General features: G+C 50.0%; 1 protein-coding gene across 1 annotated transcript; it reads left to right on the top strand.

Moving 5' to 3' along the window:
- Nucleotides 1–53,096: 53,096 nt before the first annotated feature.
- SLC2A1 (solute carrier family 2 member 1) lies at nucleotides 53,097–70,342 on the top strand (the record flags this gene model as incomplete). Its single annotated transcript, XM_080690529.1, has 9 exons — nucleotides 53,097–53,186; nucleotides 65,803–65,963; nucleotides 66,140–66,380; nucleotides 66,983–67,145; nucleotides 67,236–67,423; nucleotides 67,672–67,776; nucleotides 68,194–68,295; nucleotides 69,579–69,782; nucleotides 70,142–70,342. The coding sequence occupies exons 1-9, from the start codon at nucleotides 53,109–53,111 to the stop codon at nucleotides 70,340–70,342; spliced, it is 1,443 nt and encodes a 480-aa protein (XP_080546655.1). The 5' UTR covers nucleotides 53,097–53,108.
- Between the last annotated feature and the right edge of the window lie 860 nt (nucleotides 70,343–71,202).

The raw sequence follows: 71,202 nt of genomic DNA, 5'->3' as shown, positions 1-71,202 counted from the left end.
CAGTGTGGGCCGGGCGCCGGGGCGGGTCCCGCCTGCAACCTGCCGGGTGGGGGTCGAGGCGCCCGAGGCGGGTGGAGGCGCGAGCGGGATCTGCAGAGCCTGGGGAAGGCGCCAAGGTCCCTGGTTTATAGACGGGATGGCCGACGCCTGGCCACAGAAAGGGACTGGCCTGGGGGTGCGCGGCGGGGAGTTGTGAAGTGCACAGCCGTGTGTTGAGGGTTAGGGCTGGGACCCCCACCCCCGGCGTGAGGACCCGCACTGGGCCCCAGGCCTCCGCAGAATTCCATCTACGTGAGCAGTCAGGTGCACGGGACTGTGCTCGCTCGCTCGGGAATGTCTTATCTTCGAGGCCAGAGGAATCTGCCTGGACGGACTGGTTTCCAGGCGACAGTTCACACAAGACTTAAAATAGTCTGGTCTCTATCAAAGGAGGGGTAATGTGCCGCCTGTGAGCTTTGGGGCGACCGCAGCCTTCCCGGAGCCCTCCTGGGCGACATCACTGGGGTCCACTGCCCTGCGGTGCCTTCCCAGGTGCTCACAACCCCTCAAACGCGCCCCTGGAAGCCCGCGTGGCCGCGCCTGCCCTCACACAGGTGGGCCTCCACCAGCCCCCCTCCAAGAGACCTGTCAGGAAGACTGTAGAATGAACTCTAGAATGATCCTCTGCAATTGTCCATCCTTTTCCCCCCAGGTGGCCAGGGCCCTTTGTCTTCTGCTGGGGCAATCCGGGGGCAGAAGGAGGAGAACAAAGGCGCTTTGGGAGGAATGTCCTCCAACTGGGAGCGGCTGGGCTGCCTCCCCCAGGCCCCTTCAGCCCAGCCCAGTGCAGAGGTGCCTCCCATCCCCCTCCCAAACACAGGCCAGAGGACCACACAGGATAGGTTTCCAGGCCAAGGGAGAACTGGGAGCTATGCAGCTGCCTCCTGCCCCAGTTAGGGGACATGGGGTGATGGCTGCCTCTATCTCTCCATCAGTACTCTGCGGACGATCTGGGTGCTCTGCGGGCGATGGCTGTGATCTGGGATCCTCCATTTCTGCCCTTCTGTCCTGCTTTGGAGCTTAGCAGCAGAACTGGGAAGAAGGGCCCAAACGCCTCCACTCTCTCCCCTGCCCTTGCAGCCTAACCTAGAGCCCCCATTTTTGGAAGGGGAACCCTGAAAGCAGCAGAGATAAGTTCTCGGGTACCAGTAGCCTGGCACAGTCTCCTCGGGGTCAGTGAAAGGAAAGAGACCAGGCCCAGGTCCTGGGGTGTCCGGGCCTCTGAGCAAGTTGCACTCACAGATGCAGATGCAGGGCTGCAGCCCCAGGTGTTCAGGGCCCAAGACCAGTGTGCAGAGCGGGAGGGACGCTCCCACACAGACACAGGGCTAAGAATGAACACGAGTACATGAGTAATGGATGAGTGCATGAGCATGTAAGGCCATGAATTCATTTGGATAGAAACCCCTCTGTGTGCTCAGGCTAGGACCTGTTGCAGACTGTCACTGCTCTGACCCTGGTGTGGTCAGGCTACAGCTTCCCCGGGGGGCTGGGAAACCCTCATATCCAGCACCTCACCCAAAGCCTGACATCCACAGCACAGCCCACCCACCACCTGGAATAATGCACTGATGTGTCCCCTGCCCACCAGGCATCTGGCCCAGACTCCATCCCAGAGGCCCCTACAGTGTAGGAAAAACTGTGCCCAAACATAAAAACATAGATTGAAGGCAGGCCTGGCCACCTCTTGGCTGTGTGCCCTTGGACAGTCACCTTCTCTCTCTCTCTTCTCCTCTCCTCTCCTCTCCTCTCCTCTCCTCTCCTCTCCTCTCCTCTCCTCTCCTCTCCTCTCCTCTCCTCTTCTCTTCTCTCTCTCTCTCTCTCTCTCTCTCTCTCTCTCTCTCTCTCTCTCTGCCTTAGTTTGTAAGGCTCAGTAAAACAGAGGCCAAAAGACCTTCTTCTCTTTACAGAATTGGGGTAGCCTGCAGCACTGTGCCCCCATCAGCTCCCTTCGGCACCCAGGGTCCTTGTTCACCTTTATATCCAGGAGCCGCCCTCCTTCATCTCTGCACCCACTGCTGCTCGGCAGCATCTGATGTGTGGCCAAGCACTGGGCGGCGGAAGTCAACATTTGTCGAATGGTAAGTGATGAATGAAAATATTTCATTAGCCGGAGAGGGCTGTGCGTAGATAAGGCTTTGTTATTATGATAATATTTTACTTATTTTTTTATTTTTTTGAAAATATTTTAAATCACAGACGTTGAGGGCTTCAACATATCTTACTGATTCAGCGACTCCTCCTGTCTGACAGATGGAAAAAGGTAAGGCCCAGAATAGAATGCTAAGAGATGGCCAGGGATCGCTTATACAGGCTGTCCGCTTGAACCTCAACCAAAGTCCCCTCGCTTCCAGGGGGAAAGGACAAGAAAGCTCCCTTCCGAGATCATTCCTGTCGCACCATCCATCCAGATCTCTTCCCTTCCCCACGTGACTGCGGTCGGTGCTGACCAGGGTCCCTACAGTGATGAGGCTCCCCAAGAGACCCGAGAGTCAGGTCTCTTTTACCCTCAAGAAGTCCCAAGTGTAAAAGACAAGGTGCTACCACAGGAAGGCATTATCACAGCATAGAACTTGGGACAGTAGAATCTGTATGGACTTCAAAGCCAGACCAAGCCAAGGGTGGTAGCATAACTCTAGTGTCAGTACTTTGAGAGGCTGAGACAGGAGGGTCACAGGTTTGAGGACAGTCTCATCTATAGAGCAAGACCCTCAACAACTTAGCAAGACCCTGTTTCAAACTGAAAAATAAAATAGGACTGGAGATAGCTTGGTAGAATGTGTCTGGGTTCAATCCCTAGTAACAACCCCCTCCACACACCAGTTAAAAAGTGTCTGAACACAGCCGGGCATGGTGGTGCAGGCTTGTAAACCCCAGCATTTGGGAGGCTGAGACTGGAGGTTCGCGGTTTGCGGACAGCCTTAGCTACTTAGTGAAGCCCTCCATAACTTAGTGAGACCCTGTTTCAAAATAAAGAATTAAAAAATAGGGCAGGTTGTGTAGCTAGGAGGTTGCATGCCCTTGGGTTCCATCCCTAGACCCGCCAAAAAAAAAAAAAAAAAAAAGTGTCTGAATCCAAAGGAGGAAAACCATCATTTATGTGCCCCTCCCCTCTTTCTTCCTCTCCTTCCTACCTCCATTTTCCCCTTCTACTCCCAAGATGAAGCTAGGCCTCCTGCCCTTCCTCCATAGCCCAGAGGCCATTGTACAGAGGTAGCAGTACGGGGTGGTGAGGTTGGCTGTAAGCCAACAGTGGCATTTCAGATGGCACCTACATCAAATCTCAGAAACCTGTGAGTGTCACCTTATATTGCAAAGATGCAATTAAGTTAAGGATCCTGCAGGGAGGAATTTATCCTGAATTGTCCAATTAGGCTCTAAATGCTATCACAAAATGGCCTTAAAAAAAAAGGTCTTACAAGACAGAGGAGAGAAACAGTTAAGAAAGAGAAGACAAACATATGCAAAGGAGAAGGAGATGTAAAAACAGAGCCGGAGATTGGAGTGATATGGCCACCAGCCAAGGAACATCTGCAGCCACCTGAGGTCGGAAGAGGCCAAGAACAGATGTCTTGAGGGCCTGGGAATGAGTGGAACCGCCAACACTTGCATTCAGATGTCCGGCTTCTAGAACTCTGAGAGAATACACTTTTGTTGTTTTAAGCCACCTGGTTTGTGGTGACTTGTTACAGCAGCCACAGGATGCTGATACAGGTCTGTGGGTTCTGTCTTGGCACTTCTTGTCTCCTGGCCAAGCCTGAATCTGGGCCATGACACTCACCCACTAAGTCCTGGAGCCTGATCTTGGGGGAGTAGGATGCTTGTGTAGGGGAGGTGAAGGGAAATTTCCCCTTCACCCTCTGAAGGTTGGCTGGAATAAACTGACAAGCATTAAACAGGGGGAAAGGAGCTGGGCATGGTGGCACGTGCCTGTAATCCCGATACTTGGGAGGCTGAGACAGGAGGATCCCAGTTTCAAGGACAACCTCGGTGACTTTGTGAGTCTCTCAGTCACTTAGAGAGACCCTGTTTCCAAATTAAAATAAAATAAAATAGACCTGGGGGCATAGCCTGGAAGTAGAAGGCCTGTGAGTTCCACCCTCAGTACTACCATAAATAAGTAGGAATACAACTTTATCAACATGCAAAAGGGGGAAAAATCCTGACATAGGGGAAATTACAGAAGTCTGACCCCCCTACTGACTCCACATGATTCAAAAACATACATAAAAAGCCTCTCTTCCTGTGGCGGTGGGGAGAATGAGGAAGGTAGACAATTTTCTGGAAATAGTAAATAATTTTCAATGGAACTGAAAGGCTTAGAGGACATACAATGGATTGTAAATGGTTATCTTTGGGACAAAAATAGAGGACAATGGTGTGTGACAAAAGGCTGTCGTAGTAGAGTGTCGACAGCCTTTGGTCTCTCTCTTCCTGCAGATATGCGTTGTCTTCTCTGGCTCATAAAATTTCAGTAAGACTGAAGGCCATTGTGTTTCTCTTGGTAGATTTGTCACAGAGATAACAGACTTGCCGAAAGCCTCTCCCTGTGCTGAGAGGAAGGGGGAAGGTCAGTGGGACCTTGGTTCCAGGTAGCTCAAGGCCTGTCGGCCTGCTCAGCACTGAAGCGCTCATCTTCCGGGATTTTCCAAGAGCCCCGGTTTTGGTCCCCACAGGCTCATAGTCATATTGGGTCATAGTTATATTGACGGCTCCTGGGCCCTGGCTGTTTCCACTGAACCGCAGCCCCACTTCCCTGCCTGCTGAGCCCCAGTGGCTCAGCCTACTGGGGGAAGTACTAGTTGGAGGGGGGCAACACTAATAAAAAAATTAGGGGGACTTCATTCATTCATTCATTCCTAGGGAATGAACCCAGGGGCATTCTGCTCTGAGCTATATCCCCAGCCTTATTTTATTTATTTTATTTATTTATTTAGTAGTACTGGGATGGAACCCAGGGGCTTTTCTACTCCGGGCTATACACCTAGACCTATTTTATATTTTATTTGGAAACAAGATCTCACTAAGTTGCTGAGAGCCTCACTAAGTAGCTGAGGCTGGCTTTGAACCTGCATGATCCTCCCGTCTCAGCCTCCCAAGCGCAGGGATTACAAGCGTGCCCCACCACTTTCAGCTTCTTATTTTATTTTTGTTTTGAAACAAGGTCTCACTAAGTTTTTGCAACTGGTCTCAAACCTGAATCCTCCTGCCTCAACCGCCCAAGTACTGGAATTACAGGCGTGGGCCTCCATGCCCAGCAGGAGGTCGATATTTAAGTTTTGCCTTTTTACTACCTTGCTGTGTTAACTGGGCTAAGTCACTTCACCTCTGGGTCAGTCTTCTCACCTGCCAATGCTCAGCTTGCAGCGCATGGTTTTGAGGAGATAGAAAGGAAATAGGCAGATAGGGAAGAGGCCTCGGTAGAAAAAAACTTAATTTCCTGAGGGGCGAGGGGCCAAGGTTCAGAGATAAGAGGGACCAAAAGTTTCACAAAACTATCTGGTTACTAATCAACAAATCCAGGAGACATTACTGGAGCAAGTCTGACACTTCTGAAAGGAGACCCTTCAAAGGACATGCAAATTCTGAGAGCTGCTTCCCAGAATTCCCAGGATCCCAAACTTACCACAACCAACAGAGGACACGCAGACATCTATAAACCCCCTAGCGCAGCCACTAAAACGGGTTTTTTCCCTCTCGGGGAACCCCTCCCCTTTGGGGATCTTTTAGAGAAGGCAGAGTGCAATTGAGGGCACAGCTCGGGCTACACTCAGGTAGTGACCTAAAGGCCTCTGCTGGACATCAAGGCCGACCAGGGCCCCTAGGGGTGACCTGAACCTCTTTTCTGGCAGATCGCGTGGACTCTGGAAGAAAGCAGCTTGCAATTGAAGGCATTCGGCTTGGGCTACTCCCAAGTATTGTCCTGAAGGCAGCGGCTGGACCCCAGAGTTCCGACAGCCCCTTTTGGGTGTTCGGCCACTTTTCCCTATTCCCTGCTGCTTCCAATAAACCATTTACTCCCCTTCCTGTGGTCTGCGGGTGTCATTCTTCACTCACCATAGAAAAGAACCCAGTAAGGAAACGCTGAGTTTCTTCTCAAGAAAAACCATTTCATCTTTGATGAAACACTGGGTTTCTTCTCAAGAAACCCCCCATTTCAGTTTTCCTGGGCCCTTTTGCTTCTGACTGTGAATGGGCAGAAGACGACGTAGATTCAGACATCCATAGAACAAAAGTAGTCAGAAAAAAAATCACATCTCTACGGAACATACGTATTTTCCCTTGTCATTATTTCCTACATAATACAGTAGAACTATTGCACAGCATTTACATTGTATTCAGAATTAAACATAATCTAGAAGTGATTTAAAGTATATGGGAGGCTGAGCACATGACTTATACATACCTATAATCCCAGCCACTTGGGAGGCTGAGACAGAAGGATAGCAAGTGTGAGGCCAGCCTGGGCAACTTAGGGAGACCTTGTCTCAAAATAAAAAATAAAAAGGACTGGGCATATTCCTGCACACTTGCAATCCTAATACTTGGGAGGCTGAGACAGGAAAATTGCAGGCATGGGGCCAGCCTCAGCAACTTAGACCCTGTTTCAAAATAAAGAATAAAAAACAGGGCTGGGGGTGTAGCTTGGAGGTAGAATCCCCCTGGATTCAATCCCCAGTGCAGCAAATAATAATAATAAAGCCAGGTGTGGTGGGGCACACTTATAATCCCAGCATTTGGGAGGCTGAGACAGGAGCATCGCGGTTCGCGGACAGCCTCAGCTACTTAGTGAGGCCCTCTGTAACTTAGAGAGACCCTGTTTCAAAATAAAGAATAAAAAACAGGGCAGGGGGTATATATAGCTTGGACATCAAATGTCCCTGGGTTTCATCCCCAGACCTGAAAAATAATAATTAATAATAATAATAATTAATAATAATAATAATAATAAATCAGGTTAGGCTTGTAGCTTGGAGATAGAACACCCATGGATTCAATCTCCAGTAGCACAAATAGATTAGATAGATAGACGATAAATAGATCTGGAGATGTAGTTCAGTGGTAAATGGCTCTTAAGTTTAATCCTCAGTATCAAAAAATAAAGTATAGGCCGGGCGTGGTGGCGCACGCTTGTAATCCCCCCACTTGGGAGGCAGAGACAGGAGGATCGCGCTGGCTTAGGAGACCCGGTTTCCAAACATAAAAAAAAAAAGTATAAAATAGGTCTGGGAGTGTAGCCCGGAGGTAGAAGGGCTTCCAGGAACCCCAGTACCACCAAAATAAATAAATAAATAAATAAATAAATAAATAAATAAATAATAAAATAAAGTATATAGGAAGATGTGATTGGCTGCATATAAATACTGCACTGCACCATTTTAATTAAGGGACTTGAGCCGGGCGTGGTGGCACACACTTGCAATCCCAGCATTTGGGAGGCTGAGACAGGAGGATCGTGGTTCACAGACAGCCTCAGCTACTAATTGAGGTCCTTTGCAACTCAGTGAGACCTTGTTTTTTTTTTTTTTTTTGGTGGTACTGGGGTTCCTGGAAGCCCTTCTAGCTCCGGGCTACACTCCCAGACCTATTTTTACATTTTTTTATTTGGAAACAGGGTCTCTTAAGCCAGTGCGCGCATCTGGCTTCGAACCTGCGCGATCCTCCTGTCTCCGCCTCCCAAGCGCGGGGATTACAAGCGTGCGCCAACACGCCCGGCATTTTTTTTTTTTTTTTTTGGGGGGGAGACCTTGTTTTAAAATAAAAGAATAAAAGCCGGGTGTGGTGGCACACGCTTGTAATCCCCGCACTTGGGAGGTTTGGACAGGAGGATCGCACTGGTTCGAAGCCCCTCGCTGGCTTAAGAGACCCCGTTTCCAAATAAAAAAATAAAATAGGTCTGGGAGTGTAGCCTGGAGATAGAAGGGTTCCATCCCCAGTACCACCAAAAAATAAACAAATAAATAAAAATAAAATAAAAAATAGGGCTGGGGGTGTAGCTCGGAGTACAATGCCCCTGGGTTCATTCCATCCCCAGTACCAAAAATTAAAAATAAAAAATAAAATAATAAGGGACTTGAGCATCTGTGGACTTGGGTGTCCAAGGAGACTGAAGGAACACAGTAACACAAAATAGCCGCCCAGGAAAAAAAAAAAAAACAGAATTTTCTGTCCCAACATCGCAATCATGCTAAGGTGGAAAAACCCTGGGCCAAGCAAAGACTTGACTTAGTGTTAGGACACAGAAGGCAGAAACCATAAAAGAAAAATTGAGAAATGACATTTCATCAAAATGAAAAACTTCGTGTGTGTGTGTGTGTGTGTGTGTGTGTGTGTGTGTGTGTGTTACTGGGGATTGAACCCAGGGGCGTTCTACCTCTGAGGTATACCCCCAGCCCATTTTATTCTTTAGTTTGAAATAAGGTCTCACTAACTTGTTGAGGGCCTCACTAAATTGCTGAGGCTGGCTTCAAATCTGTGATCCTTCCATCTCAGCCTCCCAATTACTGGGATTACAGGCATGTACCATCAGACCTGGTTTATGACTTCTGCTCTATTTATTATATATAATAAATCCCAGTATAAGTACTGGGGATTGACCCAGGGGCATTCTACCTCCAAGCTCCACCCCCAGCCCTATTTTTTATTCTTTATTTTGAAACAAGGTCTCACTAAGTTGCAGAGGGTGTCACTAACTGGGTGAGGCTAGCCGCGAACCACGATCCTCCCAAGTACTGGAATTACAAGTGTCTGTCATTACGCTTAACTGACTTCTGCTCTTTCAGAGACACATTTTTTTTTTTTTAAAGACAATATATAAGTGGGTAAAAACACTTATAGAAAGCCAGGCATTGCTGGCATTTTTTATTTGGGAGGCTGAGATAGGATTGCAGGTTTGAAGTCAGTCTCAGCAACTAAGTGAGGCTCTCAGCAACTTAGTGAGACCCTGTTTCCAAATAAAAATAAAATAGTGTTGGGGATATAGCCTGGAGGTAGAAAGACCCTGGGTTCCACCCTAAGTACCACACACAGACACATACATAGACACACACAGACACCACACACACACACACACACACACACACACACACAACATTTATAAAAATATATAAGATAAAATATTTTTCTCCAGAATATATAAATAACTCTTACAACTCAATAATGAGAAAACAACCTTTTTTTTTTTTTTTTTTCCAGTACTGGGGATGGAACCCAGGGGCATTCTACCTCTGAGCTACACCCCCAGCCCTATTTTAAAACAGGGTCTCACTGAGTTGCAAAGGCCTCACTAAGTAGCTGAGGCTGTCTGTGAACCATGAACCTCCTGTCTCAGCCTCCTGAATGCTGGGATTATGAATGTGTGCCACCACTCCCGGCCCAGTTTTTTTTTAATAGGCAAAAAATGGAACAGGTACTTCACCAAAGAAGAAACATCAATGGCCAGTGAGTACGTAGAGAGTCTTACTATCAAACGCAAACTTAAACCCCAAGAAATGCCAATATATATTCACTGGAATAACCAAAACTAACAAGAAAAACCTTGACAAGGTCAGCCAGGAAATGGAAAGTATATTTAGCCATTTGACAAGTTTTTAGAATTTTAAAGACATTCTTGTAGTATATATCTGAAAGTATGTACTATATTTGTCCAGTAAAATACTTAGAACCTACATGTGGGTTATAGCATTTGTTCAATGAAGATTACCTATTAAGGATCGATGATGGTGGTCATACTTTGTTGAGGGAATAAATCATTTACAGATCTTTTTGTTAGTTGGGATTTTTGGTATTTCGAACCTGTGACATTAGGTCACAGACACATTGGACAGCTGCTGATTAGGGAAGTATTGAATTCCTCAACATTACCCCCTCCCTCCAGATCCAGTGAGGCCCATTGTTAGCAGGATCTTCATAATACCTCTAGGATTTCACTTTAAGCCCCATATGTAGGCCGGGCGTGGTGGCGCACGCTTGTAATCCCTGCGCTTGCGAGGCGGAGATAGGAGGATCGGGCTGGTTCGGAGCCAGCCGTGCTGGCTTAAGAGACCCTGTTTCCAAATAAGAAAAACATATAAAATAGGTCTAGGAGTGTAGCCCGGAGGCAGAAGGGCTTCCAGGAACCTCAGTGCCACCAAATAAATAAATAAATAAGCCCCATATGTATTCTTGTACTAATGTCCCTCTGACTGCGTTGGTGTGAGTAGTTTATCCTTTTTGTTTCTTGCCACCATAAACTCTTGACTAGAAAATAGTCAAGAGTTCTAGTTTATGACTAAGAGTTAGATTAAGATTACATTTAGAATTATGGTCATAGAAAGCCCAATGTGAATTACTCCTAGAGCTGTATCTTAACATACACATTGTAAGCAGTCAGTATATATTGGCCAAATAAATAAATGAATGGAAACTGGTTTAAACCAAAGGAATTTGTTCCTTGGTTTCAGGTGATTCAAACAATATCAAGAAAGGGGAAAGGAGCCAGGTGTGGTGGTGCACATTTGTAATCCCAGTACTTGGAAGACTGAGACAAGGATGGGGGTTGGCAGCCGAACTCAGCAACTTAGTGAGGCCCTCTGCAACTTAGTGAGACCCTGTTTCAAAATTAAATAAATAATAATAAAAATAGGGCTTAGGGTATAGCTAAAGGGCAGAATGCCCCTGGGTTCAATCCCCGGTAACACAAGCGTGCGCGCGCGCGCGCGCGCACACACACACACACACATAAGGGGAGAGGAGGAGGAGGAGGAGGAAGAGGAGGAGGAGGAGGAGGAGGAGGAGGAGGAGGAGGAGGGAAGGAGCCAGAAGCCTGCAGTTCCAGTACTTGGAAGGATGAAATGGGAAGATCACAGGTTTGAGGCTGGCCTCAGCAACAGGACCTCATCAAGACTCTGTTCAAATTTTAAAAAATAGAAAGGGCTGGGGTTTTGGTTCAGAGGAAGAGTGCCCCTGGGTTGAGTACTCAGTACCAAAGTTTAAAAAGGGGAGGTCTCTCCCTTAATCTGCTCTGCAGAGCAGGCTCAGGCTTCACCCAACATTGCCCTGCTAAAGGACTCGATGTCCTTCCCTGCACCATTCCACAAAAGGAGTCCCCCTGGTAGCATCCCCAGGGAGAAAAGAGGCCACTTCTGGTTCTTAGGAATGCCAGAAAATATCCCCTTGCTTTTCCTTGGCTCTGAATTGGTTCAGAGCTAACCTTGACACAGGCTGTAGACAGAGGGTGGACTATACAGATAGGCAGAAACCAGTCCAGCCTACTCTTCATGCTAGGGAGTGAGTGAGCTGTTTCCTAAAGGTGAGTCAGAAACACTGGCTCAGAATATTACTGGTTGGTACAGTGGTGCTATTTTTTTTTTTTTTTCAGGTCTGGGGATGGAACCCAGGGGCATTTGACCTCCGAGCTACACCCCCTGCCCTATTTTTTATTCTTTATTTTGAAACCGGGTCTCACTGAGTTGCAGAGGGCCTCACTAAGTAGCTGAGGCTGTCCGCGAACCGCAATCCTCCGGTCTCAGCCTCCCTAATGCTGGGATTACAAGCGTGTGCCACCACGCCCGGCCAGTGGTGCTGTTTTAAAGTGCCTCCAGTGATGCTGCCATATCAACAGAAAGAACTCCCGCCTAGACTCTCCAGTCTTCACAATAGCCCTGGGATGTAGGCCTGTTATTATCAGGCCCTCTTATAGGTGAGGACACTGAGGACCCGGGAAATCATTTGCCCAAACTCACTATTCTCATAAATAACAAAGTCATAATAAGAAGCCTCTGACCCCAGAGCCCCGCACGCCCACATTCCCGTTTAAACCTTCCGCTATGTAATCCTGGGGCCAAGCCCTTATCCTTTTTCCGTGGCCCTGGGATCTGGACTATTTCCAGCTATTAGCTGTTACACATAAAGTTGCTATAAATATTTATGCAGACATTTTTGCAATGCTTTCATTTCCTTTGTGTAAATAATTAGGAGTGGAATAACTGGGTCATATGTTGGATGTATGTTAAACTCTTTAAGAAATTGTGAAATCATTTTTTCTAAGTGGATGTATCATTTCATGACCACTGGCATCTATGAGAATTCCAATTGACCAACCTCCCAGTATTTGACAGGATCAACCTTTCTAGTTTCGGACACTAATAGATGTGCTGTGGCATCACTCACAGTATTAATTTACATTCTCCTAATGACAATCATCATGTTCCTATCGTGTTTTTATTAGTATTCATCTACTTTCTTTGGTGAAGTGTCTGTTCAAATCATTACCCATATTTTAACTGGGTTGTTTATTTTCTTAGTACTAAGTTAAAATAGTTCTTTTTTAAAATTATTTTTGCAGTCCTAGAGATGGAACCCAGGGGCATTCTATCTCTGAGCTACACCCCCAGCCCTATTTTCTACTCCTTATTTTAAAACAGCGTCTCACTGAGTTGCAAAGGGCCTCACTAAGTAGCTAAGGCTGGCCACGAACCCGGATCCTACTGTCTCTACCTTACAAATGCTGGGATTACAAGTGTGTGCCACCACACCCAGCTCTTTTTATTTCCTGAAAACAAATCCCTTTCCAGATATGTGATTCTTTTTTTCCTTTTAGATTGTGGCACGTCTTAATTTTGTCAAGATCAAATTTATTAATTTTTCTTTTATGAACAGTGCTAATTTATCTCAGTAATATTTTATCATTTCAATATAAGACCATTTCTAGGTCTTACACATATTTTATCAGATTTGTTCCTAAATATTTTGTACTTTTTATGCCATTGAAATTTATTTTGAAACAGGGTCTCACTAAGCTACAGAGGGCCTCACTAAGTAGCTTAGGCTGGCCAAGAACCTACAATCCTCCTTTTTCAGCCTCCCAAGTACTAGGATTACAAGTATGTGCCACCAACCCCCACTTTGAAATAGCCTTAAATGTTGATTTCAAATTATTTGTTGCTAATGTATAGAAACATAAGTGAGATTTTATCTGTTTATAATTTTATTTATTTATTTATTTATTTTTATGTGTGGTACTAGAGATTGAACCCAGGGGCATTCTATCCCTAAGCTATACCCCCAGCTCTATTTTATTTGGAAACAGGGTCTTACTAGGTTGATGAGAATTTCATTACTTGATGACACTGTCCTCAAAACTGCAATTTTTCTGTCTTAGCCTCCCAAGTACTGGGATCACAAGTGTGTGCCACCACATCCGGCTTGTGTTTTCATTTTTTGCAGTGCTAGGGATCAAATCTAGGAACTCACACATGCTAAGCCAGAACTCTACCACTGAGCCACACCCCCAACTCCTAACTGATTTTTGTATATTGATCTTATAGGCTATATCCTCACTGAACGCAATGATTCTGGTAACTTTTTTGTAGATTCCATAGGATTGTCCACGTAGCTAGTCACATGGTCTGTAAATAGTTATACTTTTTTCTTTCCACTCTTAATTTTTATTTTAATTTCCTTTTCTTGCTTTATTGCACTGGAAATTTGGCTATTTGTTTTTTGTGGGGTGTTTTTTTTTTTTTTTGGTGGTACTGGGGATGGAACCCAGAGGCTTTCTACCTCCGGGCTATACTCCCAGACCTTAATATTTTATTTCGAAACAGGGTCTCACTGAGTTGCTGAGAGCCTCACTAAGTAGCTGAGGCTGGCTTCGAACCTGTGCCATCCTCCTGTCTCAGCCTCCCAAGCGTGGGGATTACAAGCGTGCACCACCACACCCTTCCTGAAATTTGGCTATTTGAAGGTGTACTGTAGTTCACTAAAATATTGAGAGCTTTTAGTCTATTTTTTCTCTGTGTGTTTCCTTTTGTAGTTTCCATAACAATTCCTTCAAGGCAGGATCAGCAAGGTCAGTCCTACTGTGTGCTCAAGCTCTCACACCCTGGGTGCCAACCAGGTGTGTAGCCAGGGAGAGGAGATACCCAGCGTGCCCCATGGGAAGCCAGTGCTGGCACTTCTCACTGTAACTTCATCAGCAGAATGATTGCTCACCGAGGTTCCACCTCCCCAGCCTTCCTAGCTGGGGTCAGGATACCTTCCTCTGACAGCTCTGACCTCTTCTCCGGATACTGACCTCACCTGGCCAGGGCTGCGGGAGAGCTGGCACCTGCAGGCTCCCAGCTGGCAACATTAACTAACCACTATCTAGCAACATCAAAAAAAAACTATCTAGCAACAATAGAAACTCCTCTTTTTCTTCTTTCTTTGTTCTTTTTTTTAAAGCAGTTACCGTTTTCCAGACTCTGAGTTATCTATTAAGTAAGAATCTAGGAGTAAAATGTCTTTTCCCAGGTGATATAGAGATCTAGAGAGGGAAAAAAATCAGGGTTCAGTACTTACCTCCAGAGACCTGGTAGAGGGCCGGCCAAGAACGAATCCTGGGGAGCCTCTTGGCCATCCGGGTCTCTTCCCCCATTTTGGCCGTGGCGTCTCACTCAATTTCTGGCTTGTATCTACCCCGCCATCTGCTCAGTTCAGAGAGGCGAGATGGTACGCTGGACATATACAGGCTTCGTAAATAGACTCAAGTTCTGTTTTCTAACTGTGTGACCGTAAGGTTGCAGTACTGGGGATGGAACCAGGGGCATTCTACCTCCGAGCTACACCCCCAGCCCTATTTTTTTATTCTTTATTTTGAAACAGGGTCTCACTGAGTTGCAAAGGGCCTCACCAAGTAGTAGCTGAGGCTGTCCTCGGACCGCGATCCTCCTGTCTCAGCCTCCCGAATGCTGGGATTACAAGTGTGCACCACCACGCCCGGCTCAGAATCACTTCCACAGAAGGGGGCAATGGTTTTACTTCATGGAGCTGATGTGAGAGTTAAATGAAATTCTATTTTTAAAATGCTTACTTTTGTTGTGGGGTGGGGGGGATGTGCGTGGTGTGTGTGTGTGGAGAAGTAATCCCCCCCCACCACCACCACACAAACAGACAAACAGAAAAACCGTGGATTCTTGTCCTAAACTAAGAATAAGTATTCATCGCTTAGACCGTTGCTGAAGATTTAAAGGAGTTTATTAGAAAGACAGAAATACAGAAAATAGAAATACAGCCTCATGCCAAGATGGCATGAGGGGATGACTTGAATGAGTACACCCAAGGGCTTACACGTGGACCGGAAGTTTTATATCCATGACCTCCATCTTGTTTGCGTGACTCTGGTAGTGAACATCCCTGTAAGTTACCTCCCCTAGCGAGGTGTGGTGAGGTGTCTCCTTTCATGAACGGCAAGGTCAAACCCTGCCTCATCCACCCTAGATCATCATGTAGATCTGTCTTTAGAAAGAGGAAGCCCTAGCTCCCCTCTACTGACTTGTTAAGTACTTTGAGCTAGGTTGATTTACATTGGAATAGCTGCCTGTTTTAGGCAGAAACCAAGTCCTTTCTTTATTCATGTCTGCCTCCATTTTAACACAACTATTTTGAAATATACCAATTATTTTCTTTTGAGATATATTAATAATCAAAGCTTTCCCAAATCTTCCTAGGTCATTCCCAATACTGGTACAACTTTCATGTATACATTCAGTACATGGTAACAGGACTTCTAATTTCCAATCAGGCAAGAAGGAGCTTCCAAGTTGTCATTCTTTCCTGACAACAAAGAAAAAGTTGAACAAACCATAAAACAACAACAACAAAACTTCCTAAATCCATCATAGAAGTGATGTCATGGGACAAAGTATTGCCTTAAAAATTAGAGAAGACAGACCAGGTATGGAGGCACGTGCTCATAATTACAGTACTTGGGGAGGCTGAGACAGGAAGACTGAAGGTTTGAGAACAGCTTCAACAAGTAGTATGACTTTCATCAGCCTAGCAAGACCCTGTTTCAAAACAAATTAAAATAGGGCCGCGGTTGTAGCGCAAAGATAGAACGTCCCTGGATTCAATCCCCAGTACAAAAACAAAAACAAAACAAAAAAAAAAAAAAACCCACAAAATAAAATGAAATGAAAAAAAAAAATGGAGAAAACAGGCAGACAGATATAGAGAATAGGAATTTACTGGGGTGGAACCCACAAGCAGAAACCTCCCTTGGCACAAGTCCTGGGATAGAAAAACCTAGGCTGCAACTGAAGGATTGCTGGAGGCCCCGTGTGGCAAATCGAAGAGTTAATAAATCCCCAGAATATTCAGTCGTGAGGGAGCCCTCCGTATGTGGGCTTTATCTTTGGGCTCTCCACCAGGTCCCCACAGTGACCCTCAGGAGAGATCTCTGCCTGCTTCCAGCAGAGAATGGGAAGAACGATGGCTTTGAAATATGCCAGAGCACCCTGTGCCTGTGAACAGGGCCAGTTCTCAAGAGAAACTATCTTATCAGAGTGGAATCTGCTGGGGTTTTATCAGAGTCTTAGCTGACCTGGAGGAAGATATTTCCAACTCCAATCTCCTCTTGACTTTCATCTGGGAATAAGGAAATGCCCAAGTCCAGCCTCCTGCAGCCATCTTGTCCCACCAAAGGAGAGGGAAAAACCAAGAAGGCCAGTGAACAGGCTCAGCAGAGGACTGAGACCTGATCAGAGAACCACAGGACATCTTATCACTATATCGATCTCGTAAAAGCTGATTTTACTGGAATTCCTTTCACCATCTTGCGTAGTTTCCAACAACAACAACAAAAATAGCAAGGCTCAGTGAAGGGAAAAATCAGTTTGAAGAAACAGAACAAGAATGAGAACCAGATAAGACAGGATGCTGTAGAATTTAAATTATGACAGGAGCCTGGGAACTTTAAACAACCATGAGAAAGTTGGCATAGTAGCGCACATCTATAATCCCGATCGCAGGTCCAAAGCCAGCCTCAGGAATTTAGCAAGATTCTGTTTTGAAATAAATAAAAAGGGTTGGGAGAGTGTAGCCCGGAGGTAGAATGCCCCTGGATTCAGTCTTCAGAACCAAAGAAAAAGGAAATATTTTTTTCTTCTTACTCTTAATTAACATAATATGATAGGGTATTCAAAACAACAAAAGCAACATACTTTTATGATTATAGCTTATGTATAAGTAGAACAAATACAATAAAACAAGGGATGGTGGGATTAGGAATAGTTGTTGCAGTAGTTCTCCTTTTTAAACAGGGGGAATGTTCCAAGATTCCCAGTGAATGCCTGAAACTGCGGATGGCACTGGACCTTCCCTATACACAGGCATTGCAAAACTGTGACAGATGATCACTAATCAAAGGAAGCTGGGAGGAGCTATAGTCATTTCAGAGCACACTTCAGGGAAAAAATGATCAGAGATAAAGAGGAACATAACATAATAATTAAGAGCTCAATTCTCCAAGAAAACATATCCATCCTTAATATGTATATACCTTGTAGCCAGGCATGATGGCACACGCTTGTAATCCCAGCATTCGGGAGGCTGAGACCGGAGGATCACGGTTCGCAGACAGCCTCAGCTACTTAGTGATGCCCTCTGCAACTCAGACCCGGTTTCAAAATAAAGAATAAAAAAATAGGGCAGGGGATGTAGCTCAAAGGTAGAATGCCCCTGGGTTCCATCCCCAGACCCACAAAAAAAAAAAAAAAATGTATATACCTTGTATGTTTGTATTCCTTTGAATCCCACTATGATGTATAATGACATCAATAAAAGTATTTTAGAAATCTATATATGCCTAATAACAGATTATCAAACCATAAGAGGCAAAATCTGATAGAACTGTAAGAAAAAATTGATGAATCCATTATTATAGTCAGGAGACTTTAACATCCCTCTATCAGAAATGGACAGACCCAGCAAGGTAGGAAACTGGAAAGGACACTGTTGAACTCAACAGTACCATAAATCAACTGGATTTATTCGGTGTGTACGGAATACTCTACCCAACAACAGCAGAATTCACATTCTTCTCAAGCTCGCCTGGAACGTTCACCAAGATAAACCACATTCTGAGCCATAAAACACAGCTTAACACATTTAAAATAATAGACATCAAGCAATGTCTTCTCTCAGACCACAACGGAATTAAACTAAAGTAGAAATAACAGAATGATAGCTGGAAAATCCCCAAATACTTGGAGACGAAACAACACACTTCTAAATACCAATTGAGTCAAAGAAATTTCAAGAGAAAAAAAATTATTTATTTATTTATTTATTTATTTATTTATTTATGGTGGTACTGGGGATTGAACCAAAAACATTCTATTTCTGAGCTATACTCCCAGCCTTTTTTATTTTTATTTTGAAACAGAGTCTCACTAAGGCACTGAGGGTCTTGCTAAATTGCTGAGACTGGCCTCAAACCTGTGATCCTCTTGTCTGTGCCTCCCAAGTTCTAGGATCGCAGGCATATGCTACCCAATCTGGCTCTCAAGAGAAGGTTTTAAATATTTTGTTTTGTTTTGTGGTGCTAGAGATCAAACCCAAAGCCTTGCACATGCTAGGCAAGCATTATACCATTGAGCCATATCCCTAGCCCTTAAAAATATTCTGAATGAAATGAAAATACAATTTATGATACATAGCAGCCATTACCACATTCCTTGTTACTTCACCTCACCCCTAGATGGATTCCTTCCCCATCATGGCTGAGTTCACCATGTTTGTTACACCTTGGACCACCCACATTCCAGCTCTTGAGTTCCTACATCTTGGTTACTAGGTTATTTGGTCTTCCCAACTGTCATTGCTTTAAAATCCCAGCACATCTGCCGGGCGTGGTGGCGTATGCTTGTAATCCCTGCGCTTGGGAGGCAGAGACAGGAGGATCGCGCAGGTTCGAAGCCAGCTGCGCGCACTGGCTTAGGAGACCCTGTTTCCAAGTAAAAATGTAAAAATAGGTCTGGGAGTGTAGCCCGGAGGTAGAAGGGCTTCCAGGAACCCCAGTACCACCAAAAAAAAAAAAAAAAAAAAAAAAAAAAAAAAATCCCAGCACACCTTGAGCTGGAGTCCACCTGACCTATCACAGGCACAGAAGAAAGTTAAAAGCCTTCTTATCTCAAGCGTTTCCATGGGCAGCTGACTCGGTGGTCTCACTCGGTGATGGAGTAAGAGCCATGTTTAAACAAAGGCAGTCCAAACAGGTGCCAGCAGTGTTTAGAGAAGAGAAGATGCCTGTGTTGAACAAGGGCAAGGCTCGGTGACCTCTTATGGCTCCTTCCAATTGTTAAAATTTGTGGGGACTCTAAAGTTCTCCCTGGTTATTTTTTCCCCCCAATACTAGATAGAGATGGAACCCAGGGGCATTCTACCTCCAAGCTACACCCCCAGCCTTTTATTTATTTTTATTTTTTTTTATTTTGCAGTACTGGAGATGGAACCCAGGGGCGTTCTACCTCCAAGCTATAGCCCCAGCCCTATTTTTTATTCTTTATTTTAAAACAGGTCTCACTGAGTTGCAAAGGACCTCACTAAGTATCCGAGGCTGTCTGCGAACCCGGATCCTCCTGTCTTAGCCTCCTGAATGCTGGGATTACAAGCGTGCGCCACCACGCCCGGCTTCCCTGGTTCTTATAACTATGACCCTTAGATTATTCCCAAACTTCTGTTTCAAAGATCATTTGATATTTTTGTACTGAAGATTGAACCTGGGGTCATTCTACTTCTAAACTATACCCTCAACACCGTTTTATTTTATTTTTTATTTTTTAAATTTTTATTTATTTATTTATTTATTTATTTATTTATTTATTTATTTTGGTGGTACTGGGGTTCCTGGAAGCCCTTCTACCTCCGGGCTACACTCCCAGACCTATTTTATACTTTTTCATTTTTGGAAACAGGGTCTCTTAAGCCAGCAGGGCTGGCTTCAAACCAGCTCAATCCTCCTGTCTCTGCCTCCCAAGCGCAGGGATTACAAGCGTGCGCCACCACTCCCAGCATATTTTATTTTTTATTTTGAAACAGGGTCTCATTAAGCTGCTGAGGGCCTCAGTAAGTTGCTGAGGCTGGCTGTGAACACGTGAGCCTCCGGTCTCAGCCTCCCAAGTACTGGGATTTCAGGTGCGCACCAAGATGCCTGGCTAGATTACTTGATTGTACTGCTCAGTAAATCTCAGGTTTTATAAATGGGACTAAATGGAATGAGGTATATAAAAATTACTACCTGGACATAAGCCCAGAATTCTTAAGAGAAGGAACTTTGTTGGGGAAAATGCTTTTTTTTTCTTGTATTAGTGCATTATAGTCTTATAATATAAATCATAGTAACAATGACACACATGTACACAGTACTTGGAGTCCCCTCTCCCTCCTCATTTCACTCCCTCCCAACACCAAGTGCCCAGATTGACACTGGTATATCTGCATGTCTACACATAGCTGATGGTAGTATTTCCATTAAGGAACCTCAATCTTCCTCCTCCCCTACCTTTTCTCCCCGGCTCCCCTGAGGCTCTCCTCCATTATCTGGAGTTTCTCTGGTATCTCAAATACTCTCTAGATACCCCGTATTAGAGAAAACATATGACCCTTCATTTTCTGTGATTGGCTAATCTCACTTAACATAATGTGTTCCAGATCCTTCCATCTTTTTGCAAATAACGTAATTTTGTTCTTCTTTATTGCTGAGTAGAATTCCATTGTGTGTGTTACCCATAGTTTCGTAATCCATTATTCTGTTGATGGACACCTAGGTTGGTTCCATAGTTTGGCTATTATGAATTGTGCTGCTATGAACATGGGTATGCATATGTTACTGTCGTTCTCCGGCTTCAACCCCTTTGGAAAGATAGTAGTGATAGGGCTGGATCATAAGGTGGATCCATTCTCCATTTTCTAAGGAATCTCCACAGTGGCTGAACTAGTTTGCACTCCTGGGGGAAATGTTTTGACAGACTTTAAGTAGAGAGCCCACCAAGAGCCTGGGAGGGCTCAAGCCTGGGCTCTTGGGGAGCAGTTGAGAGGTAGGAGAGGTGAATTAAGCTGGGGGCGGGGAGCACACTTTCCCTCATGCCATCTGGATGGAGGTAAACTGTGCTTCACAAAACGTGGTCCTTCTCTAAAGCATTCCAAAACCCCTCTCAGGAAAGCTTGAGGGAACTGATTTTATTTCTTTGTATGAAGTCCCAGAACCTGTTTCATAACCTTCAGCGCAAAGCCAGCAGGCTTTTCTGGAGACAGAGATTATGGGGGTACATGTGTTCCCTGGGATTTAGTAGGCTTCTCTGAGAGAAGGTGGGGGTTTCTCCATGTGGCTGTTCATGTCCTGTGAAATCAAGGGCTTCCTTCACATCAGAGTCTATGTGAATGGTCTTATCCAGAGTATAATATTCCACCCAAGCAACTGAATGTGACAGCTCCGGACCCTGAGACATTGAAGGAAATCCCACCAAAGGGACACCAAAATCTTCCCTGTCTCACCCACCTCTAGCTAATTCTTAGGTTCCTTTTATTTATGTTGAAGGTTCTAAGATCCTATGGTTCTATGAGTCTACATTTCTCTGACTCCAGGAGTCAAAATATATATATATTTTTTTGATGGTACTAGGGGTAGAACCCAGAGGCTTTCTACCTCCGGGCTATACTCCCAGACCTTTTTTATATTTTATTTGGAAACAGAGTCTCGCTAAGTTGCTGAAAGCCTCACTAAGTAGCTGAGGCTGGCTTCGAACCCTTGCGATCCTCCTGTCTCAGCCTCCCAAGTGCGGGGATTACAAGCGTGCACCACCACGCCCGGTTCAAAATAATTTTATAACCCACAGGCAACACCACCACCACAGCTAATACATCTGCACAGGTCACATTCCAGGCACCATGCCAGGCACGTCCTAAGAGATGCACACTACTATTCTTAATACCTAACAGATGTGGGAACCGAGGCTCCGAGCACCCTCCACCCCAGGTGACAGTGGCAGCACTTCAGCCAAGTGGTCTCACTAGAGAGAATCCCTGCCTCTTCCCTATGCTGCTGAGGGTCCACTAGGCATCTCCCTCCCGCCGAGTCTTCACAGCCCCTTTGCTGAGCTGCCCCTTTTCCAGCTGAGTCCCTGGAAGATAAAAGAGAGTCGTGACACCCTATATCTTGTGTTGCAATGTGTTGTTTTGAGTCATACTGAGTTGTGCTGGGTTGTGTGATGTTGTAATAGATTGTGCGGTGCTGAATGTCTACATTGACTATGAACTCGTAACACAACGACTGAATCTTATTCAACCCTAAAAATTCATCTCTTGGTCCGGGCACTGGCGCACTGTGGATGCTTAAGGAAATGTTTATCTGTCTGAGTGAGTGATGGCCAAATGGGCTCTAGGGTGTGAGCGCTGGTGTCCAGGTACTCCTAGATCATGGTCCCCATGCATCCGGATTGGGGCTGATAAGGTGTACACGCTCTCAGAGGTATCTGAGCAGGTGGAGCCATGTCAGAGCTCACCCGCCCTCACCAGGGACTTGGAGCCAGAAGCACTGCAGACCTGCATCTCAGGTAGGAGTGGATGGGAGCCTTGTGTGATAGAGACCAGGCACAGCAAGAAAATAGCCCCAGGGGTGCCCAGGTGTCTGCGACTGATCTGTTTAAGTAGCCCTACGAGGAAGGTGGTCAAGAACATAAATGTGCCCACGTTGGGTGGCCTCAGGCCTCTGCCTTGTCTTCACTAGAGTCCCATGTGACACTGTCATGGCCTGCAGAAGCACTTCCCCAGGGCTGGACTTTACCTGGGTTTCAGGTGTGAGCTGGAGTCCAGCTGTGGAACTTCCAAACCCTTAGACACAGTGCCGGTTGCCTCTGACTTTGAGAATATTCAAGCCAAAGCCCAGGGGTTTCTGCCTGTCTGGCCCTGAGCCCCCAGACCCTCAGCTGCCCCTGTAGGGCCAGCTCCACTCCCACCCACACAGAGAGGGGCCATGCTCCCAGTCCTTTTCCCGGGGCACTCTGTCCAGCCTTCCCTTCTCCAGCCCATTCCTCAACCAACTTCCACACCTTGGTTCTAAAATGCCAATCTGGCCGGGCATGGTGGCGCACGCTTGTAATCCCCGCACTTGGGAGGCGGAGACAGGAGGATCACGCAGGTTCCAAGCCAGCCTCACTGGCTTAAGAGACCCTGTTTCCAAATAAAAATATAAAAAATAGGTGTCTGGGAGTGTAGCCCAGAGGTAGAAGGGTTTCCAGGAACCCCAATACCACCAAAAAAATAAAAAATAAAATGCCAATCTGACCATGTCCCCTTCACACAGTCCTCCAGTGGCTGCTCACTGCCCAAGGCAGAAAGTCAAAGTTCAAGCTGACCCAGCACGCGTGTCCCTGGTGGACAGCCCCCGCTGACCTCTCCAGCCTCTGCTCCCTCCGCTCCCTGGCGCCTTACCTGTGCTCTGGCTATTGCAAGCCACATCTCACACGTCTGTGCCTTTGCCCTCGGCAGCCTCTCTGCATGGCAGGTTCTCCTTAGGTTCCTACTTGTTCCTCAAGAGGCAGCCTTCCATTGGTAACACCCTGGTTTTATAACATCTTATGCACAACCTCAGGTGGCAATAATCGCACCGCATTGGTTGTTTGCTTTCCCACCCCAAAAGGGAACTCCATGACAGATTGTATTTTGCCTACAGTTTTCTCTTGTGCGTGGCTCACAGTCCCCATGGGTCAAAGAAGGAAGGAAGAAATGAATGAATGGCACCGAGTGAGTGAATGAGACAATGACAGCTCATGAGGTGGGTGGGGGGGCAGAGTGGGCCACGATCCAGATAAAAGAAAAGGACAGAACAAAGAGCCCGCTCCCAGAGGAAGGTGAGGAAGCTGCCCAGGCCTCTAACCCAGCGCTCTGCTCTGCGGGAGCCATCCTGTACCTGAGCTGTGTGCTCTGAAATCCCCAGAATCCTTGTCATTTCCTCATGTTTGTTGTTTCTGCTGCCCCTGGGAGGAAAGGATTCTTGACCTGGCCTTTGAGAAGAGCTGCTCTAGGGCCTTACACAAGACCGTGGCCTTCTTTGTAGGCTGGGTGTGGGAGAGGGGCTGCATAGCTCACCCAGGTCCTAGGCATCAGCGCGCTCCTGGCAGGGGCAGGACCTGGGAGCTGAACAGGCTGGGCTAATCAGACGCAGGATCGCGGTTCACGGACAGCCTCAGCTACTTAGTGAGGCCCTCCGCAACTCAGTGAGACCCTGTTTCAAAATATAGAATAAAAAATAGGGCAGGGGGTGTAGCTTGGAGGTCGAATGCCCCTGGGTTCCATCCCCAGACCCGCAAAAATAAATAAATAATAAAATAAACAAACAAATCCCCGGCAAGGCATTCCTGGTGCATTTGAGATCTGGTCCTGTTAGGGTTTGAATGTGGAATATCTCCCAGAGAAGCTCAATGTTGGCAAATGCAGAAACGTTCACAGGTGAAGACGGAGTCAGGGCTCCAACCTTTTCTGTGGATAAATTAATTGATGGGTTAATAATTTAAATGAATTTACTAGGTGGTGTGGTTGGAGGATGGGGCCATGGGGGTCATGGCCTTGGGGACTGTATCTGTCCCTGGTGCCTTCGCCCTCTCTGCTTCCGGCTGCCATGAGCTGATCAGCTCTCCTCCACCACAGTCTGCTGCCTTGATGTATCTGCCTTGGAGCTAGCTGCCATGGACTGAACCTCTGATACCATGAGCCAAATAAACCTCTCCTCTTCTAAGTTGGTCCTGACAGGTATCTGGGACACAGCGATGGAGAACCTGGCTAATGCAGGCCCAGAGCTCCTGTGCAGCCTTGGGCCCACCCCTTGCCCCAAGCGTGCAGCCTCATAACTGCTCCACGTTGCTCAGGCACACTCGGGCCTTCTCGCCGCCAAGTCTTTGCACAGATTCATCTTACTATCTCCCTCCTTCTTTATGCAGGGAACTTCTACAAGGCCCAGCTGAAATGCTACTTCCTCTGGAAAGTCTTACGCACCCTTCTTCCCTGTAGCCAGGCAGAACTCTTCTCTTTCCTGTCAGTCTCCCTGCACCCCCAGCACCTTAGCTCACAGCACCTGTCACCAGCTTCATAATTATTTAATGATGCCCGAGCCAAATGGTTTAAGCAAACCGCTTTGTGTAAGCCTCCCCAGAATCCTTTGAGCTAGACAATGATGACGACAATGTGTCCAGGATGAAAAGGAGAATGGCAGCCAAGACCTTTGAGGTGAAGAGCTTGCTCTAAGACCTCTCCATGCCCTGCCAGACCCCTTCATCCTCCTAACACTCTGTGAGGTCTGTTCTGTTATTGTCAGGCCCATTGTACAGATAAGAACACTGAGGCCCAGAGAGGTGCATTCCAGTGCTCTGGTCTCACTGGCAAGTGGCAGAGCCAGGACCTGACCTGGGCAGTGTTCCAGGCGCCCAAGGGCTTCAGCCCTTCTACAGATAGACACGGAGGCTCAGGGGAATCATTAGGCCTTGCTCACCATTTTCCTGAATAGCAAAGTCATAATTTGCATCTATGAACCTCTGATCCCTGGGTGTTACACTCCCAGGTGGCCCCTGTTTAAACCCTTTGCTAAGTACTCCCCGAGCCAAGCCCCCATTCCTTAGCCGTCTGGACTCCCTCCCTCTCACCCCACAAACCCCCAGAGATGTGCCTTCTCCCTTTCCTGGCCTGGCCTTCCCTCTGACCTCACTCCCTACCCATCCTGCCCCACCTTGACTTCCCTGGAAGGAACGCCTGCTGGGCCCTGGCTGAGGTCACAGCTTCCCCGGCAGGCAGGGATCCAGCAACCCCTGAAGCCTTTCCAACATCTCAGACTGAGCAGGCCGAAGCGGAGGAGAGAGCAAGCCTCCTCCTCTCCTTGGGCCTCAGTTTCTCTGTCAGTAAGGTGGAGAATAGCCTGCCCTGGTCACCTGCCAGGGCTAAGAGAATGCTCTAAGTAGATAACAGGACCCAAAGCTGCGTAAACCCTGATGGGCCACCTCTGAGCGCTTCACTTTTGGGCCACGGATAGAAGGATGGAGTCCCAAGTCAGCCAGAAACCCAGGCCTGCCACCCTAGGGGGTTCCCTGCCTTCCCTGTGTCCCAGATGCCCCATCTAAAGAATGGGAATCATGCCGGGCGTGGTGGCGCACGCTTGTAATCCCTGCACTTGGGAGGCAGAGACAGGAGGATCACGCAGGTTCAAAGCCAGCTTGCTTAGGAGACCCTGTTTCCAAATAAAAATATAAAATAGGTCTGGGAGTGTAGCCAGGAACCCCAGTACCACAAAAAAAAGAAAGAAAGAAAGAAAGAAAGAAAGAAAGAAAGAAAGAAAGAAAGAAAGAAAGAAAGAAAGAAAGAATGGGAATCACAACTCTATCTCCAGCATGGAATCACTTTGAGAACTGGGTACAGTAAGGAGCCACCTGCAGTTAAAGGGCACCGACACAAGACAACATCTTCATAAGAGAATGGTAAGCTGGGCGTGGTGGCGCACGCTTGTAATCCCCGCGCTTGGGAGGCTGAGACAGGAGGATCTCACAGGTTCAAAGCCAGCCTCAGCTACTTAGTGAGGCTCAGCAACTTAGTGAGACCCTGTTAGAAACAAAATATGAAAAAATACTTCTGGGAGTGTGGCTTGGGGGTAGAAAGCCCCTGGGTTCCATCCCCAGTACCAGAGAGAGGGGAGGGGAGAAGAAGAAGAAGGAGGGGGGGGGGAGAGGGAGGGAGGGAGAGAGATAGAGATAGAGATAGAGATAGAGAGAGAGAGAGAGAGAGAGAGAGAGAGAGAATACATTTAGCGATGAACCCTGCATCCCTCTGTAGAATCACAGTGTGGACCAGGTGCCTTTTCAGAGGCTCCAAGGTAAAACTTGCCTCTCCGAGGTGGGAGAGACAGCAGGTTTCCAAGATTGTACTGTAATCACACATATTCTTTATTCTTCGATGTGTGTGGTGGCGGTGGTATTAGAGATTGAACCCAGTGGCATTGCATCTCCAAGCTACACCTACAGCCCTTTTTTATTTTTTGTTTTGAAACAGGGTCTTGCTAGGTTGCTGAGGCTGGTCTTGAATCTGTGATCTTCCTGTCTCAACCTCCCAAGCACTAGGATTATGGGCATGCACCACCACGCCTGGGTTTTACAGGTATTCTTTAACCAAAGAAGTTTCAGGGCTCTTTACCATTTCTCTTTCCCCTCCAATCCTTCACAAACCCTGACAAAGAGTCTGCAACGAGCTTTGCTTCCAGGCTGACTTAACCTCATCTCTTGCTCTGCTGCTTAGGCGATCTTGGGCAAGTCAGCCCTCTTCCCTGGGCTCAATTTTCCTCATCTGTAAAGTGGGTAACATCGTCTCAACCTTTGAGGGTTCCAGTGAGGATCACAAGTATTAAGTACAGAGGAAGTACCTAATAGTCCTTAAAACTCTATTACCCTCATTTTCTAGATGAAGAGACAAAGGTTCTGGAAAGTTCCATCACTCACTCCACAGCCAAGGACAAGCAGGCTGGCTGTGAGTGTGGAGTTCTATTCCCACACAGGAAGCTAGCCCCCAATTCATGAGTTTCAAGGCCACAGAGACAAAGACCAATCTCAGGACTCTGCTTCTTGTTACAACTCTCACTAGTCATGGCTGGCCAGGCCCTTCAGCATCAGAGGCGACAGGGTCAGAGCACGGTGGGCATAGAGGGTGAGGCCACATGACCTGTGCCCTGAGGAGGCGTGGAGCCACAGTCAGGAGAGCAGCGGGCTCATCCCAATAGACTGTCCAGCCAGGACGGCGATCTGATGCCCGGAACCAGTAGTGTGGCTGTCAGCGCCGTGCTCTGGCTTTTCATCCTGAGTCTGAGCAGGCAGAGAGACTGCACCACACTGCCATAGCCTCGAAGGTGCATTTGGGCTGCCTCTGAGAAAAGACAAGAGCTCTTCCTAATCTTTGAAACAAGGTCACATTAAGTTGCGGAGGGCTTCACTAAGTAGCTGAGGCTGTCCACGAACCGCGATCCTCCAGTCTCAGCCTCCCGAATGCTGGGGTTACAAGCGTGCGCCACCACATCCAGCAATATGTTTAATTTTTTTTTTGAAGGATCATTTGGCAAAGTCTCAAAAACATATCTGTCCTTTGACCCTGAAATCCCTCTCTTACAAGGATTTATAATGAATTCTTGGTATATAGTTGTGATTCACAGAGTTGCTTATTATATAAGATGAAAACCACCTAAAGTATTCATCAGTAGAGGGGTTCAGTCAGTGACGGGCTATCAGTCAGGGAGCTTGCAGATTTGAGGCCAGCCTCAGCAACTTAGTAAGACCCTATTTCAAGACTGAAAAATAGAAAGAGCTAGAGGTGTAGCTCAGAGGTAGAATGCCCCTGGGTTCAATCCCCAGTACATCATCATCATCACCACCACCATTATCACCACCACCATCATCATCACCACCATCATAGTGTTGGAAGCCATGCAAGACAGGATCATAGGTTTAAGACCAGCTTCAACAACTTAGCAAGATCCTGTTTCAAAATTAAATACATAAAGGGCTCAGGGATAGCTTGGATGCAGAATGCCCCGGTATCAATTCCCAGTACCATCCCCCCAAAACAACTATGTTAGAAGAATATTTACTTGCAAAGAAAAGTTCATTTTATTTTATTTTATTTTATTTTTTGGTGGTACTGGGGATGGAACACAAAGGCTTTCTACCTCCGGGCTATACTCCCAGACCTATTTTTTATATTTTATTTGGAAACAGGGTCTCACTAAGTTGCTGAGAGCCTCACTAAGTAGCTGAGGCTGGCTTCGAACCCGTGCAATCCTCCTGTCTCAGCCTCCCAGGCACGGGGATTACAGGCGTGTGCCACCACGCCCGGCAGAAAAGTTCATTTTAAATGAACAAAATAATTTACATTCAGAATGACTTGCATTGCTAGACCCAGACTTAATAAGCTCTGAGGAATGCTCTGGAACCAGCCGCCACACAGCCTGGGCAGCCCAGGCTGCCCGCTGGAGACAGTGGAGGATGTAACACCATGTGGAGACAATGGCTCCGCCATGCTGAGTCTGCTGACTGCAGCTGTATCCTCGACCCCAGCTGACATCATGTGAAGCAGAACTGCCCAGGCAGTCCACAAAATCCCGAGAACAAATCGTGGCTATTTAAAATCACTCAGTGTAAGCCGGGCATGGTGGCGCACGCTTGTAATCCCAGCATTCGGGAGGCTGAGACAGGAGGATCACAGTTCAAGGACAGCCTCAGCTACTTAGTGAGGCCCTTTGCAACTCAGTGAGACCCTGTTTTAAAATAAAGAATAAAAAATAGGACTGGGGGTATAGCTGGGAGGTAGCATGCCCCTGGGTTCCATCCCCAGACCCGCAAAAAAAAAAAAAAAAAGAAAGAAAGAAAGAGGGAGGAAAGAATAATATAGAGTTAGGGGTATAGCTTGAAAGTAGAGTGCTCCTAGGTTCAATCCCCAGCACAATAAATAAATAAGCAAATAAATACATAAAGCCAGCCAGCCAGCTGGCCACTAAGCTTGGGTGGCGTTTATCCTATAGCAATGGCTAGCTAAAACACCCTGGTGTTTTCATGTCCCAGAGTTTCATAATCCACAGAACAGCCTGCGTATGAAAGTTCCCATCTCCCTGTGAGCTCCTGGAAGGCAGAGCCTTCAGTCACCTGCCCCAATTAGTGAGCCTCCACCACTGGCCGGCCACACACAGCTTTCACACATAGCACCACAAACTAGGTGCTTAATACATATTCACTGAATAAGGAAATAAATGTCTTAGTTAACACACACTGTAGCCACGTGAGGCAAGCACTCAACTGATGCAAATCATGACAGAAAAATCGGAAAAATGCAGGTATTTCAAAAAAGTTACCTCCCCTAATTCTACTACCCATAGACAATTTCAGTTAACATTGAGACTATCTCTACAGATCTCCAAAGGCAAGTGCGGCATGGTGGCACACACATAATCCCAGTACCTGGGAAACTGAGGCCAGAGGGTTGCAGGTTCTAGGACAGCCCCAACAAAATAGTGAGACTCTTAACCACCTAATGAGACCCTGTTTCAAAACAAAAATTAAAAGGGCTGGAGGTATATCTCAGAGGTAGAATGCCCCTGGGTTCAATCCCCAGCACTGCAAATAAAAAAAAAGAAAAATCAAAATATCAAAAAACATGACATATGAATATTTACTCTTCTCTTCCCTTCTCTCTCCTCCTCCTCCTCCTCCTTCTCTCTCTCTCTCTCTCTCTCTCTCTCTCTCTCTCTCTCTCTCTCTCTCTCTCTCTCCTTCCCCCCCTCCAGTACTGAGGATTGAACCCAGGTGTGCTTTACACTGAGCTACATTCCCAGCCTTTTTTATTTTTTATTTCAAGACAGATTCTCCCTAAGGTGCCCAGGTTGGCCTTGAACTTAAGATCCTCCAGCCTTAACTTCTCAAGTCACAGGGATCACAGGCATGCATCACCACGCCTGCCTTACATATATACTTTTGGAAAACGTGACAGTTTTGTAACCTATTTTTTATATTCAAAAATATCACGACTTTCAAAGTCAATGAATGTGAATGTCTGTTCAACTTTTTTGTGGGGAGGGTTACTGAAGGTTGAACTCAGACAGGGGCTTTCTACCTCTGAGCCACACCCCCAGCCCTTTTTATTTTGAAACAGTGTCTTGCTAACCCTGAAACCTGTGATCCTCCTGTCTCAGCCTCTCAAGCACTGGGACTACAGGCGTGAACCACCACGCCCAGTACAGACCTGCACCACCACGCCCGACTCAACAACATTTTTAATCTATGCACTGCACCTGCACTTGTGTGACATTATCAGGCACTGCACACTGTGTAGCTTTTCTCTACCCCATCCTGGTGGTGGTGGTGGTGGGGGGGGGTCTGACAGCCTTGATTGTAGCAAGTCTGAGAAGTTACCGGTGGCAACTCGTCCTTACAAAGCTGAAGAGACTGAGGACGGCCACGTGCCTGGAGCCATCCAGCCAACTTGGAACAGAGCCTGCAGTTGATTGAGCAAAGCTCCTTTCTCTGAGTCCAGAAATCCTCAGCACAACCTGCAATCCTCCTGTCTCAGCCTTCAATTCCTCCTTCCTTTCTTCTTTTTCTTTTCTTTTTTGCGTGTAGGGGGGTACTGGGAATTGAACCTGGGGGGCATTCTACCTCTGAGCTATACCCCCACCCTACTTTATTTCTTATTTGGAAACAGTGTCTCACTATGTTGTTGAAAGTCTCACTAAGTTGCTGAGAATCTCGCTAAATTGCTGAGGCTGGTGTGAACCTGTGATCCACCTGTCTCAGTCTCCCGGGTACTGGGATTGCAGGTGCTCTACCACGCCCGGCTGCTTTCCCTTTCTGACCGGCACTGCCGTGGATTTGGAGCATTCATTTCAAGCCTCTGTGAAAGTCATGCTCCAAGCCTTTTCTATGTGGAAAGGAAAGCATCCTCCAGGCCCTCAACGGTTCTCTCGCCCCTGAGGTGTGAGTCAGCTTGGATGTAAGAGGTGAGTCATCCGCTGCTCCATGTGAGACGCCCATGTGACTGCCAGGTGGCACCCAGGTGGGGGCTGGGTGGGGAGCTAGCACGGAAGGACACCGGACACAGGCGTGGTGGTGGCAGCTGCTCCGCTCCACTGAGGGGTGAGCTGTGTGCTTCCTTCCCCAAATTCCTACATGGTGGAGTGGAGAAGTGAAGAGGCGCAGGGTTTTTTGTTGGTGGTGCTGGGGATCAAACCCAAGGACATTCTATTTCGGGGTTATATGCCTGGCCCTATTTTATTTCTTATTTGGGAACAGGGTCTTGCTACGTTGCTAAGTTGCTGAGGCTATTTTTGAACCTGCCATCCTCCTGTCTCGGCCTCCCAAGTGCTGGGATTGCAGGCATGTGCCCAGCTCCCGGGTTTCGTATTGCTACCAAATTCCTCCCGCACTGTGATCTCAAGCAAGTGGCTTAATTTCTCTGTGCCTAAGTTTCCTTAACTGTGGATAGTTCTAGTCTTGCCTTCAGAATAGGGCTGGGGAAGATAAAAAGGATGTGTGAGAAGGGGTTTTGCCTAATTTAAAAAAAAAAAAAAGTAGCCAGGTGTGGTGGCACACGCTTGTAATCCCAGCATTCGGGAGGCTGAGACCAGAGATCATGGTTTGCAGACAGCCTCAGCTACTTAGTGAGGCCCTCTGCAACTTAGTGAGACCCTGTTTCAAAATAAAGAATTTTTTAAAAAGGCTAGGAGGTGTAGCTCAGAGGTCAGATGCCTCTGGGTTCCATCCCCAGACCCGCAAAAAAAAAAAAAAAAAAAAAAAGTTGTATCAAACTGGGCGTGGTGGCGCATGTTTGTAATCCCAGCATTCGGGAGGCTGAGACAGGAGGATCGTGGTTTGCGGACAGCCTCAGCTACTGCTTAGTGAGGCCCTTTGAAATTCAGTGAGATCCTGTTTCAAAATAAAGGATAAAAAATAGAGGCTGGGGGTATAGCTTGGAGGTAGAATGCCCCCGGGTTCCATCCCCAGTACTGCAAAACAAACAAAGTTCTATCAGCCAGGTGTGGTGGTGCACACCTGTAATCCCAGTACTTGACAGGCTGAGACAGGAGGATCATAGGTTCAAGGACAATCTTAGTACCTTAGACTCTGTTTCAAAATAAGATGATAAAATAGGGCTAGGAGTATAGCTGGGAGGTAAAAAGCCCCTGGGTTCAATTCCCTTTACCCTCCCCCCGCCACGCACACAACACGAAAACACTAATAGTTGCCATTTTTGAGTATTTACTGTATATCTGCCATCCAATAGCCATCTTCTAACTTTTTATTCACAATTAATCTTTGAGGAGAGTCATAAGACTATCCCCACGTACAGTTGGGGCGATGGAGACTGGCTAGGTGACACCAAAGACACGTAGCTTGCAGGTCTGTCTCCACAACCTGAACTTCGCGCACCATATGCCTATGTGGGCCTTCTCCTTTGTTCATCTCTGGTCACTCATTTATTAAGAATTTATAGTTTATTTCCTGTGCCAAATAATTTGCCTAAGAGAGGGAAGACTGGACCGCCTGAGCCCTTGCCCTGGAAAGGGCATTATCTAAGGGGAAGATAAGACTCAAATAATTGTAATCTAAGCGATAAGAACCAGGCGAAGTAAACTGCCTGGCTACTGCTGCTAACTGTACCTAAACAAGACTGCTGGTCAGAGTCTCTGGCTTATTTATTTTTAATCAAGGTGCTAAAACTCACACTTGCTACCTATATGATTTGAAGCAAATTACTTCACTTCCCTGAGCTTTCATTTTCTCCTTTGGGAAATGGAGAGAAAAGCAGTCATCTTATCAAGTTAAGTGAACTGAAATATAATATTCATTCACTCAACAAATATGTACAGAGGCCCAGTGTGTGGCCAGGCACTGTTTTTGGTGCCAGGGATACTGGAAGAAGCAGACAGAAGACATTTCCTTGGAATCATAGAAAGATTATAGGTTGGAATTTTTTTTAATTGAAGCAATTCTTTAAATTGCATGTAGAAGAGTGCAAACATGAAAAGCAAACACAGTTCAACAAATTTTTGCAATCTGAACACACCTGTGTAATGAGCACCCTAGTTAAGAAACATTACCAAACAGGGTTAGGGATAGGGTGTAGCAAGAGAGGTGCTCACTTCCCATGCACAACTTATGGGTGTGTGTGTGTGTGCACGCGCATCCACATGGATAGTGTGGGGGAGGGCTTAGTTGTCAAGATAAATAATAATCTTGATTTTTTTTTTTTTTGCAGTACTGTGGATGGATCCCAGGGACCCTCTACCATTGAGCTGTACCCCAAGCCCTTGTTATTTTGAAACAGAGACTCACAGAGTTGGAGAGTTTCAGCCTTCTAAGGACTCGAATTATAGGCATGCACCGCCAGGCCCAACTTTAATGCGATGCTTTTGAAAAATAAAAATTAATGCAAAAAAAAAATCCATGACAAAATACCAAAAATTTAAATAAAGACAGGATTAGTAACCATGTGGTGCTGAGTCATGTTAAAGCTTGGGGTAAAGAGAAAATACCAGAGCTGCTGATCTGGTCTCTACCTGCTCCCCTGGGTGCCCAGACCCTCCCTCTGAGGGGAGTGATTCTGCAGTCACACCCTTGCACATGGCTTCAACATGATGTCTTCAAGATTTAGCCAAGGTTTTGTTTTTGTTTTTGTTTTGCTTTTTTTTTTTTTTGGTTTGTTTTTGTTTTTGTTTTGGTACTGGAGATAGAATCCAGGGACATTCTACCTCAGAGCTACTACCCTACCTCCTTTTCTATTTTGAAACAGGGTCTTACTAAGTTGCTGAGGCTGGTCTTGAGTCCTCCTGTTTCAGCCTCCCTAGCACTGGGCTCATAGGTGTGCACCACCGTTGTAAAGACCTTTGAAGGACAGAGTGATGCGGTCCCCTGTGCATTTTAGAGAGCAAGGTGGTGGCTGGTGGCAGGATGGATGAGTTCCAGCCTGCACTAAAGGGACTCTGGGGATGGGGTAGAGGGGATGGAGTCTCATCGTGTTTTAGAAAGCAGAGTCCACGAAGTTGACTGGTTATTGGGAAGGAGGGAGAGAGTGGTCAGGACGATATCAGGTCTCTGGCTAGTGCTGCCTGGAGGAGCTGCCCTGGGGCGGAGACTAGGCGGGCTGGGGAGATGGTGAGTTGAGATGTTTGCCTGACAAAGTGAGGTACCTGTGGGCCACCCAGAGTGACAACCTGGAGACTGCTGGACCCACAGCCTTGCGCTAAGGACACAGTGGAGGAGGGCTATGTCCCCTGGGTGTGCCCCAGCACCCATGATCTGGTGATGGACCACTAACCACACGTGCAGAGGGCGAGGGAGAGGCTCCCAAACCGAGAAGGAAGAGAAGCTGCTGAGGGCTTCCTGGGAGAAGCTGGTTGGAGCAGGTGTGCAAATCAGAGTGAAAACATTAAACACACGAAACTGCCCGGCCTGGCCTGGCTGGCCCGGCTGGCCCTCCTGGAGCCCAGCACCATGTTTACCTGCAGCCCGGGAGGACTTGAGTTGCAAAACAGTCTGTGGATTGGGGGCTCTCCCTTCCAGGCCCCTGCCAGCCCCCCTGCATCAGCAGCAGCTGACTCAGCAAAGCCTTGGCTCCTGCTGCCAGGGATGCTTGCCTTTAAAGGCAAAAGAGCCTTTTCCAGGCTCGCCTTACTCACTCGAGCTCCAGCGCTGCTAGGACCCGCCCTGTGCAGCCCCACTCCTCCCCTCGTCCCGGCCCCCTTGCGTGCCCTCAGACACGCACCAGGCGCCCTCCGCATCGCCCTGTGCACCTGGCACCTCCCCGCCAGTCCCCGGGGGCCCTTTTCCTCCTGACTGGCCAGGGCTGGAACTGCTTGGAATGAACCCAGAAAATCCCGAGTTCTTTCCAGGACTGAAGTCAGCGTCCAGGAAACAAAGCTGCCAGAGTGGGCGCAGACTGGGGCGGGGGCTTCCCGTCTCTCCAGGCTGAGTGCTAGGGCTCCCCCACCTCCTCATATCCTCCTTTAGAGCCTCAGGTACCGCAGATACACGGGGAGACTAAGACGTCCTCCTGATCTTTCTCTGCTTAGAAACTCTCTGTGGCTCCCCACTGCCCATCACATAAAGCCCTCACTCCCATACCTGGCATTTGGGAGTTTTGGTGACCCTTCTCTCTCTTCTATCTCCATCTCCTTTCTCTCCCAAACCCCAGAAACTAGCCGCACCACAAGAGGATAGTTAGTCTACTCTGGCGTGTGTGTGTGTGTGTGTGTGTGTGTGTGTGTGTGTGTGTGTGTGTGTGTTTGCTGGGGATTGAACCCAGGGCCTTCACAAGTTTGGCAAGTATTCAAGAGAGGGTCTCCCTAAGTCGGGGAGGCAGGCCTCAAACCTGAGACCCTCCTGCCCCAGCCTCCCAAGTACCTGGAATTCTAGGTGTGCAACACCATGCCCCTGACCTGTGTAAGCTTTATCTTCTTGCCTCTCCTGCAGGCACCCTCTTGCCCTGCACCAAGTCTTCACAGCTCAGATGCTACTTCCTCCAGCCTTCTAATACTCCCTCCCTACACGTTGTGAAATTCTGCTTCCAACGACACAGTCACCAAAATAATAAACCAGTCCATCTGAGAATCTAACCTCTGAGCCAGTGTCAATAGCTGCTGGTGAATTTGCCTCTAAGCAGCCTCTAGGGGTCATAAAACATTTACAGAGAGGACACTGAGAAGTGGAATTTCAAGCAGGTAAGGAGGGTCTGTGTTTGGGCAGGTGTGATGGAGTGGGGCAAAGGTAAAGCTGTCTTTCTGGATACTTTGCTTTTTTCCCCAAGTGCCACCCTGACAGTGGGATGGGAATTTGAGTGAACTGTTGACATAAAAAATTAGTGCAGAGCTGGGCGTGGTGGTACACACTTGTAATCCCAGTACTGGGGAGGCTGAGACAGAAGGATCACAGTACATAGTCAGTCAGTCTCAGCAACTCAGTGAAGCCCTCTGCAACTTAATGAGATTCTGTTTTGAAATAAGAAATAAATTTAGCTAGGCATTGTGGTGCACACTTGTAATCCCAGTACTTGGGAGGCTGAGACGAGGAGGATCGCAGCCAGCCTCAGCTACTTAGGTCCTCCGCAATTTAGTGAGACTCTGTTTCAAAACAAAGAATTTAAAAAAAAATGGGGCTGGGTGTAGCTTGGAGGTAGAATGCCTCCGGGTTCAATCCCCAGTATCGCAAAAATAAATAAATAGCCGGGTGTGGTGGCGCACACTTGTAATCCCAGTACTGGGAAGGCTGAGAAAGGAGGATCACAGGTTCGAGGACAGCCTCGACAACATAACAAGACTGTCAGCAACCTAGCAAAATCCTGTTTCAAACTAAAAAATAAAATACGGCTGGGGTGTTAGAATGCCCCTGGGTTCAATGCCCAGTAAAACACACACACACACACACACACACACACACACACACACACACACACACAAAATGAGGCTCAGGGAAGGGAAGAAAGTTACTCAGGGATGTTTGGTAAGCAGCTAGCAGAGCCAAGTGTGTGGCACATGCCTGCAATCCCAACAACCCTGGAAGCTGAGGCAGGAGGATCACAAGTTTGAGGCCAACATGGGCAACTCAGATTTGTCTCAAAATAAAAAAAAAAAAAATGAAAAGGACTGAAGATGGAGCTCAGTAGTAGGGCACTCCTGGGGTTAATCCCCAGTACAAAAATAAAAAACAAAACAAAACTCAACAAATAGCAAAACTGGGACTCCAAAGTCCAATCTGCTCCGCCATCCATCTTTTGGGGCGGTCCAGAAATTCTCTTGTCCCTTCAGCAACCCTTCTCTGTCTGCTGCCTTCGCACCTGCTCTTCCCCAAGAGAGGCCTTCCCTTCCATCCACCTAACGAACTCCAGTTCAGCCTTCCAAACCCTGCTCAGCATGGCCTCACCTGTCCCCAAAGCTCTACTTCCTCTCCTTCCCCTGCAATGTAAGTTTCTCTGCTTTACATAGGTTTACCCCCTGCACTTGAATTGGTATCATGGCTGCTGATTCCCTCTTGCGGCCCCTGCAGGGTGAGGGCTCCAAAGGCCAGGAGTGGGCTCTCATGCCTCTGTCCCTGGAAAGTGGCCAGCACAGAGCAAACCTGGAGAAGGAAAAGGTGGCCGCTTGCTGTGACCCGGGGGCTGGGGAGCCACACCCACGCCGGGAATCAGCATGCCCAGTGGACCGCATGGGCAAGGGGGGGGGGGCGCCAGGCCAGACCGCAAGTGTCGCAGGACAGACTGGAGCGTAGGGAAGCCAGAGACAGGTGGGTGCGCTGCTGGTTTGTCCACTCCCCTGGTCCCTTCCTCTTCTCGCCCTGCACCTCAGCTACAGACCTCAGAGGGACGGTCAGAGGACAGCAGCAAGCTGAGGAGCACTGAGGGGTTCAGGAGGGAAAGACTCCCAGCCGGGCCCCCAGGGCACTTCCCCAGCAGGACCTGGGGTGCTCTCCGTGTGTCAAGGATGAGGGAGGGCTTCCCAGGCAGAGCACATAACCTGGGCAAAGCTGTGTGTGTGGGGGGACCTGGGGTGGGGTGAGGCTGAACTTGCAAACCCGGCCCTAAGAAGGGCCTTGCACGTGGGCCTCTCCCCTCCATGGCAGTGTCACATATGAGTAGGAGCTTAACAGGGTCCTGCTTCAGAAGAGGTAAGAGGAGACAGACTGTGCTGAAAGCAGGGGAGGCCAGGAGGAGGTGTGGAAGGTGGAGTCCCCAAGGCTTGGTGGCCTCTGTCCCCTGGGGAGAAGGGAGAAGGGAGGTGACCCCACATTTCCCAGGCTTAGCATGGAGAGACTGGAAATTGGAGCTATGGGCAGGGGAATGTCCAGAAAGGATCGGTTTTCGAGGCTCAGTGCCCACCCGAGGCCCAGCACTGGACACACTGACCAGACGGCTCCAGGGTCATCATAGCCTTCTTTTTCCAGTAAAAACGCATGCCACCATCATCCCTTCCATAGAGAAAGGGGCCCTCAGCCCCCGCCCAGGACTTTCTCCAGACCTTTGGACCAAACCTCTGTCTTTCCCTTCACTGAGACCCAGTAAGACACGGGTCTATTAGAGGGAATAGGCGCTTCATGAGCTCACCTGGAAACTAACCCACCATAGCACGTGTATTGTGTTATGAATTGTTTTACCATAAGAAACCGGTAGCTCACAGGCCAGGATCACGCCAGCGCCAGTGTGCAGGTGAGCTGGGTCACTGCCAAGCTCGCCCGTGTCTTTAACCGTTCAGGTACCCTGCCGGTCACAGCCACGCTCTTCCCGCTTAGGGAACGCCGCAGGTTCACCTGGGCTATCAGAGTAGAGGAGGGTCAAAGAGGGGGTGCTTTAGCGTCCAGAGAAGAGGTGGGCGTGGATTTCCAGGCAGAAGGCCCAGCGAGAGGGCGAGGTTGGCTTGGGAACAGGAATGTGGAGGGGGGAGAAGGGAGGAAGAACTCAATTGCGGAGACCTCCCCTAGTCTTTCTAAAGAAAGTGGCATTAATGCCACTTTCCACCAGACAGACGCAGTTATAAATACTTTACAATATTAATTCAACCTTCAAAACAACCCCAGGGGGTGGTACTATTATGATCCCTTGTGGGCCGAAGTTATCCAGTGGCAGAGTGAAGAATCCAGAGTCCTTCCTGGCTCTCACGGCTACCCTCCGCAGCTCCCCGCTTCTCATGCAGCCGGGTACCAGCTCCACCATTTTGCTGGAGGCCGCGGAGGCTCAGAGAGGTGTGCGCACTTGCCCGGGGTCACACAGCCAGCGCCCTCCCCTGCGCCAGCGCCCCGGGCGCGGGGTAGACGGGCGGCCCGGCCGGCTCGGGCCCGCGCCCTCCGCCCCTCCCCCGCCCGCGCCCCCTCCCAGCCGAGCCCCACCCCGGACGTGCTGGGCCCCAGGCCCCGCCCAGGCTCTGCCCACACCCCTGACACACCAGTGGCCACAGCCAATGGCCGGGGTCCTATAAACGCTAAGCTCCGCGCGCTTTGAGGCGAGAGGCAGGAGGCTGGAGGAGCGCGCGTCCCGCAGGTCGCGGCGGGGTCTCGAGTGAGCGCCGGAGGGGAGCCGCGGGCCGCCGGCCGGAGCGCGAGGCCGTCGCCGTCGGAGTCTCGGACCCGCGCAGCCGCCCGCAGAGCGCCGCCCGCCGACTGTCGCCGCCGCCCGCCCGCGCAGCGCGGCCATGGAGCCCAGCAGCAAGGTGAGCGGCCGCGGCGCCCCGCCCGGCACAAAGGCCCGGCGCGGCGGGATGCGGGGACCGCGCGGAGGCCGCGTGCGCGCCGGGCGCCCGCGCCGCCGCTTCCTTCCGGGGGGCCGGGTGGGGACCGGCCTGGCGGCGCACGTCGCGCACGGCCTCGGCCGCGGCTCCTCCCGGGGGGGGGGGCTCGGCGCCCATTGGCTGAGCCGGCCGAGCCCCCGGCCCGCCCCGCCGCCCGCCCGCGCTCGGGGCGCCGCGGCAGGCGGGGCTGGGGCCGCCCCCAGGTGCCGGCGCGGGGGCGCCTCCTTCGGGCCCCGCTGGAGCGGGGGGCTCGGGCCCGGGGCGGAGGCGGACGCGGGCTCTCCAGGCCCTTCTTTCCGAGCTGCGCGGGCCCCGGAGCTTTTGCAAAGTCCCGGAAAGATGTGCTCCCCGGAGGCGCGTCCCGGCCCGGGGCCGGCGGGAGAGCGCCCCGGGGGCCTGGAGCGCGGGGCGGGCTGGGGCCCCTGGCTGGAGTGAGCGCAGAGAGCGCCAAGGGCTGCGGGTCGAGGCACTCCGAAGGATAAGGACTCCCTCTTTGGGGGCTGGATGGGGCTATCCTTTTTTCCTTCCATCCAAATACGAGCTTGTTTGTTCTGCGTAGTATCTGGGACTCGGCCCCCAGAGCCGTGCCTTTACAACATCTCGAACCCCTGTTGTGTGCGGGCGTTGTTTCTTAACCCCCTTGTCCAGAATCTTTTCATGTCACTCTTTCGTTTCAATTTAGTTTGTTTGGGGGGGATATGTGTGGCTACTGAGGACCCAGGGACTTTATTTATACCTCTGAGCTACACTCCCGGCCCTTTTTATATTTTTATATTATTTTGAGCTTTTCTGGCTAGGTTACTGAGAAGTCTCTCTACTGCTGAGGCTGGTGCTGAACCCGCGATCTTCCTGCCTGGACTTCCCAAGTACTAGGATTACAGGCATGAGCCACCATGTCTGGCTACTTTTTTTCTTTTCAAACATTTTCTCTTACCTACTTCTTTTTTCCCATCTAGGCTGGGGAGGCACACAGATGCCCTTTGTTTTACCTTGGTGCTTAACCTGGGACTTTTGGGCAAAGGACTGAATTCTGGGCTCCCCTTCCTACGGGTTGTGGAGGTGACTGGTTGGATCCAGCTGGTGACAACAGGCTGTACCTCAGCGGGAAAAGACTATCTTATACCTGTTGAATCCAGAGACCTGGCTTCATCTTGCCTTGGTCTTCAAGTTTGAGCGAAGACCTGGAAGAAGCAACTAGCATGCATGCACACACATACATAGACACACACCTTCCCAAAGGCATGGCTGAGCCACAGTGGTGGTTATAACTAAGAGACAAGAGTTGGGTGTGTGCCTGTGTGCTTACGTGCATGTGCATCCATCCCCAGCCCTTTTTTTATTTTACTTATTTATTTTTGGTAAATAATTTTTTGGGGGGATTGAAACCAGGGGCATTCTACCCCTGAGCTATACCCCGGCTCTATTTTATTTTTAAAACATGGTCTCGCTAGGTTGATGAGTCTCATTATTTGCTGAGGCTGTCCTCGAACCTGCAATTCACCTGTCTTAGCCTTTCAAGTACTGGGATTACAGGCATATACCACCACACCGGGCTCTTTTTTCTTTTTCTTTTTCTTTTTTCTTTTTCTTTCTTTTTTTTTTTTTTTGCGGGTCTGGGGATGGAACCCAGGGGCATTCTACCTCTGAGCTACAACCCGCAGCCCTATTTTTTTGTTCTTTATTGTGAAAACAGATCTCACCGAGTTGCAAAGGGCATACGTAGCTGAGGCTGCCCACGAAGTGCAATCCTCCGGTCTCAGCCTCCCAAATGCTGGGATTACGAGCGTGCTCCTTGATATAGGGTCTTGTTAAGTTGCTAAGGGTCTCACTAAGTTGTTGAGACTGGCCTTGAACCTGCCATCCTCTTTTCTCAGCCTCAAACTTGTGATCCTCCTGTCTCAGCTGAGAGGTGATTTTTAACTAGTGACCTGGGTTGAGCCCCTTTCCTCCAAATACTTACTTGTGCCATCTTGGAGCCCTGGTGGGCCACAGCATCTCTGGGCCTCAGTAGCTCCACGTGAAAAACAGGGATAACTTTTCTTCCTTTCTCAAAGGAAAGATCTCTTCAGGGTGTGATGCCAGACTGAGTATTTATATGTTGAGTGGATAAGTGACTGTTCTGAGTGCAGATCTAGAGTGGAGAGGAAAAGCAACAGCCACTTACAGAGTTTCTTGGAGCTAGGATGGCGGCTCTAAGGCTTTCCACTGCTGGTGATCATATAGCCCTGCTGGTTTCTGGAGCTTGGAGAAGGGGAGTACCTTTCCTGAAGCACAGTTACCAAGTGGCTGAGCTGAATTTGAACCCAGGCCAATTAGAAAGGGCTTTCATTTTTCTCTCCACTGTCCCTCTTTGCAAGCGTTTCTTGAGTTTTTTGGGTGGAGGGGAGAGAGCCTGCCTACCTTCCAGGACAGCCCTGTGCAATCTGGTGTAGACGCCGCAGCAGGTAGGTACTTGTCATGCAGTGCTTTCCAAACTTTACGCTCTAGCTGAAAAGCGCCTCTCTCTCGGTGGTGTCCCCGTATTTATAACTTCATGCGCATGCACTGTTCTACTAGTAGATTATGTGCCCGTGTAAGATTGAAATCTCAAAAGACAAGTGCAGGTAGCAGTTCTGGTTCATGGTTTTCTAAATTCCCTGTGATCATCGCTACGTTTTAGAATCAAGCTCTTCCCTTGGGAGGCTGACTTGGCGAGCCCTCTCATGCTGAATGTTATGCTAATGTGTCTCTTGCCCCATATGTCTGGCTCCAAGCCTCGGTTATGCTAAGTTCCTCTTCATCTCCTCAGAACTGGGAGTTGACACGGCGACTTCCCCGTGGCCCGAAGTGCTCCCCTGAAGCTCTTAGTAATGAGTCTGAGTAGGAAGTAGGGCGGAGGCAGGTGAGAGCACCTGGCCAGACAGGGTACACCCATGCTCCCTCCTGGGCAGTGGGCTCCCTGCCCCAGGGTGTCACACCTTACCCTTCAGGAAGAACTCCTGGCTAGTCCAGTCCAGTTCATCTCCGTCCTCTACTTTACTGACCAGTCACTGCCCCCTGGACAAAGGAGAAATCAGAAATCTGCAGGGCTCCTTGGCTGCCGGTGGCACAAAGAGCACATCTGGTTCTGCAGATGTGGTTTTGAATCCCAGTTTCACTTAGTTGCCTCATCTGCAGAATAATAACTTTTTTTTTCTTTTTTTTTTTTGCCCTGGGGATTGAACCCAAGGGCGAACTACCTCCAAGCTATATACTCCTAGTCCTTTTCATTTTATTTATTTATTTATTTATTTATTTATTTAGGTACTGGAAATTGAATCCAGAGGCATTCTACCTCTGAGCTAGCTAGCTATATCCTACCCCTATTTTATTATTTATTTTGAAACAAAAATGAATAGGATCTACTCACTTTGTAAGGCTGGTCTCAAAACTTGTGCTCCTCATCTCGGCCTCCCAAGTACTGGAATTATTAGGCGTGCGCCACCCCGCCCAGCTCGATATTATTTTCACATCATTAGAATACCTGCACAAATCAGGAGAGAAATGTGCTCCTGGGCCCCAGGTGACCTCTGCTTCTATTCAGAGGTCTGGCCTTTGGCAGTGGGAGCTTTGGGGAACCAGGGAGCCTGGGGGTGAGTGTTATTAGGTAAATCATTAAAGTTCCACTGCCATTCTTCCCAGCAGGGGTTTGTCAAGAAGCTGATTTGCAGAGACCCCCAATAAGGTCAGCTAGTGGTGCCACCTACCTGCCAGAATTTGGACAGGTCTTGGGTAGTTTGAAAGAGACTTCATGCCCATTAACTTCTTGGATCCTCAAAGCTGCCCCATGAAGGAGATAAACGGCACAGTGACCTCAAAGTCCAAAGAAAAATGAGTTTGCCAAGGTCACACACTGAGCCTCCCGCCCCAAAACGTGCTGCCAACCTTTCCAGGATGGCATAAGGGGATAGAGAAATGTCGAGCAGGTAAAGACCGTCCCGTGGCTTAGCCCTACGTTTGACAGATGAGGAAACTGAGGCCAGACAAAGAAGGGAAGAGACTGATCCAAGATAAGGCTAGTGCAAGACTTGAGATGTTCTGCAATGCCAGAAGGGGGAAAGGTGCTTTCTTCTCCACCCCCTACTCCTGTGTTCTGTGCCATGGTCACCGACCCCAAAGCACCAGAAATCCCCCAGGCTTCAGGACTTTAAAGCTCTTTCTGGGTTCAGTAGGAGTCTACAAATTGGATTAGATATAACTTGTCAACAGAAAGCCTTCTGGGGGTGGAGACAGAACAACACTATGACCTTGGAGACGTGGCCTTCCTCAGGCCTTGGTTTCCCTCTCTGTAAAATGGAGGCTTTGCCACCCCGGGAGGCTCCCAGCCCTCAGTCAGGATGGTGGCTATTTTAAGTGGAAAGACCCTTTGTATGGCCAGTTTGGCATTACAAAACAACACAAACAGCCCCAAGACGATCCCCCAAGGCGATCGACCCTTGTCTGGGCCTTGTCTGGGCTCAGCCATGGAGCTGGGGCAGCCACAAATCCCCTGTAATCAGCTTGTGATTCAGGGAGCTGCTCTGCCTGCTGCCTCCTGGTCACAGGGTGTCAGGCCCCAGCTCTGCTCTGTCACCACTGGGACAGGCATCTAGCTCCCCCTCCCTGTGCAACCGGGGAGGCTGCAAACAAAGGGGGAAGTATGCGGCCTTGGCCTGGGTCCTGCAGCCTCAACCTTCCCTCATTTTACTCCTGGACACAGAGGTGACAGAGCCACTCAGTCTGTCCCCAGGACAGCAGAGGCCAGGAAGGCTCCTGGCTGGATTCATGGACTCAGAGAGACTGTCTAGGCTGGCAGGTCCAGCCTTGGCTACCAAAACAAACCTCCAATTGTTACCTCCCTCCCAGGGAGGGGTGGAGTAGAGCCCCAGGCTCTGCGTCCAGCCACCAGGCCTTGGCAGTAGCTAGGGCATAAACACTGGGGTTTTGCAGTAACTGAGCCAGGGCACCTAGGCAGGAAAAAGGTAGGACCCCCCCGCCCCGGTCACCATTTTGTGAGCTTTTACCTTCCCTGGGCCTCCATACCTGGAAAGGGAAAGAGTTCTTGCCAGACGCCAGCTGATAGAGCTTTTGGCTGGGCAGAACATCTGCCCAGAGCTCAAGTCCCCTGCCCTGGAATTAGGGAGTAGGGAGGAAAGGGCTGAGACACAAACAACTCTACCTACCGTTGTCCTTAGGCCGGCCAGCCATGGATCTGTGGTAGCTGGGTCTTCAATGTCGATATTGCCCACCTCTCTGGGTCATTGGCTCCAAAGCTTGCTAGGGCCGTGGGCCCTGTGCACAGGCTTGAAGTGCTAGGGAGCACAGATCTGATCTGTTTTCACAGCAGAGCCAGGGCCCCAGAGGGCCAGGTGGCTGGAAGGCCCTCTGCTGGAGGAAAAGAGGACTTTTGGGATGGGGGGTCCCCCTAGAGGAAAGAAAGGACCTCTCCTCTCTGTGCTCCTGAGCACTTGCCTGGCCCACTTCCCTGGTCTTCACAGCATGGTGGTGGCGGTCTTCAGCACCAGCCCCCTGCATGACAGTGCCGGTGACTACAGGAATTTCCTGGCCAGGCGCCTGAGTGACGCGCAGGTGGCTCTGCAGCCCTTGCTGTGTGTGAGCATGGTCACGGCCCTCATCCTCACCATCATTCTCACCCTTCTCACAAGTAGCCCTCGCCAAGTCCTCTAGCAGTGGAATAGGACGTGAACACACCCCTCATTTTAGAACGCTCAGTCTCACGCACACAGGTGCCTACCCCTCAGGAGTACTCCGTGCGTATGGATGAATTAGTGTCATTTTTCTGTCCACTGTATGTTAACAAGAGTCAGTCTGTTCAGACATCTGTGGAGGAGCTCTCCATCTCCCCACCATCCATATAAAACCCTTAGATCACTGGGACATTGGTACATACCTGTAATCCCAGCTTCTTAGGAAACTGAGGCAGGAGGACCACAAATCCAAGGCCAGCCTGGGCAGCTTAGCAAAATCCTGTCTCAAAATATAAAAAGGGCCATGCCGGGCATGGTGGCGCACGCTTGTAATCCCCACGCTTGGGAGGCTGAGACAGGAGGATCACACAGGTTCAAAGCCAGCCTCAGCTACTTAATGAGGCTCTCAGCAACTTAGTGAGACCCTGTTTCCAAATAAAAATATATAAAATAGGTATGGGAGTGTAGCCTGAAGGTAGAAAGTCCCTGGGTTCCACCTCCAGTACCACAAATAAATAAATAAATAAATAAATAAATAAATAAATAAATAAATAAAATAAAAAGGGCCAGGAATGTAGCTGCGTAGAGCACCTGGGACCTCAAAAACCTTTAGATCGAGTGTTGCACAGTGGGATTACCATCCAAAGGACAGTATGCTGGGCCTGCCAGGCCTGGTGCTGGAGCTGTGTCCAATAGAGTTCTCAGATATGGCTGAGAAGAAAAATTGGATTTTTCTTTTAAGTATGGAAGTAACAGAGCCGATTTAAGAGAAGCATAAAAAACTCAAGGGATAAATGTCTTTTTTCCCCCAACTGTCAGTTTGGTATTTACCTGTAGAGACTTCTTTTTGTGCATGTGTAGATGCATGCCCATAGATATGTTTGTGTAATTGTTTCATACTTTGAACACATTCTGTGTGGTCCACCCTGTTTACCAGTCCAGTGTTTTCCCCTACACATACAGCAGGTGCCATTATATAAGTTCAGCAACTCCTCCTTCCATACACTAAACGTGCACCCTATGCATTTGTGCATTGATTTTATTTTTCTTTTAAAAATCTACCCTGGGGCTCTTTTCGTTTCAAGTACATGCAGATGCATTGCATTCCTTCCAACAGCTGCATAATATTCCATTACAGGCATGTTCTACCATGATTAAGAGATAGCACCCCCACATTCCCTGTCTTCATACCACTCACCACCTGATATGTTACATGTATTTATTTTCTGCCCCAGCCCTCAACTAAGATCAAGTTCCCTAGCCAGGGATTTGGTTTAATTTAATGCTGAGTCTCCACTGACCAGGATACTTACTGTTGGGAACATGCATTCAGGCATAATCTTTGTATAGTAGTATAACTTAGAAAAATCTGTCTCATGGAGAACTGTAGCTTTTGGGGAGAAAGCTTTTTTAAGTCCTTGGAGGAACTGGGACCTAAACTTCTTTACAGAGAGTGACAATGACCTTTGTATATGTCCAGTCTTGTCAAATTAATTTTAGCTTAGTTGAATTGGTGCCCATCTCACCACTGAATATACACCTCAGCCTCTCCAGGGGCCAGTTCTGACCTAGGTCTCTATACAGCTCAGGAATTGTTTGCACTTAGCTTCCAGTTATATGACCTCCTGGATGTATGGTGTGTATACCTTTTTGGTTATTTAGGGAGGATGATGTTTTCTTGACCAAAAGACTTCAGAAATCCTGCACAATGCAGACATTGGGTTTGCTCAGGGAACCTGACATACTTTCTGTAAAGAGCCAGAAAGTAAATATTTTCAGCTTTCTGAACCATACTGCCTCAGCTATCCAGCTGTGCTGTTTATAGTCCGAAAGCAGCTACAATAAATAGATGCACAAATGAGTGTGGCTGTGTTCCAATAAAACTTTATTAATAGCCACTGAAATTTAAATTTAATGATTTTCATGTGTCACAAAATATTAGTTCCCCCTCCCCCACCACACATACCACCACCACCACTCATTAGAAATGTGATGCCATCCTTAGCTGGCAGGCTAGATTTGGCCCAGGGGCCATGACATGCCAGCCTTGGCTTAGAGCAAAATCTAGAAAAGTGGCCAAAAGGTTCCAGAGCTTGAGTTGGGGCTGTCTCAGTTCTGAATGGACAAGGCTCAGAGAGTTGCTGCAATGGAATTTGACCTACATAGACAGCACCAGGTAGAAACCTTGTTTCCTTCAGGAACCAGTACCCGGAAGTGGGGGGGCATAGAAGGAAGGGCATTAAATATCCCCAACTTGAAGATTCACAGAAGCCCAGGACCCTCTGGTCATGCAGGTTTTCCTTCCAGAGACTTCCATTTTCTCCTCTGTGAAGTGGGAGCATTCCCCCCCTGAGCAGAGCCTGTTCACGGTGGTTAGGTCTGGATGTAAGGAGCCTGGGGCAGACGCCTCACTGCCCTGTTGCGGGCCTGCCCTTCTTCCCTGCCCTCTTTAAACACTGATGAGCACCTACTGCCTCCAGCGCCACCCTGGGTGCCCCGAGGCTCAGTCATTGCAAGTCCTGACATTAATGGGCAGCTCAAAGAGAGTGGCTTCTTGGGGAATGAGTGCCTGAGGTCAGCTTAAGGTCAGGCATCTGGGGTTAGTCTGTTACTCCTCCTGACAAGACTAAAGGCTCAGAGAGGCCAGAGTGTGAAACTCTGAGCTAGGAGTCTGGGACCCAAGTCCGAGCCTTGGCTTTTGTTTACTGAGTATCCTAGGCACCGATTCCCTGAAGCTCCCCATCATCAAAGGAGGGTAGCACAGCAAGCTGCAGTTGTTGGGCTTCTTTCTTCTTTAATGCCCAGAGTTTTGTTCAAATGAAATCCTTGGGGGGGGGGGGTACAGTCAGGCACAGTGGCACACACCTGTAATCCCAGTCAGTACTTGTGTGAGACTGAGACAGGAGGATTGCCAGGTTCACAAACAGCCTCAGCAACTTCAGAAGACCCGGTTTTAAAATAAAAACAAAACAAGAAAGGCTGAGGGTATATCTCTGAAGTAGAACACTCCCAGGGTTCAATTCCTAGCATCAAAAAATGTACATAAATAAAAAGGAGTTGTCATGGATCCGGTGAATCCCTGTTGCACCTCTCCCGCTGTCCTTCCAGCTGCTCACCAAGCAGAAAGCCGGCCGCCCTGGGATCCTGTGTGCCTTGAAACCTTGAAGGAAGTGGTGGGAGGAGGACACGATGAAGGGACATCTGGACCCAGCAGACTTGGGACCCTCCTCCCACAGGGAACGCCCCGCCTCTGAGCGGCGCTGCGGTGTGCACTCCCTCTGCTAATATTGACTGAGAGAGCCGGCCGCAGGAGCAGCCCAGGGCCAGGGTGCCACGCGAGGGGAGGTACGCAGGCAGGAGTCAAAAGGCCACGGCATGGCACGTTTGGCAGGTACTGCAGGGTGGCCTGGCCGCCCATCCTCCTGGAGTGAAGGAGGAGAGGTTCCCGAAGCTGACACCTCAGAGAGAGAGAGAGAGAGAGAGAGAGAGAGAGAGAGAGAGAGAGACGGACGGACGGAGGGAGGGAGGGAGGGAGGGAGAGAGAGAGAGAGAGAGAGAGGGAGAGAGAGAGAGAGATGTGTGTGTGTGTGTGTGTGTGTGTACCTGCGGTACCCTGAGCCTAGACATTTGCTGAACTGAGGGGCCTGTGGCTCTGCTAGGGAGGGAGGTATCTAGATAGAAACTCTGCCTGTCTTCAGAGCTCTGTCCTCCACAGCCCTGCGAGCCTGGAACACGACTGGGTTATGATGAACACCATTTTGGCAAAACAGATTCACAGACAGTTTTGCCCCCAAACTAAGTAAGTGGTGGGTTTTCTGCTTTGTAATTGTTCTCAGTCACGCCTGACCTGGAGCGCTCTGGCTGAGACATGAAAAGACCATTCTTAAGGAATTCCCAGTCACAGTGGCAGACGGGGATTAAACTGGGGACTCCCTTGGACATAGTCAGGACAAAGGTTTGAAAGAGCATGGAACTTTCTAGAAAGTAGCCCCATTCTCAATGAGTAGTGGTAGGCTGCTGGGGGCTTCCAGACTCTGGGTTTTACATTGCTTCCTACCCTCTAAAAAAGGCTCCTGCGGGAAAGCCACGACTGTGAGGCCTGTACCCCATCTCTACATCATCACCATTACATCATTAATGGGCTTCTTTGCTGTGTTTCACTTTCAGCCACGGGCTGGCGGGGGCTGGTGGGCTAAGGGTGACCCCGTTGACTGTGTCCTTCCCCGATTTGGCAAACGCTTGCCACCGAGGGAACTCCAGGGTTCCATGATGGCATGGTATGGATATGGAATTTGACAGCAACCTTTTAAGGAAGGAACATTCCCCCATTTTCTAGGTAAAGAAACAAGCCCAGAGGAAGGGCTACCATGTGCCCTAACTCCAAGACGAAAGGAGGCAGGTCACTGCAGCTAACACCCCCACCCCCACCCCCACCCCCCGCCGTTCCAAGTCCAGTGATGAGCAAGCTGCATATGGGGTGCAGGAGGCGGGGCGAGAGGAGAATGACTGGCCTGCTCCTCCTGCAGCTCGCACTGAGCCCTGCTTTCTAATCTGGCTGGGTTTGTCCCCATTGCTCCCCTGCACATACTGTTCTGTCTACCTGGAATGTAGTCTTGCTGCTGCTTTCCTACTTGGCAGACTCCCTGCTTGTCCTTCATGGTCCAACTCCAATGTCACCTCCTGGGAACTCCTCTTTCCATTGTCTCCAGGCAAAAACAATAGAAGTCTCTTCCTCCACCGCTGTCAGTTTTCATACCACCCCTGTGGAAGCCTAGGCCAACCTCGCCTGCCTCTCCACTGGGCCCGTGTGGCTGGCCGGCCCTTTCCTTGACATCAGGACAGGGCTGGTTTGATCCCAAGCCAAAGCTCCAGCATGGGGACCGGAGCACGGGTCACTGAGTATTTTAGTGAGTTCTCATGCGTGAGCTTGTCTGGGCGGACGTGGATATAACCCAGAGCCTGGTAGGCAGGTTTTCTAAAGAGGAGTGTACCCTTGACCTGCCACTGGCAGTCCTGCAGAGGGGTTTGTCCTTGGCTGCTGGCAGCCCCCATGGTCATTCCAGCAGCTGCTCAGCCCGGACCCAGGGGTGACTTCCAAGCCCTAAGGACCCCTGGAACATCAAAGCCAGGCATAACTAAAAGACCCATGGAGAGCTATCTGCCTGATTTGGCATCAGCTGCAGCAACAGCAGCATTTTTTTCCTACCAGCATTTTTGCCAGACCTGTGAATCTGTATTGGTTTTCACTTAATATTTCTATGTAAATTGTTTTGTTCTAAGTAATAAGAAGTCATAAGGCATGTAAAAAACTTATTTTGAATAGGTGAGCCATTCACATGGTTCAGAATTTCAAAACATGCAAAAGGGTATATAAATCAAAATTTTCTCTTTTACTGAGCCCCTAGCCACCTAGGTTCTCCAAGATACAATGTTTCCTGGCATGTGCATTCTGGTATATGCATACTCCCTGCCCCTGCCAACTTTTTTTTTTTAATACAAAATGTAGTGTACAAATGCTGCTCTGAAGCTAAATTCTTAATACTGTAACTTGAAGAGTGCCCCCAATCCATAAAGAGCATTACTCACATGTATTCCATTCTATAGCTATGCTATGTCTCATGAAATTGTAGGTTTGCATCGCTAGTTTTGTTTCTACTCTAATGTGTACTAGAAAAATACATCTCTGTCTTAATTCTCACACCCAGGACAGCCCTGAGCTAATGCATGTCATTTCCCAGATAGAAAGTCCAGCGCGTGTGATCACCATTGAAGGCCCTGCTGGTGCCTCACACAGCCACTCTAATACCGGTGGTCACCTGATGGCCTAGACTTGGCCCTGTGTGTGGCTAGGGTCCGCCAGAGGTCTGCCATGTGTCCACTGCCCGTTCAGCTTACAGCTCTGGGTCCAAAGGCTTTCTAGAAAACTGAGAAAAGAAAGACTTTGGGGGTTCGATGCCAGGGCAAGTGTGGGGTGTTTTTTGGGTTGAACCATGAAAGGGTTTGGAGGGGATGCAGTAGGACAAGTGTCCAGAAGTTAGCCACGGTGGACAGGCCAGTTCAAGGATGTCCCCCGTGCCCCGACATAGGGCATGCTCTGAGCTGTGCACTCCAGCTGGTAGAGCTTCCTCCTCTTCTCAGCCTCTGATAAGAGAACCGAGGTTTTTGCAATCCTGACCCTGCAAGTTTCTAGTAAATGAAAAGACCATACTAGGAACAGGTCTGGTTAACAGCCACACCCTACTATCAGTGACAATCTTTTTTTTTTTTTTTTTTTTTTTTTTTTTGGTGGTACTGTGGATGGAACCTAGGGGCTTTCTACCTCCAGGCTACACTCCTAGACCTATTTTGTATTTTATTTGGAAACAGAGTTTCACTAAGTTGCCAAGAGCTGCTCTAAGTAGCTGAGGCTGGCTTAGAACCTGCATGATCCTCCTGTCTCAGCCTCCCAAGTACTGGGATTACAAGCATGTGCTACCATGCCTGGCTCTATCAGTGACAGTCTTGAAGTGAGGGTTATTTCTGAATTCTGTGGAAAAACCAAGGCCCAGAGACCCACAGCAAACCAAGCCAGGCCGAGACTATCCCCCACTCTCCTGGGTCTCCTCCACGCTATTTTGTGACTCAGGAGCCCCAGTTTCCCTCGTCCACCTGCAGGGCTAGCCAGCTTGGCGCAGGCATAGTGTGTGGGTGAATGCCAGTCATTTCTTTAGCATGCACCCCTGACTCCATTCCCCTGCAGCTGGTTAGGGCTGCCTCATGTCACATTTCTTGGCTTCCTCACTTGAATACCCAGAAAGAGTCCTGTTCCTCTCTCTAGCCAGGCAGACACCTTGTTGGCCTTTCACCTGTGTGTACGTACACAGGGCCCTTTCACCTGCCGGCCTCTACCCTTCCTGCCTGTTCAAGACTTCTGCGTCCAGGGACAGAATCCTTTTACCCTTTTACTCCTCCAGCCCTTTGCCTCTTGAAATACTCTGGCCCGATACACTTACCTGGTGTCATGTTTTTTTCCAAAGCACATTTCTCGTTGGTGTGTTATGTATGTCCAGGTAATCCTGGGTAGCTTGTGCTTTTGGCGGGGGGGGGGCATTGCCATGAAGGGCACTGAAAAGGGAGCCCAGAGCCCCCAGTTCTACTCTTGGCTCTGCTGCAGACCCCTGAGCTAACTAGACCTTTCTCTCCCAGATGCTGTCTCCTGCCCTGTGAATGGTGGGCAGGGGAGGCAGGGCGAGGGCATGTCTCCAGTGCCCACAACTGCATCTGTTCCTGTCATGCAGACAAGCAAAAGGAGGGAAGGGAAGCAGTGGGCCGGGTCACTTAGCTTGCCAGAGTTCACAGAGCAAATAGGCAGATGGGCTCCGAATCCAGGGTGCTTCCTCCCTCTCTGTGCCGATCCTTTCTCATACTTTGGTCCCTCTTGCATGGGAGGGTTGGTTTCTCTTCCTCCCAATCAGAGTTTGGAGCCCAAGCATGGCCCCATCAGGAGAACGAGACCCAAGAGAATCCAAAGCCTTTCCTTCTTTAGCCAAGACCTGGTTACAGAGAGAAGACCCTGCTCCCTCGCTCCCCGGGAAATGGTCTCGATGTCAGCTGGGCTGGTTTAAGCACCTCAGTTCAGGAAGTGACCAAGTTTCCTGGGAGAAGGATGGCTATGGTGCCAGGAGTCAGACAAGCTCTCTGAACATGGGAACTTGCCTGCCCAGGCCCGGCCCTGTAGTAACCTGGGCTTAGACAGGCCTGTAACTGTGCGCTTTGTCTCTCTGCAGAAGGTGACAGGCCGCCTCATGCTGGCCGTGGGAGGGGCTGTGCTCGGATCCCTGCAGTTTGGCTACAACACCGGAGTCATCAATGCCCCCCAGAAGGTGAGTGCCATGCCGTCCTTGGCCCAAGGACACCGACTTGCTCTGCTGCACCACACACACACACCCACACACTCACACTACCACCTGCCTGTCAAAACCATTGACATCGACTCAGGTCTGCCTCCCAGCCAGAAAGAACCCTAGAATCTCAGGGCACTGGGTTTTGGGGGTTTGGTTTTTGGTATGGAAATTGTCATTCTACCTCTGAGTTTATTTTTTGTTTGGAAACAAGGTCTGGCTAAATTGCTGAGGTTGGCCTCTAACCTTCAATCCCCCTCTCCCAGCCTCCCAAGTATTGGGAACAGGTGTGTGCCACTGTTCCCAGCTCCAGACATGTATAATAATCAGAAGTACACTCTTATAATGCTGCGGTGTTTATATGGCATTCTGCGGCTACTGGGGGCTTTCCTGATGCTCAGCTCCCTTCATGCTCACTGTGGTACTCTTAGGCAAGCAGGCGGGTAGGAAACAGCCATGACTTCCATCCCATAGGTGGGAAAATGGCCAGAGATGAGAAACCTGCTCAGTGTCACCCAAGCTGGTCAGAGACAGACCTGGTGTCCAACATCTCCCCGCCAGGTGATCCTCCAGCCTGCGCTCACACCCCACTCACGACCAACACACTCCTTTGTAAGGCATCTAGCGCTAGGTTGAAACTGTGCCATCTCACAGGAGGCTCCATGCCAGTAAAAGCAAAAACCAAGTCTTGCCCTAGGGAACCATGGGGGGTGGAGGTCCGGCTTCCTTCTCCCCATAGCGCATCCCAGATCTGCCCTCACTTGTTCAGGGGAATGTTGAGACTAGAAGGGACGCTGGTGATGTCTCTGGCCCCACCTCCTTGCTTTAGGGTGGAGAGAAGAGGAGGAAAAGGGGTAAAAGCAGGAAGCTAGGAAAAGAGTCTCTTCTCTGGGCCAGGCCTTTTGCATGTGTTTATGGGGTTGGGTGGTGATTTCCACTTTATATACCCGGAAACCGAGGCCCAGGCTGACAAAATGACCAGCGGGCCTGAGGTCACATAGCTGGTGACAGAGTGAGAAGCCCAGCTCTGCCGTTTCCACAGCCTCCGGCTAGCTTCCTAACCAACTGCCCTGTTATTTAAGAGCTTCACACCTTGGCAGGGAGGATGAAGTGACAGGGAAGGTCCTCTGGGTCCTCTGTCCTGAACGGTGAGGTTAGAGAGTGAGTGTTCCTGGGGGCCGGGGCCTGTTTGGGGGGATCGGGCCGGGTGTGGAGCCAGAGCTGGGCTTCTTCCAAGTAGGCGGAGGGCGTTGGTGGGGGCCACGCCTGATGCTGGGGAGCAGGGCGCTGGGAAGGCGGGGCCTGCTGAGTCATGCTCAGCAGCAACAGCAGCGGCCCTGACGGAACTTTTCCAAGCCTGCCTGACATGGCAGCGTGGGTCCAAGCTTGGAACAGCCCCAAGCCCTGTTTTCACTAAGTGCTCTCACCAGCTCCTGCCAAGGTTGTGCTTCAGAGCTGGCTCCCGTTGGGAACCCTTACAGATGGAACGTCTGCAAGACAGACAGTGGGACACTAGGGAGGTTGAGCTCTCCACCTTGGTTGTATTTCAGAGTCCCCTGGTCACCCCCGCATTCCCACTTAATTGAGATGTTGTTTGGGCATTGAATATAAAAGCTTTCTAGCCTAGCATGGTGGCACACACTTGTAATACCAGGACTTGGGAGACTAAGACAGGAGGATCACAAGTTTGCGGCCAGCCTTAGCTACTCAGTGAGACCCTCCGCAACTTAGTGAGACCCTGTTTCAAAATAAAGAATAAAACAATAGGGCTAGGGGTGTAGCTCAGAGGGAGAGTGCCCCGGGATCCCATCCCCAGGGCCGCAAAACAAAAGCCTTCCTGATTTAGCCAAAGCTGAGAACTGCTGGATTAAGGGTTGTCTTGACTGTGGTCAGAGTGAGTTAACAACAGAATCGAAGCGCAGGCTAGAGAGGTGCGTTCCAGGAACAGAGCAGGGCAGAGTGAACTCCTAGGAGTCGAGAAGAGGAAGTAAAATGCCCAGAGCAGAGAGCCGGGTGATTCATGAAGGTGTGTAGCTTGTGTGCCGCTAGGGTGGAGAGGAAGAGTAAGCCCAAGCAGGACTACTCTGGTCTTAGGAGTACGCTTGATCTGCAGAATAGGCAATCACCAGCCTGGCGTGGCACCGTCAGCAGGCGCGTGGAGGATGGACTTTAGAGGGAGAGCACTCGGGTCCCATTGAAGAGGACAGACATGACAAGATGTGCATCAGGGAAACAGAGACTTGGGTGTCTGCTCTAGTGGGGTGGATCTGAGAAAGGCTGCTGTACCAGTGGTATAAAAACAAACCCACGGAAGGAGGAATGGACAGAATTTGGTTGTTAGTTCAGGGTGAGCGGGATAAAAATGGCCTCTGGGTTTCTGTTCTTTATATGTAATGTTTCAGGGAGGGGCAGGCAGGGAGGAGCTGGCCAGCATCGCGTCACGGGACGTGCAGGAATCGAGGTTTGGTGGGATGTACAGGAGGCGCTGGCACGTACGGGTCTTATTCTTAGACAGTCTGAGAGTTGGTTGCTGCCCCTGGGTTCTATCCCCAATAACACCAAAAAAAAAAAAAAAAAAAAAACCTTCCTGATTCTGATGAGCAGCCAGAGCTGAGAACCGCTGGATGAAGGGTTGTCTTGACTGTGGTCCCAGAGTGAGGATCAAAGCGCAGGCTAGAGAGGTGCGTTCCAGGAAAAGAACAGGGCAGGGTGAACTAGGAGTCGAGAGGAGGAAGTAAAATGCCCAGAGCAGAGAGCCAGGTGATTATGAACATAAGAGGACCAGAAGGAGACGATCTAACCTATAAAACCCAGAGACAAGAGCCTCGCAAGAATGTGAGGACTAGAAGGGCCAAGGGTTTTCGTCTGCACTGGGTGCTGTCCCGAGTCCCTGGCGCACTGCGGGCAAGAGGGACAGGCACCCGACCCGTCAGTAGCGCTGAGATGAGCCAAGCGAGGGAACGCTCAGTGCCCAGAGCCTGAATCAGACCCGTCACCGCCACGCTGCCGAATGCAGAAGGACGATGGTAGCCTCATGGCCACAAAAGCTGGCCTAGTAGAAGGTTGTGGGAAAAGCCTCCTCACAGTGGGAGGGAAATGGGAAGAGTAGAGGTGGTCCTTCCCGAGGAGATGTGGCGGGGAAGGGAGAAAAGAGGTCATGAGAGCTAGAGCGATGGCATGGCTAGGCTTGATTTGTTTCGTATTTATTTATTTATTTATTTATTTATTTATTTATTTTTGCAGTACTGGGGATTGAACTCAGACATCCTGTCTCCGAACTCCACCCCCAGCCCTGGCCTTTTATTCTTTATTTTGAATCAAGGTCTTACAAAATTGCAGAGAGCCTCACTAAGTAGCTGAGGCTGGCCGCAAACCTGCCATGCTCCTGTCTCGGACTCCCAAGTCCTGGGATTGCAACCATGTCCCGGCTTGTTTTATTTTTTATTTTTATGGTACTAGAGGTTGAACCCAGGGGCTTTTTACCTCTGAGCTATGCTCCCAGACCCTTTTTATTTTTTTGTTTTGAAACAGGGTTTTACTGAAAATTTCGCTACCCTGCTAAGGCTGTCCTCAAGCCTGTGATCCTCCTGTCTCAGCCTCCCCAAGTGCTGGGATCCTAGGTATGCACCACCACGCCCAGCCAGTTTTGATTTTTTTAATTGCAGAGTTTATTTTAAAATGTGCTGTAGGGAATCTGCAGAGGAGGAGGAGAAGATGCATGAGGGCAGGGTCCTGTAGGTAGGAGGTGGCAGGGAACAAGAGCCACATTTGGCCAAAAGGAACTAAAATATCCTGACAGTGTGAACAAATCTAGACCGAAGCTGTCCAGCCCTCGCAGCTTCCCGTCTAGTCAGATCTGGAACACAGGCTGGCACTGCCATAGGTGGAGCAGCTGACCAAGGTGTCAGAAGCACAGGTGACCCGAGGTGGAGCAGCTGACCAAGGTGTCAGAAGCACAGGTGACCCGCATGGAGGGCCCAGCTGAGGCCGTAAATAGCATTTATGGCAGCATCTGGGGACACCTAGCCATAGGTCACTTCGGGAAAGCAGCCCAGAGAGCACGCTGCCATCTCGGCGTTTCCAGGCCAGGCAGGCGGCTGTTCAGTCTCTTGGCTTCTGCGCTTTACAGAAGCCTTCTCACAGCCTGGCTGAAGCAGAGTACAAGTGACCCTTTAACATGGGAAGAGAGGCTAGAAGGACATGATGGTAAGAAGTGAGCATGGCCCAGAGCCTAGGAATAGAGCAGGACTGAGTGGCCGCCCCGCCCAGGAGAGGCGGCCAAGGCATTGTCCTAGGAAGGTACAGAGGTTCCACTTGCCTATACTCCTTCAGCAAGGGCTTCCCAGTGTCCACTCTATACCAGACACCACGCTCCCAGCAGCAGAGGGACTGTACCTGGGAACACAGCGGGGACACGTCCTGGTCCTCAGAGAGCTGCCCGTGCGTGGGCTCAGCTCTGCCCGTCCCCACCCTGTGAGGACTTCCTACCCACAGGGTCGGGGCGGGCCCCTTGGGAAAGCCACAGCACAGTCCTCCCTAGGCATCCGCAGAGGGTGGGCTCCAGAACCCCTGCAGACCCTTGGATTTGGCTCAAGTCTCTAATACACGATGACATAGTATTTGCACACACCCTGCGTACGTGCTCCCACATACTTTACTTGTAATACCTGATGCAGTGTTAATGCTGTGTGGTAGCATGGAGGGGTTGTATTGTTTTTAGGAGTAAAGACACGGAAGGAAATGTTTGTACATGTTCAGTACAGACACAGTTTTTGGTTTTCAAATATTTACGATCCTTGGTTGGGCTCACAGACACAGGGGCTGACTACATAACTAATAAAGGACTTTGAGGTGAGCAAACGGGTAGGGGGAGGATGGCGAATGCTGCGGCCAAGGCTGTGGGAGAGACGGGTGGGCTTTCTGAAAGCTCTGGCGCTCAGTCAGACCTTGAAGGTCAAGTTGGCCCCACCGGGATAGAAGGCCCGGTATCCAGGCAAAGGCGTGGAGATGCCAGAGCGGTGGCATAAAACACCCCCTGCATGGATTTGCCCACTGCCTGCGCAGGGCATGCAGCCTGCCCTGCTCAGAAGTGCTTCTCCTAGGAAACGGCGTCGGGTTGGCCACAGCCCTTGACAGAAGACTGCCCCACTGCTGGTGAGGGGGCCAGTTCCGCTGCTCATTACCAAAAGCACCTTCTCTGCCATGAAACAAGCCCAAAGGGCTTCCTTCTGGAAGTGGCTAATTAATTATGATATTATCATAAGTGTTTTCAAAGCGCCTACACTTAAATTACCTCCTCCTGACAGCCCAGTGAGTCAGGTGGGGCTGAAATGATCCTCCCCCTCCTTCTTGGTACTAGGGATTAAACCAGGGACTTTCTGCCTCTAAGCTATACCCCCAGCCTTTTATATTTTCTATTTTGAAACAGGGGTTCACTAAGTTGCTGAGGTTGGCCTCAAACCTGTGATCCTCCTGTCTCAGCCTCCCAACTACTGGGATTGCAGGTGTGCACCACCACACCTGGCTATCTTCCTCTTATGGGCTAGATGAGGAGGACACTGCACACAGCACTCCCCTTCCCCGCCCCATGCTGTGAGCATGTCCTGGCTTCTCCTCTCCCTGGGGAGGAGGAAGCTGGGGGAGGGGCAGCCCAGCGATGGAGAGGGTGAGAATGCAGAAGGGCATCCTGGCCACCCCGATGGAGAGGGTGAGAATGCAGAAGGGCATCCTGGCCACCCCGATGGAGAGGGTGAGAATGCAGAAGGGCATCCTGGCCACCCCGATGGAGAGGGTGAGAATGCAGAGGGCATCCTGGCCACCCCGCTCCACTGGTTGATCTGAAAATCGCCTCTCCCACCCCGGTGGCTGACTCGCCACCAGTGAGGTTCTCCCAGGGACAGTGTCAGGAGTGTCTGAGTGTGAGGCCGCCTCAAAACCAGGGACATAGCCAGGCCAGCCTGAGCAGAGCCAGCCTGGTGAGTGGAAGAACCAGACCCACCTCCCAGCCTAAGCCTGCTGCCCACTCGGGTGAGCTGGGCTCAGGCTCCGTCAGTGTCGAGATCCACAGTCCCAGGTCCCTCTTTCTTATACCTGTCACCACAAACACAACGTACTGGGTGCTGCACACCGTTCTAAGGGACTCAGAAATGCTAATTCAGTTGATCCTTACAGTAACTACACTAGTAGGCACCGTAATGCCTGTTTTGGAAGAAACTGAGACAGAAGTTAAGCGACTAAACCAAGAGCACACAGCTAGCAAGTGGCAGAGCTGGGATTTGAACCTAGGGAACCTGGCTGCAGTCTTCCCCGGACTGCTGTGGAAGATGGGCATGACCAGAGGTGGGCACCTGACCACTGTTTCATATACCTACAGATGTCACCCAGCTGTCTGTTCATGTTGAGCTCAGAGCCGAGTCAAGCCCAGTCATGTGTGCACATCTCAACGGTTTCCCACACACAGTTGCACAATCTCTTACACCATCACACCCTGTCACTGTCCCATCATCTTCTAAGCCCCTCAGTTAGATTTGTGGCTTGTTGGTCAGTTAGTAATGACCCTCCCTCCAGCCCTGTGCTGGGCATTGGACACAGATGAGTCAGACTGTCTGTGTTGACGTTCTAGAGCCTTGTCCCTATAGCATTGGAGACGGGCACAGGGGAAGGGGCAGGCATTCGGCCCCTAGAACAGGCTTTGTCAACCACAGGGTGTACAGCAGCATCCCAGGCCCTCCGTCCACTCGGTGCCAGTAGCCAGGCTGACAGCTGAAATGTTTCTGGACCTGGGCAGGTGTGTTCTGAGGGGGGAAAATCGCCCCCCACTTGAGAGCACAGTGGAAGGAAGGGTGGTCCTCGGTGAGCTTTTCCTGGGCAGCATCTACATCCACTCGGGCAACTGAGCGTAAGTGAGGGAAGAGGCCCTCGCCAGAGCGCAGGGTGCGGGCGGCCAGCCATGCGGGGAGTTGCTGTGTCTGCCAGAGGAAGGCGCCTGAGTCATAGCGTGGGTGGAGGAGATACTTCATCCGAGGGCTAGGCAGGGCTTTGGACGGGGCTACCACGGTGAGATGACGGTCTCAGTCTGTAGGGGAGACCCCAGAGGGATGGATCAGTGAGGTGGCCACTACAGCCAGAGGGAAAAGGTCTGGGATCAGTTTGGAGGCAGATTGAGTCCCTGGTTTTTTTGCAGAAGCAGCCTGGGTGGTCTGGTCTCTGCTGTGTGGGTTGGAGCCTAGCCTTAAGCTCTAACCTAGGCCACTTCGTCCAGACCCCAGGGGACCAGTGGGTGGAGCTATCAGTCCAGCCTCACCGGAAAATGTGGCTCTGAACTCCCAGCTGGCCCCTGGGTTGTGGCTGAGTTACTGTGGAGACTCAGCTCAGGGCTGAGAGGTGGGGGGAGGGGAGGTTCAGGAGCCAAGCAGGAAGGAGAGAAAATGCTAGGAACTGTGGTCAAGGCCAGCCTGGGTGCCTGAGCTGGAAGAGCTGGCCCTTTCCTCCTTATTGGAGCTGAAAGCCTCGCAGCCTGTAACCCCTTCATCCCCACAGTGTCCTCTAGAAAAGAGGAAGGGGGGGTGAGAGAGATTGAACGCAGTGACCTGGCCCACATAGCCCTGCCAGGGACAAGGGAAGACCCAGGCCTCTAGAGAGGGGTATCTGGAGAAGGATGGTAAGACCAATTTGAGGTTCTCAGATGGGTTGGAAGGAAGCCAAATTCAGCCAGTAGCCTATTTCTCTGTGATCCACAAGCTAAGAATGGTTTCACATTTTTAAAGATGAACAAGCATCAGAGGCCATGTGTGGCTCACAGACCCTACCTAATAGGTCTTACCACCTAACCTTTTACATACAATGCGGCCGCTCCCTGCTGTAGGTCACTTTGACTTGGATCTTCCCTACTGAGAGGAAGCTGACTTCCTATATTACCATATAGGGCAGTCCCATCCTCAGAAGGCTGAGGCCTCTGCCCTCTGGGGCTACAGACCCGCTGGGGTCCCTGAGGCAGACTGGAGGTCTCTAGGTTCTTCCTCTTATGTGGTCCTTAGAGTAGTGATTTGGCTCTTGGCTACATAAAAATGGAACCCCACTGCCCGGAAGGGGGTGGCTTCTCTCCTTGAGAAAGCAACAGTGATGACAGCAACGGCTCACGCTGTGTGCCAAGTGGCATGGTCCACCCCGTGCCCTTCTGTAGATACATCTAGGGCTTGCAGAGGAAGTGAGAGCTTCCTCCAGACGGGCAGACATGTGGTCCTCACCCGCAGCTTCCTAAGCCTGGTGGAGGGTGGCTCGGGGATTCCTGAGATGCCTACCGGCATGGACGGCCCTCCCCGCCCAAGAGCTGCAGGGTTAGAAATGGCTTTTTCCTGCACACCACCCTGCCCTGGAGACCTCAGCCTCACTGCTTCTCAGCACGAGCCCCCATGGTGTAGTCTGTTACACTGAATGAGGGGCTTACATGCAACTCTCTAATCACCTCTCAAACTGACCAGGACCGTCCCTTGCCCCCAGCCTGCGGCCACTCACCCAGGCACCCATGCTGAGTAGAGAGGGCATGACTGGAAGGGAGCAGAGCAGGAATGGGGCCGAGCTAGTGCGTTGGCCCCATGGGCTCTGAGGAATAATGAATTGTGGGAACTGGGATCCAGCTTTGAGTGAGACCTGGCGCAGGTGGTGTGTGGGCGGAGGTGTGGAACGAGTCAGGAGACAGCATCAGCAGGACCTGGGACCCTGTGGTGTGGGGGCAATGGCAGGGTCAGGGCCACCTCCCAGGCTTGTGATGGACACATGGGGTGTGAGGTTTGCCCAGGGCCTTGTGTAGACTATTCCCGGGAGCCTCTTAGGGTAGACTCAGGCGGCTCTTCTCCGCTGACAGGGACCCAGACACTTCTAGCCAGGATGCCAAGGGCAGTGACTGGGTGGAAGAGGTGACCCCAGAACTTTGATCATGTAGGATTCTTGTGATTCTCAGGAGCCCCCTTGCCGTTCCTGGGCCAAGGGTCAGCTTTGAGCCCCAAGATGGGCTCCTGGGAGGAGAGGACGCAGGGCCCTCAGCAGACCAGCAGGAATGGAAACCCAGGTGGAGCTTCTTCCCAGAAACCTCAGGCTCCAGGTTCCGAGGCTGAGGCCCACCAGTGGCCACACATAGCCAGGAAATGCTGCTGGTTGGGAGGTTGAGGGGATGAGTCTGAAGTAAAGGGACAGGCTGCTCACCCCTGTAAGCTGGCCTGAGCAGCAGAGTGGCTGGTGAACCCGGAGCCAGCCCTGGATGAGGCTTGGTTCCTCTGTTTCCCAACAGGACACTTGCCTGAGGGTGGGGCTTTGGGAACCCAGGGTCCTCTGACCAGCTGCCTCACTCCAGGAGAGCTCAAGACTTGAACTGCCAAAATGGAAAGCTCAGCGTTATGCCTGTAAGCTCATATAGGCAGTTTAAGCCCTTATTCAGTACTTATTTACTGTTTTCTTTGAACATAATTCAAACAATTCAATCAACTGACTTTATAGCCAACTTTAAAAGGAGCGTGGGGAATCATGAAAGCCCTTGAACCACAGAGGGGTAAAGGAGACCCTGAGGCCTTTGGATTGCAGAAATGAAAACCACCAGGCAGGGACCAATGCCTGTCTTTGGTGCTGGAGAGAGCCCCTTCAAGCTGGAACCCTTCTTATAGGTCTGGTTATTCAGGGAAAGTGACAGAAGGGAGAAAGACTTCCAATCTGATGGTGGGTTAAGAAAGTTTGGGCCCTCAGAGGGGCGAGTGCATTTATCTGGACAGTCCCCTTATCCAGAACAGCTTGTTCTCTGTGGAGCCTGATAAATGGGGCATTACTGTCGCCAGCCAGTCCTTCTCTGGGGTTGGTTTTGTCCCTTGAAGAACACAAGCACTTTGTGTTTTGTTAAAATCTGCCTTGTCTCTGCTCCAGCAGAATCAGAGCTTCCAGGGAAAGCCCAAGACCCTTAATCCACTGATCCCTCTGTTGGCTCACGGCATCCCCGGCACTGGCTCTGGTTCCTGTCCTCAGGGGAGACCTAGGGACTGGGTGTCAAGCAGCGGAGGAGTGGAGAAACAGTGAGGGTGGAAGGTAGACAGTGTTGTCAGGTGGGAAGGTTGGAATGACCCTAGAAGGAACTTCAGTTTTGAATTGTGGCATGAAGGCCATTAGGCTTTGACTGCTCTGCCTTGGGGCCAGTGCCAGTGTATGCTGGGATGACTTTAGGGGCACCAGGTGATTCAGAAACACCATGAAGTAGGCATAGTCATGCACCTCATAATGATATTTTGGTCAGTGACAGACTTCACATGCATTGGTGGTCCCACAAGATTATAACAGAGCTAGTTTTCCCCTGGAGCCGAGCAACAGCATCGCCGTGGTAACGTCACAGCACAGCATAGCACACTACTCTTGCGCGGCAGTGCTGGTGTAAACACCCCGCTGTGCACGTACAGTTAGGTACAGAGCATGATATTACATTACGTGCTGTACGGTATAATATTAAAAAATGCTCATAAATGTTACTAGTTTATGGGTTTATTTTTATCATTACTAGTTTATGTATTTACTTTTATTATTATGTATTTATTTTATTATTATTTTACTAGTTTATGTTTTTATCTTTTTATGTTAGAGTGTATGCCTTTTACTTGTTAATAAGTAAATAAAAAGCTTACTGTCAAACTGTATGCTGTGTTAAGCCAGCAGGGTTTACCCTGTCTCCTGACAGCATTACGAGGCTACATCTAGTGACTGCTCTGTCCCATTTAGGGGATTTGTGTGTAGTGCACTCTGGTGTTTGCACAATGAAATCGTCTAATGACACATTTCTCACAATGTATTCCTATTGTTAAATCACCTATGACCATATTGCCAGTTTCTTCATGTTAGAGATTAAATAATACCTTGCCCACAGTCACACCAGAAATAAGCAATAGTCCTGGGATCTGAATTCGGTTGTGTTCAATTTTAGAGCCCATGTTCATCATCACTGCATGATCTGGCTTTCCTAACAAATTAAGTCGATCTTTGGGGCTGCCTCTCCCCCATCAGCCTACACCAGTCCTCTGGAGGCCAGCCTCTATCAAGTACCTCTAGACTTGGGGCAGTAGGGCAGCGACAAAGATGGTAGGGGCTGAGGACCCTTGGCAGCTGAAGGGAAAGCACCTTGGGCCAGACCCAGCATTCTACTGAGCATTCCAGGCTGCCTCAGTTTCCTCTTCGGCAAGTGTGGCTACCCACTGCCGCCTCTTCTGCTAGATGGAAGACTGCATACTGCTGTGTGTGCATGAGCTTGCAGCATACACCTGGAGAGGGGTGTTGAGACAGGTTGGCTTCGTGAGGAACTGGGCGTGAGCTGCAAGCTGCAAGGGGAGGAGGGACAGGTAGGTTTGTGACTGGCTGAAGCCAGGAATCTTCAGATAATATGATCATGACTGTGTGTAATAGGAAGTGCACATAGGAAGCTCTTTCTCAGTGGTTGGGCCTGTGCCTGGCTACGTGTGTGCTGTGCCAGGTGGGTCTGGCGAGACACTAGGTGTGTCTGAACATGCTCAGAACTGGGACTGCCTGCTCGAGCTACATTCACCCTCCCTGGTGGGGGCTGGGCTAGCAGGCAGGCCTGTATAAGGACAGGTGTCTCCAGTTCCTGGAACTGCTTCCTTGTCCATAGCCTCTCACTGAACCTCCCAGCTGTGGACCTGGAGAGGAGATGGGGTCACGGGTCCTTCAGGGTGGCACTCACAGGCCGCCACAGGGAGCCGGGCCTGGAGAGCAGAAAGTGATAGTGTGAGTCTTATGAGCACTTCTGAGTGGTGATGTGTGTGCGTTGGTCATAGCTGGCCCTGTATGCAAAGTCAGTGTGTCTACACTTCCCACGAGGCCTCCAGAATGGCAGAACCTGTCTGTCCAGCTCTGTTTCCTCCCCAGCAGGGGGTTGGGGAGAGGGCCCCAGGGCAGAAGCTGGGGCCTTAGGGCACTGGGAGCAAGAGATAAGCATAACACATTTCCTATAATCCTCATACTTGAGAGGCTGAAACAGGAGGGTCTCAGGTTTGAGCCCAGTCTCAGCAATTTTGCAAAACTGTTTTAAAATTTAAAAAGGCAACTGCATGTGGCAGCACACACCTGTAATCCCAGTACTTGGGTGGCTGAGACAGGAGAACCACAGGTTCAAGGATAGCCTCAGCAAGTCAGACTCTAATCAACCTAGTGAGACCCTGTTTCAAAAATAAATAAATAAAACAGAGCTGGGAGTGTAGCTCAGAGGTAGAATGCCCCTGGGTTCAATTCTCCAGCACCAAAAATTAAAAAAGGAAGGAAGAGAGGTGTCCATGCCTGAATCTGCTCCACCCGTCATTTGTCCTTGTCCCCAGCAAGTCATATTGAACATGTGAAACCAGAGAGCACTAGGAACCACACCTTGGGGAACCAGCTGCGAGCTGGCTTTCAGAGATGGAGTCCAGCCCCTGTGTCTCGTTTGAGGAAACTGAGGCCCCCCCAAAGGGAGGGACTTGGCTCAAGAACATGCAATGAGTTTGCAGTATAAACGGACCTCTCAGAGGCATGGAAGTAGGGGGTGCCAGCCTTATCCACCCACTGAGGCTGCTTCTCCTTGCAGGTGATCGAGGAGTTCTACAACCAGACGTGGATCCACCGCCATGGGGAGCCCATCCTGCCCACCACGCTCACCACGCTCTGGTCCCTCTCAGTGGCCATCTTCTCCGTTGGAGGAATGATTGGCTCCTTCTCCGTGGGTCTCTTTGTTAACCGCTTTGGCAGGTGAGCAGGAGGGCCTGGCCCTGCCCTTGGGGAGCCCACAACCTCTTGTCTGGGGAGTCCTAGGCGGGAGTGGTAGGTGGGGGAGAGTTTCCTGCCTGTTCCAGGGTATTGCCTGTGGCCCAGTCCTGGGGGAGTTGGGGATCCAGGGCCTCGCCTCACCTGTGACCTCACTGCAGGCGGAACTCAATGCTGATGATGAACCTGCTGGCCTTCCTGTCTGCTGTGCTCATGGGCTTCTCGAAGCTGGGCAAGTCCTTTGAAATGCTCATCTTGGGCCGCTTCATCATTGGTGTGTACTGCGGCTTGACTACCGGCTTCGTGCCCATGTACGTGGGAGAAGTGTCACCCACAGCTCTTCGTGGGGCCCTGGGCACCCTGCACCAGCTGGGCATTGTCATCGGCATCCTCATCGCCCAGGTAAGCAGAGGCAGGGGCTGCCTGTAGTGGCCCTCGGGTCTGTCCAGCCGAGCTTCTTCAGACTTCTACCCAGCCTTCCATGGCCCTGCAAAGGCCAGTCCCCAAGAACACACCACCACTCACAGGCCTCCCCAGGCGAAGAGCAAGATTACTGGATCCTTCTCACCCCTTCTTCTCACTCTGGGCCCCCAGCCACAGGGGACTGCAATGTTTGTTCAAATGCTGGACCTTCTCCTGCCTGCAGGCCTGCAAGCCCTCATGCATACTGTATCTTCTCTCAGAAGGCTCCTTGGTTCCCACCTCTAAGCCCTACCTGTGATAGAGTAGCAGCCCCATACTCTGTGCCAGACACATTTGTACCCTGGTCATTTGTCCTCTCAATGATGCGGTGAGTTTAGGTCTTGCCTTCCCTGTGTCAGAAATGAAGAAACCGAGGTCCAGCCTCAGAGAGGTCAAGCCTCGCATTCGTGGCCAAGCCTCCATAGCGCTGGAGCTCTTTCCCTAAAACAGAAGCTGACACCAAGCAGGGAAGACCACTGTGGTGGGATGGGCATGGGCGTAGGAGCCAGGGCAGGGGCGCTCACAGCCCCTGCTTCCCCCAGGTATTCGGCCTGGACTCCATCCTGGGCAACGAGGACCTGTGGCCCCTGCTGCTGAGCATCATCTTCATCCCAGCCCTGGCGCAGTGCATCCTGCTGCCCTTCTGCCCCGAGAGCCCCCGCTTCCTGCTCATCAACCGCAATGAGGAGAACCGGGCCAAGAGTGGTACGGGCCGGGCCCTGCCCTCCTTCCCACCCCCTGAGCCCTGGCTTCCTCCCCCCTCTGAGCACACCACCTTCTCTCCTGTCCCACCAGTGCTGAAGAAGCTGCGTGGGACCGCTGACGTGACCCGCGACCTGCAGGAGATGAAGGAAGAGAGTCGGCAGATGATGCGAGAGAAGAAGGTCACAATCCTGGAGCTGTTCCGCTCCCCTGCCTACCGCCAGCCCATCCTCATCGCTGTGGTGCTGCAACTGTCCCAGCAGCTGTCGGGCATCAACGCTGTGAGTGCCCCCACTAAGCCCCAGGAGCAAGTGTGTGCTGTGAACTAGTCCCAAACAAAACATGGTAGCCTCTGCTAGAGACGCTTCCCTTCTGGCCAAAATCTATAAGGTCACTGGTGTGATATCCATCTGCCTGAGAAGTATCTGCCCCTTCATTCTTTACTGGCCCTGTGTCCCACACCCGCAGGTACAGAGGCAGGGGAGGGCCGAGCACCTGGCCAAGCCCTAACAGTCTGTCTCCCTGGCAGGTGTTCTATTACTCCACGAGCATCTTCGAGAAGGCGGGAGTGCAGCAGCCTGTGTATGCCACCATTGGCTCGGGCATCGTCAACACCGCCTTCACTGTCGTGTCGGTGAGTCTTCACTTGCTGTTGGACAGAAGCCAGGGTGCACTTCAGAGCCCCGGGGCCCTGTGACAGAATGACAGCGTTTACTGGCAGCCAGGCTGTGTCATGGGCTCCATGATGCTCTCTCCATATTCATTCTCAACAACTCATGAGCTTCATGAGCTGACTTGCGTGCTCAGGGAGGTGAAACACAAAGGCCCTCTAAAGGTCACAGCCCAGATGCTCAGCCATCTGGTCTCCGGGGCCAGCTCTCTGCCCCTCGCCCCTCTCTCTGGCCCCAAGCCAAACTCTAGAGAGGAGGTGGTGCTGTCTTCTCCACTGGTCTGTGTGGAGCCATGTGGTTTTCCCCGCTAGAGGGAAACCTCCAGGTGAGTAGGTTCCAAAAGGCACCTTAATGCTAACCAGCGCTTTCCCTGCCCACAGTTGTTCGTGGTGGAGCGAGCTGGCCGGCGGACCCTGCACCTCATAGGCCTGGCTGGCATGGCGGGCTGTGCTGTGCTCATGACCATTGCTCTGGCGCTGCTGGTGAGTAGGGTGGGGTGGGAAGTCCACCTGAACCTTGATCCTGAAGTGCCTGCGACAGCCCCAGCCTGGCAGTCTTGAGTGGGACTGAGCGCTCCCTGGTTCTGCCTCCCAGGCTGGGGTCCAGGCTGGGGTCCAGCCTGGCTCCTGAGCTTGTCTCCTTCCATCCCACTCACATCCTGCCTTGAACTTGTGCCTTTCTGCCTGGTTTTCACACAACCCCAGACTCCAACCCCTCATCACCCTAGGGAACTGCCTGGCCCAGCAGTGAACCTTTCAAAGCTTTTATCTGCAGCCTCAGTTCATCTTCCCGACGATGCCGGGAAGTATTACACTCCCAATCCTAGAGGTGCTGAAACACGCCTGTCTCACAGGGTTCTCACGACTTGGAGATGCAATTCAGCCTTATCTGGGATGCTAGGGCTAGGAGTGTTGGAGATTTAGGGGGTTTCTGAATACGTGTCCATTAAGTCTTAGGGATGGGACCCATATCCAAACACAAAACTCGTTCATGTTTCCTGTACAACTTAGTGTGTCTGCATTGATCAGTCACACAAGCTCAGGTATGGAATTTTCCACTTGTGGCATTATGTCAGTGGTACTCAAAAAGTTTCAAATTTGGAGCATTTTGGATTTCAGATTTCAGGATTAGGGATGGCTAAGCTGATAAAAAAATGACACCAGGAGTCAACCTCAGGTCTGCTGGCCCCAAGCCTGTGACTGATTGCTGTGATAACCTGTACCAGGCACTCATATGCACAAACACTCATTTATCCAACTTCTAGGCAAGGAAAGCACCAATGGACTCATTTACAGCTGAACTTAGTCTTGGAAAGTCCAGGGATTGCTGAGAGGGTGGGCATGCAGGAAGTGATGAGGGGCAGATGTGAGATCTGAACCAAAGTCCTTAACTTTTCTAGTAAGGTTTACTCAAGGAAAATTATTTCCAGCCTGAGTTGGGCCCCTTACAAGCCTTAAACATGAGTCTTCCCCAGCCTCTGGAGTTCTGCCATGGCAGACTTCTCCAGTCAGAGCCAGGGTTCCACAGGCCTTCTCAGCACCCTGCACAGGCACACATTACCACCTCCAGAGGATGCGCTTTGACCTTGCAACCACCCAGCAGTACTTAAATCATTTTGTTCAGAAGAGGAAACCGAGAACCAATGCAGTGCACCATGTTCAGCCCCAGACCTCCTGCCTTCCAGCACAGAGTGGGGCATTGCACTTCTGTTTCCTCTGAGGCACCATCACAACCTAGTCTAACCCCCACCCATCTTCCTCAACAGGAGCAGCTGCCCTGGATGTCCTACCTGAGCATCGTGGCCATTTTTGGCTTTGTGGCCTTCTTTGAAGTGGGCCCTGGCCCCATCCCATGGTTCATTGTGGCTGAACTCTTCAGCCAGGGTCCTCGCCCAGCTGCCTTCGCCGTTGCTGGCTTCTCCAACTGGACCTCAAATTTCATTGTGGGCATGTGCTTCCAGTATGTGGAGGTGAGAGCCCCCATTGCTCTATCTGTTCATCACCTGCACGCAGGACCCCACAGTGCTATGCAAAGTGCTCTCCCAGCATTCTCGCTAGGAATCATACTAAGGAGGAAACTGAGGCTCAGAAGCCTAAGTTACCTGGCTGTGAACACTGACCTCAGCTCCAAGGCTTGCCTTAGCTTTGCATGGCATCCCTCGAGCTTGCCACATGCCAGGTGTAACTATTATGGCGCCCCTGGGTGGTAGGTGGGTGTGTTCCCTGTTCTAGATCAAAGCCCCAGAGGTAAAGTGACTTTCTTCCCAGTCTGGCAGCCAGGGTATGGGGTCATGATCTCCAACCACGGCTATGTGTTTGTGTTTTTCAGCAATTGTGTGGTCCCTACGTCTTCATCATCTTTACTGTGCTCCTGATTCTGTTCTTCATCTTCACCTACTTCAAAGTTCCTGAGACTAAAGGCCGGACCTTCGATGAGATTGCTTCTGGCTTCCGACAGGGGGGAGCCAATCAAAGTGACAAGACACCCGAGGAGCTGTTCCACCCTCTGGGGGCTGATTCCCAAGTGTGAGGTGCTCCACACCCCCAGCCCGGCCTGCTCTCAGCAGCCCCAAGAATCTCTGGAGCACAGGCAGCTGGATAAGACTTCCAAACTGACAGATTTTAGCCAAGCCGGGCCTGGAGCTCTTTCAGCCAGCAATGATGTCCAGAAGAATATTCAGGACTTTAACGGCTCCAGGATTTTAACTAAAAAAGACTGTTGCTCACATCTATTCAGACAAGCAACAGGTTTTATAATTTTTTTTATTACTGATTTTGTTATTATTTTTTTATCAGCCAGAGGCTCCTGTCCTCACACCCCAGGCTTCACCCTGAGTGGCTTAGTGCCTGAGGGTGAGGACCCAGCCTTGTCCAGACACTTGCCTTCTTCACCAAGCTAATCTGTAGGGCTGGACCAATGACCAATGACCAAGGACACACTAATCGAACTATGAACTACAAGGCTTCTACCCCAGGAGGTGGCTGTGGCCACCCCCTCTGCAGGCCTGGATTTCCCCACCCTCGGGGTTGGGCTCCACTTTAGGATTTGCCCGTTCCCATCTCTTCCTACCCTACCACTCAATTTAATCTTTCCTTGCCTGAGACCAGTTGGGAGCACTGGAGTGCAGGGAGGAGGGGAAGGGTCAGATGGGCTGCCAGGTTCTAGTCTCCTGTGCACTGAGGGCCAGACGATCACCATGAGAGAAGGGCCTTGGGAGGCTGAGAACTCACTGCTGAAGAAGACATGGACACTCCTGCCCTGCTGTGTATAGATGGAAGATATTTATATATATTTTTTGGTTGTCAATATTAAATACAGACACTAAGTTATAGTATATCTGGACATACCAACTTGTAAATACACCAACACACTCCTTCTGTAACTTACCT

This window comes from Muscardinus avellanarius, assembly GCF_963383645.1.
Source record: "Muscardinus avellanarius genome assembly, chromosome: 3".
Taxonomy (NCBI): domain Eukaryota; kingdom Metazoa; phylum Chordata; class Mammalia; order Rodentia; family Gliridae; genus Muscardinus; species Muscardinus avellanarius.
This window is presented reverse-complemented; position numbering and strand designations above follow the sequence as displayed.